The 72,089-nt window shown below is 43.9% G+C and overlaps 1 protein-coding gene across 1 annotated transcript; it reads left to right on the top strand.

Annotated features, from left to right (window-relative positions):
* Window positions 1–35,487: 35,487 nt before the first annotated feature.
* zgc:171482 (zinc finger protein) lies at window positions 35,488–70,132 on the top strand. Its single transcript, XM_061087814.1, has 6 exons — window positions 35,488–35,598; window positions 41,608–41,700; window positions 48,239–48,416; window positions 52,590–52,847; window positions 60,705–60,801; window positions 70,111–70,132. Exons 1-6 carry the CDS (start codon window positions 35,488–35,490, stop codon window positions 70,130–70,132), a joined length of 759 nt encoding a protein of 252 aa, XP_060943797.1.
* Window positions 70,133–72,089: the final 1,957 nt, after the last annotated feature.

Raw genomic sequence — 72,089 nt, 5'->3', positions numbered from 1 at the left:
GCCGCGAGAACCAAAGGTCTGTCGTTAGTTAGCATGTGCGTATGAATGTACATCAGCGGGGACGAGTGTACGTGCATATTCCAAACCCGACAAAGTGCAACACGCCGGGCCCGGTTATTCATTCACCACGACAGCCGGAGACACGTGACATCGAGCCCGCTGCTACTGTGTGAAAATGGCCCGAGAAGCTGGCAGGCCGAGGCGGAGTAGTCACAGAGAACCACTTAGCGGCTGCGCTACGCTAATCAGAGGTCAGAGGTCAGCGGCAAACTATGTGTGCATAACCCCTGCACTTCCTGGAAACTCCAGCTCTCCGGAGGAGGATGAAGAGACGACCGGCGCACATTTTCCACAGCACGGGAACGGGAGAGGGGGGGCGGACTGGACGCATCCTTCTTCTTCTCTTCGTTTTGTTTCCCCTCGAGTCTCTCCCCCAGCCCCCGGCTCTCACCACTTTCAATGAGCTGCGTCATTAGCAGCGAGATTTTAAAGATGGGTCAGACGGAGCACGACGAGGGGAAACTGAGGCGGGGGGGGGGGGGGGGGGTGCTCGGGTGGGCATGCATGTGTCTGGTGTCAGCAGGAAGACACATTGGAGTGAAGTATTTCCTTGACTGTCAAGAGGAAAAGCCCTCTCACAGGAGGGCTCAGACATCATAAATCCTCTGTGATTCTTTCCATGCCCCTCTCTCTCGCTCTCTCTTCACCTCTCTCCCTCGCTCTCTCTCTTTCCGAGCCCAAATTCTACAAGTCGTGTCGAACACAATCTGATTCATGATTTCCCCTGAGGGGCTCGGTGAATTAGACCCTCGCAGAGATTAGCAGGCCTCACTTTTCATCAGCGTTCATAGTAACACACAACTGTGTACCTGCAGTCCCCTCCCAGCTTGTCATGCACACACTGGCACAGCGGCTACACTGGTCTGTAGGGTTGCAAAATTCCGGGAATATTCAAAGTTGGAAACCTTCCATGGGAATTAACGGGAATATACGGGAATTAACAGGAATTATCGGGAATAAACTGAAAATGTTGTGGGTAATTTATACTAACTGTGTTTACCGTGTCATATACAGACATAAATATAAACATTTTGTTTTGTCATAGGCTGATTTGAGTCCTGAGGAAACTTTGGGAACTTGACTCTGTGCTTCTGCATCGTTGTGGCATTCTAAACATAGGTCTTTGCACAGTATTTGCAAATGTACACAGCCATTCCTTCTACATTGGATGGGGTGAAATGTCTCCACACATGAGATAGTGCATGTGGCATTGTTCTGTAGAATAAGGTGAGAAAAAAGTTTGTAAAAAAACACTAATGCAATGCCAGAGATATAAATAGTAGATTCGTCTGTACTCATATTTTACAATTGATGGATAAATTAATGGAAATAGGCTAGATGAACAGATGAACAATCCTAAATCAGCATGCTAATATATTTTCCCAAGTAATATCATCGAAACTTACCTGACTAGTCCTGCACACTACAGCAGGCCTCAACAGCCCTGCTGTAGAGTGAAGGATGCTGGGAATTATCTGTGCATGTGATGGAAGAATGCACAGTGGAGGGTTGAAATTCAACGTGCAGCGTGTGCTGCATTCCATACATCTTTAAAATAGAGTTTTGAATGATGTTTTTATTGCTCGGCATCTAATTTGCGTAGTTTTGTTTGAAGCTTAACTTCCCATGGAAAGTTTCTGGAAAGTTTCTGGAAATTTACCGGAAACTTTCCGCCCCTTTGCAACCCTACTGGTCAGTCCACTGGTTTACTTCATTAAGCTCAAACAGCGACATGTTGAATTCCTGTTTTACAGGGCCTTCATTATGAAACAACATAGACGCCCGTACACTTGGTTGGGTTCGTTCACACGCTCTCCCTCTCTATATATATTCTCCGATCAAAAGCAGCGCAGGCCCGATCATTAACATTCTTACACTGAAGGGCGGTTTTATCACTCCAAGCACACGAAGCAGACGCTCCCTTTGAAGCCGAGCTACAGTCCGCATCATCACGTCAACATGCTGCTCCCAATCTAGCGAGGACTCCATCGCTGCGTGAAGGAGTCGCTGTCACAAGCAGCGCAGGACGAGCAGAAATAATCGAATCTGGTTGTTCGACAGTGAGAAAGCCACTGTACGTTTCTTAAGTGTCTGATAGACGGATTTACACCCTCGCTCCTGGAGCTGTTCACTCACTGCACACGTTCCTCAGATTCCTTGATGAAAGGGGGGGGCGGAGCCCAAAGCATGACGGTGCGCAAACACACACATATTGTACTGCTCACACATGAGATTATATATGTCACTTTGCTTTATATGAAGTGATACCACAGGTGCCAGATATTGTTTGTTTATACTGCACATGACTGCCCTCTTCTGGGGGACTCTAACGTGTGTGGTTCAATTTTCAAGCATTCTTAAATCCAGATCACAACTTTTCGCAGAGAATAGAGATCCATCGGTATTTTCAGATCTTGCCTATGCAGTCAATATCTAGTCCTATCTAGGCTTGGTGTGATGATGTGCCACAAGGATTTTAGATTCATGAGAGGTAGAGGAGAGTTCAACAAGCAGTCCAGTGGCTCCAACAGGCCCTCAGGTCTCTGAGCTCCAACTTCTCACTGTTGCATGAATCGCCAGTGCACTCCGTTCTCTGCAGATCCGTGCACGAGCTCCACTCCCAACAGGAAATGTTTTGAATTTTAAAATGCTGGGTCTCATCTCCGGCTCAGAGCTGATTTGATGATTATCCATAAAAAACAACCGATTTTTATTACAATAACACGACACGGCTGTCGGCTACAGCTCTTTGGAATTTGACGTCTTACACGGACCATGGATACATTAAATGATGATGTAGGATTAGCAGCCTGGTAACAAGTTCATGTCACATACATCACACACATTTCAGGCGCTATGATATAGAGCTGGTCTTCTGCTTGTGAACCTAATACCCTTTGGTTCTTCCTCACCCCTCCTCACTCGACTTCCTCCCCTCTCAGGTGCTTGCATCGTCAGAGAGGGTCCCATGTGTTCGCTCATCTGTCCCCCGACACACATTCCCTAAACAAGCACTCTCCAAAACACTGCTGGTTGCCATGGCACTGGTACTGGCCTGGGTAAATAGGAGAGAGGGAATAATGTCCTTAGAGGAAGGGAGTGTTGAATGTAGTTTGGGCAGACGTGTGTGTGTGTGTGTGTCTTTGCCACTGCTCTGCCCCCATGGGAGAGCAGCCTGGCAGAATCATTATGGTCTGTGCAAACACACACTGACATCTCAACTCCAGTCGGCCCTGCCACACACGAACAGGCACTCACACACATCTGCTGATGTACATAAACACACACACAAGTGTACACGCACATTTGGAGCTTGTGTCCACTGCCGAGCGTTCAGTCCGGCTGCGTCAGTGCTCTGCAGATGCTCACTACCGGCCGTTGTGTAGCTGAGCCACATGTGCTCGCTGCTCTAATTGCATGTTTCCTCGTGTTTGCTTACAGAATGACTACTTGTACTGTAGATCTGAAGTACACCACATGTGCTGTCTAGGACTCCTAATCTTGTTTAGTCTGTCACGCATGCAAACACACAGGTAGAACATGTTTAGTCTGCGTGGTTTAAATGCTGCATCACTTAGAATAAAGAGGAGCTTGAAGCGCACAGTTGCCCCCAAAACAGGTTATGAGTAACAGTATCAGTAATGACCAATTACAGCTAACCCATGACACACATTAAAGCACGCATACCCATGAAATTAACAGAGTGCGTGTCTGGGGCATGTTCACAAGCACATACAAGGATGTTCAACCCGACATGATTAACTCGACAGGCCAGGCAGTATGTTGGTTTTACAAATGTAGTGATAAATAGTTCCATGCTAAAACTTTTAATGTAATTGCCAACACAATGCAAAAGTGGAGGACAGGAAAAATCGTTCAGGCCACTAATTTGGTTTAAGCAATTTGGTTTTAAATCTAAAAAAATGCAATAGATACATTTTCAAAGAATCCGTCCTGATGGAGCCTGCGGTAGAGGCCCCTTTAGGGAATTACTGTATGTTCAAGATCCATCGAAAGCAGTCGAACTCTAAAAGGGTTGTTCTTTTTTGACAGAAAGAGTTGCTCCTTGCTGAACCTAAAGGTTCCTCTATGACCTCACAGTGAAGACATGCTTCTGGTTCTAACTCAAACCTTTATTTTTAATGGTCTACTTGTGGGGTCCCTCGTTAAATATAAAAATAAATATTCACACTTTCCAAAACTGTCTCGGCTCCCAAGATCTACAAAGAAAAACCGGTCCTCTCAAAGTCAGACATTAAATATCACACACACAGACTCTCACACACACACACAAAGAGCACCACTGAAGCAGCTAAATTTCAATTAGACACTGATGAGAGACATGAATAGAGGAATGTAAGACTAAGCGAAAGTTTAGTCCACTGTGATTTCCATCTCTCAGTGTCAGACTAGGAGCACATACAGTACAGGGCCCAGCAGACTGAGGTTTGTCGATGTGTGTGCATATGTGAGCACAGAGTGTGTTTGTGTGTCGCACACATTAACAGAATATGCTACACATGCACTCACTGGCTTTGTTATTGCATATATAAACCTGTGATTAATGGAACTCTGGACTGCAGATGAAAATAAAAATGTCTCCAGTATTTGAGGGATTTATTTCATTTGTGATGCTGCAGCATAAAAGCAATCTGCCAAATACTAAGGTTTCAGCCCAAAAACATCTTTGATTCAATTAAGACTGCTTTTCAATGTAAGTCTCTTAATCTCCTCAATTTTCTTAAGTCCCTGTTCTCCTGCCAGCCATATTTGAACTTGCATAGATATCATATGATGTAAGGACGTCAGCTTCATCAAAGTACAGGACCGATGATAAAGAGCACATTAAAGAGATTTACCACTTTTTGGGAGCTGCCTGTGGTTTTCTTTCCATGTAGGTCACCCAACAGAAATGAAGTTAACTAGTTCCCTGGTTACCACTAAGTAGCTTAAAAACAATCCATAAAACACACCTCAGTGCACTTCACAGCCACACATGACGCTCGGTTGGAGAGTGCACAACGGACCAATTCACATGCATGGCAGAACCACCCATTGCATCATCCAACAGCAACGACTGTGTAAATCATAGATATATTTATGAATGATATATGACCCGGTCCGGCCCTCACTTCTGGCCCGGTGGGTGCCCCTGGGCAGCCGAGTCTAGCTGGCCCTCTGTTATGTACCTAATCATCCGGGGTTTTAAGACCACATCTGGAGCTAACCAGGACCTCCAGGCCTGAGGCGGGCCGGAGCGGAGCCCATCGTGGTCAACACGTGCTGCGGCAGAGCAGATGAAGCACCTGGGCTCCTGATACCAGAGCCTGAAGTCTGCAGGCACGGCACAGAATGATGTCTTCTTCTAACTGTTCTGGTCGGACTGCATTGTCCATCTGTAGCTAATAAATCAAACAAATATCAAATTAATCAAATCTGAATATATTTGAACCCTTCCTGACTAGGAAAACATTTCAGGAAAAGTGTGTATGAGGTAAGATTGTGCATTACCGCAGTGCATTGTGTTGCAAGGTTCTTGTGCTGGAAGTGTTTATGATTATTCTGTATGACAAACCCTCAATGAACAACAGGAGCAAGGCTTTGTTAGTTTCAGCACCTCGTAAAACTCCTCCAAACCCGGTCCCTGCTGACCACATCTCTGACTTGCAAAACATTTTGTTCCCAAAACTTTTTTTATTTCAAAATACCCAGTCATAAAGTATTACATTTTATTTAGAGGACAAGAAAAAAATACATATAGTCCAGGCAAAGTAAGTCATTTTGAAGCAAAAAATAGAAGTAATTGTAAAAGAATTTTTAATTTTCAAATTTTCAAAGAAACTTGTAATACAAAAAAAGTTACCCTTCATTGTGTAAAGTTTCATTTTGATAGGAGTAAAGGAAAAAAATGGCCCCATTGGGGTGTATTGTTGCCTGGCCTTATTGGCCCGGATTGGCTCGGTTTGATGATAATTAAACATATTTCCTCAACTAGGATTTCTTAGGGCTTTTAGTATGTTGTTCTGGTTACCTCATAGAAATGATCTATGCTGAAAAAAATTCTGTTACAATTAGTCGGTCGTAAAACGCTACTTTGCCTGGACTAATAGCACTTAATGTATATACAAAGTAAACCCCCCCCTAGGGAGGCACACACAGCACAATCTGAAAATCCCTTCTTTATGTAATCACCTTTTACTGTGGGTGCTACAGTAGTGACACAGCGAGAGGAAACCTCAGGGCGGACAGCCGGAGAAATTAGGCTTTCTGTGACGTTACATAAAACACTGAGAACAGCCTCATAGGTGCAGATGTGAAACAACAGGACACGAAGCAGCAGCCACAGAGCGCTCATGCGATGGCGTGGTCAGCAGTCTGCGGCGTGATTAATCTCCAGGTACGATTAAGCAAACAGCTCATTATCTGCTGCTCTGATGGACGCACAGCACAGTAGCTAGAAGGGGGGGATTTTCCTTGGGACACTGTAAATCCACACTCACCTGAGAGGCATAATTTAAGCAAAACACTCTGGATCATCTGACATTTTTCCCAGGATGCCCAGCAGCGTAACCCCCCCGAGAGACTTTAATCACCGACAGCGGGCTCGTTGAGCGACGGCCAAACACACAAACACGGATCAGGCAGAACCCGCTTGGCACAGCTGTCAATCACGTCTTGGCAACACAGCAGAACTGGAGGAGAAAAGTGTAGGAAACGGTGGATATTGAATTAGCAGAATAACAGGCTTCACGCTCACACACAAATGGACACATAAACACACATCACACAAAGTACACAAACAGTGAGGTTAGCGCGGCCCTCACAGGTAATTCTGTTTGATGGCTTTAACAAGCCCCCGCTTCCATTTCTCCGAGACTGTTTAAACACTCACGGTGTAATATTCAATTTTCTGTCTGGTCAGGTCAAATTAGCCATTTGGCCAACTTATAGGAACAAGGTAAGAAGTATGCAGAGCGGCTCCCAATGTGCACAGCAGGGTGGAAGCAGCGAGAAGTGATACTGTCACATTTATGACTTTTATGAGGAGTGATGGAAAAAGAAATATTGGGCGTTTATAATTAAAATAAATTCAACATTTTCCAGCATGGACCCCATTTTGATTTGAACGCAGCGGCTCTTTTAGCGCCTGCAATCCATTTGCTTTGCAGGTGCTTGTGTGTCTAACACATTTCTACGGATCCAGTTTCCTCCTTCTCCCTGAGCTCCGGAGGTCAGGGCAAGTTCAAATGTCATCCGAGCGACTGTTATCAGCTTCTGCTTCTCGGCCTAAAGATCTGAGCTGGCCATCAACACAAGGGGAAAGAAACCTATCAGATTGTGTTACTTATGGCATAAGACCTAGATTTTTAACTTTTAAACTGTAAAACTAAATAATTTGACTGTTTTTCGTTGAAAGCAATCAGCAGTTAGGTTGAAAAACCAGAAAAAAAAAAATATTTAAGTTGCTCTGCTTGTTAATGGTCAATATGGATTGAGTGTGATTGACATTTAAACAGTGAAAAAAGACAAAAGGAAAGTAAATAAATTAAAAGTGAAATCAATATCCTGAAGTTTGTTATATCTGATCTGAAAAAGCACCTGTAAGAATCACTGATATTCACTTCCTCACCAAAATCAATGTTCCCTCTCCAACCAACACAAACTGGCTCCACATTGAACTCCTGTAATGTCATTTAGAAGTTCAACTCAGGGTTTTGACTTTTCAGTAAAAAGAGCACATATTTCCCTTTCGTTCCTTTTGGTCAAAACGTGTCCAACTTATTTTTGCTTTTTTTCCTAAACAATTAATTCAATCTACTGCAGATGTGAACGGAAACATCCCGGTGATGCAGCTGTGATGAACTTTTGATGCTTTGAGAGGTCTGGCTGTGATACTCAGTCCAATTTGGCAACAAACCGAGAAAAAGAAAATGAACCATTAATCTCCAGAGGTGGAGGGAAAAATCATTTATGAACGTGCATTGTTTTCAAGCTATTAAACACTGCAGCTGTATTCATCAGTTTGCTATAATTGCAAGTACAGTGAATGGGCGACTGTTTCCTTCTACTGTATTGTTTTGATTTAAGTTATTTACCCACACACCAGGCCCCTGGGAGCCCTGCTGTTGGCCCCAGGTAGACCCTTGACCACTACTGTAATCTCATCATCTCCTGGATGCCTGAGAGGAAATTTTAAGTTCAGGACTAAAAACACACACTCACACACAAATGCACGCACACACACCCACTTCTACAGAGACCCTTTAGCACACAGCCCCTGTAAATGTTTTTTGTTCAGTTCCAACCACAAGACCATGAGTTGTGTCCTGTTAGCTGGAAAGCCGAGTGCCTTTTGTTTAGAAGAAAGAGAATAATAGCTCGTTGGAAAGGGTTACCCTGCTTTACTTTCATGCCGGTGGTTGTTACGGATTTCTGGGGATTTAGAATAAAGCCATTTGAGGATCATGTCATTGTTCAGAGCGGCATGGATACACGGGGAATGGAAATTCACAGAGCTTAGGTGGAGCTTGCAGTTCGACTTGTTTGGAAATGATGACGGAGAGATTAACGTGCAAAGTCAAAGTCAACCGTAGGTATGCCAGTGTACATATTGCACCATGTACATACTGTACATATGTACAAATATGTGTTCTCATGCATGCACGTGCATCTGTATAATCTGATTCCTGTGGGAAAGGGGAAAATGAATGGCCTATGTACCAAAAGACATTCGATTGGATGCATTGGAGAAAAGGAAGAATTTGGGAGTGATTCGTCGTGTAGAAGTCTGGGATAGGATGAGATAGAAACTGGGATTTAAGGGACTGGGAGAACTCCACATCCCAGTCTGGGCTAGAGCGGCTCAAACATGAGTCACACAGACTGTTGGCCAGGCAGTAAAGCACAAGGCTGAGAACATTAGTGACCTGCTGCCAAAGCATGCTCATCATCCACCATGGAGGAAAACACATGGCGCTTTGCACACAGAATGTAAATGCACGTCTGTAGTGTAACATCATGAGATAACCATCAAGGCCCAAGTGTGTGTGTGTGTGTACACCACGCCCACACGGCAGATGAATAGCAAGTCAACACAAGTATTTAATTCCATGGGGACATCTGTAATGAGGACGGAGTCATTTGGATCTAATTATGGGCAACCAAGTGGAAGAGATGGAGTAAATCAACTCAAAGTGATTTCAGTAAAGAAAACGCCATCCAGTCTGCGAACTCAATTTGCCATAAATTTAATTAATGTAGGTTTAAATAGAAGCTCTCAGCTAATTGTCCGTCATAAAACATTGCCCAGGTTTCGACTCTCCGGCCACGTGTATGTAGTGTAACAACAGAGCTCTGGCGCCATCATGTGTTTCATCATGCATACTACATAGAGAGGGGTGTCTGGCCCTTGATTTGACCAAACATTTAGGACGCTGGGGAAAAGCTTAAAAGCATGTTAATTACCACTTATTGTATTTTGATAGTCCATGTATTGCTTTAATGAAACATTAAAACTAACGAATGGAAAGATGTGCAGTGTGCAAGTGTCGATCCACTGTGACGACACCCATCGGTTTGTGAACTGATGTTTAGACACCTTGAGTTTCGTATTTTATCCAGTGGCATGTTATTAATCTTTTTTTTTATCAGAAGTAACCATCTTTGGAGGAGGAGCCAGACTGACAGCTTGAAGACACTGCACGCCCACCGACACCTGCGGCTAGCACCCATTGGACTGTAATAGCTGTCAATCACATGGTATCCATGCCCCAGTGCAAACAATGCTTCATTGTCTGTTTTACTCTGCATCATTTACAAAATGAACATCATGCTGTAGATCAAGAAGACTTGAAACTATACAGATTGAGCTCAAACAGATTTCAATGGAAACTGACTTGTTTTGGCAGCCAGTGGAGTCAACCTCCTGAGACTACAGGCTTCAGGCAATTCTGCATTGGCTTCACTTTCTGGACCCGGTGTCAACGTCCATTTTTATACGCATTCTTAGGCAGCATGTTGGGATTATCCTGATGATAGTTAGGTTAATCAAATAGCATTAGTGTGTGCAAGACTTCTTCTATGCGATATATGAATGTGTGTTTCAGTGCCACTCAAAGCTGAAGCTATTTGCAACCTGGGGCAGTCTGTTGCTGTACTAACCAACATTAAACTCATTCACAATCATGAAAAAATCTGTCTGTTTTTCGTTCCTGTAAAAACTTAGATAATTTCACCTGAATGAAGAAAGAGTCACATGTACCACATGTTACAGAAATGTAGAACCTGAAACAAGGAGTTGCAAGTACTGTGAGGGAAGCACAACCGAATGAAGTCTGGCAGACTGATCGAAACTGCACTGTGCTCTTTTGTCCTCTAGAGGGCCATAGCCCCAAACTGAAGAGCAGAGGGTTAAAAGACGAGGACAGTATCTGCAGCACAGCAGGAGAAATCTAAAATGCGTTGAGGTTTACAGAAGGCATCAAATTGGACTTACACTAAAGACAGAGGTAAATCATTTCAGTGGATGACTTATGCATTCTATTCTAGTAAAAGAACATTATTCAGAAACATGTTATACTTACTGTTACTGTGACATTGTTAATGTTGCCATGGAATTTGCAGTTTGAATTCTAACAAAGTTTTGGTGTTAAATTAAGTAAGTACAGCTTTCCGAATAATTATTTTCTCGCCCTGCAACCACATGACAGAATCTCATGCATATTCCAGGCCTGCAGGTGTTGTTTGTGTAAAAATACAGCTCCAGACATCTGATGACAAGTATCATGTTTGTACAGTGGGGATGACAGAGATCTGTCTGCCACAGCGCTGTGAATCATTTTCACAACCCCCACCCCCAGTTTGAGGCCACGCAAAGTCACCGCAATGGAAAACGAATGATTTATGAGTTTAATAAATCTAATATTGGCAGGTTTTTGCATTAATGAATCGACGAGGCTTTTGTAATTAAATGAAGCTTAGGGAGAGCTGCTCATTTATAAACATTGTTCATAGTTTCTGCTTATGTAAGGCAGGAGGCACATTTATTTCTATGGTTGCAAGAAAAATAAGAGGTTTGAGTTGCTCAAGAAAGAATGTGGAGGATAAGAACCAACGTTAATCACGGGTGTGTCGGAGTTGACGTGTAGAGATCAGCTTCCATTCCGTCCTCCCTCTCCCTTCGTCATCGGGTGTTCAGGGTGGTGGCAAGATCACATTAATTTGATTTACCTCCTTATGTACGCTGTCAGTGTCAGCTGTCCTCTATATATGGCTGTTTGTAAGTGAGCTGAGCTCTAGGAGGAAGAGTTGCTGATGCTTCTGAAATCAAATCCATGTCCGGATTACCCCTCACCTGTTACCAGTAAACACTTTCTTGGCGAGAACACGGACCTGTATCTGTCTACATCCTTGCGGTGTGAAAACAGCAGCATACCTCACACTGGGGGACATACCTCCACGTGTCTGAGGATCTCCGACCTGTGCAGGAGAAACAAAAGACAGTGTTGTAAATACTTTGGACACCACAAATCTTGATCCTGGCATCGCTTCTTTCTACTTTTTTTATGTTTTTTTCCCCAACCATAATGGACACCTCACACTGGCCCTGCTCAGGCTCTCCATCAACAGGCAGCGCCAGCAGGCTGCCCCGTGGACCTGGGAGCAGCTTCAGGCAGACGAGGGCCAGTGTCCAGGCATTCAAAACCCAACAGATGCATCACACTGAAGGCCACATCACAAAAAAAAAACAAATTCAAGGGGAGGGACATTTGAAACGTTCTGCTTCGCTCATAAACACGTACAAATTCAGATCTAAATATAAACACGCCTTCAGCTCGGGAGTTTTATTTGCCAGATGCTCGTATTTCTAAGCTGTGAATTTGAATTACTACAATATTCTTTGTGTTTTTTCAATAATTCACTTTGTCCTTGAGATTTTTTTCTCATCAGCATATCTGAATAGGAAACATGTACATGACTTTCAAACAGTAAAACTATTAATTGAGACCAGAAATTAGTTTAGATCCAGATCGACATCACTGCATAGAACAAATTAATTTATAAAAATCACGAACTAATTCACAGCCGATTGAATGAAATGACATTGCTGTGCCGTACACGATTCGCAATTTAATGTTTCAATAATCAGTCACTGTCAAAGCTCCAAATCAAATTAATACATTTCCTCTTTGAATCTCTACCTGAGACAAACAGACTCAAGACAATATAACATAAATGTCATGCAGTGAAGGTGTTTTAGCACAACAGTTTGCTGTGTAAAACCCTGAAAAAGAGAGAGTATAAACTATTGTTAGACCCATTTTGGTGCAGTTCTGTTCCCAGTTGAGCTTCTCTGCACTGCTCCCTGCTCCGTGTCGTTCCTGCAGCCCCGTCATGCAGCCCTCTAATAGTGGATTAGTCTGGGCTTGTAAATGTTGTAAAGCTCAGGGAATGAACATCGATCTCTCAGTTTAATGAAAAATAACCTTGAACAGACCCCGGCGCCATCTCTCCCTCCGCCTCTATCAAACAAAGTAACACACGCACTTTCTTTTGTTTATACCGACGCACCTGACAGCCACAAGATCTAAAAATGACCCTGTCATGTTGCCGCGTCAGCCGACATCAACATTAAAGATGATGTATTTTACTAGGGAAATGAGCCAGAGGCAAAGGAGTACGCTGTGTTCGGAAGGGGCGACTTCACTCTCTGGGCAAAGGGAAAGAGAAAAGTTGCACGGTGTTACACACACACACACACACACGGGCACTCACAGGCACATCCTGCCCTCTTTCTCCAGACCAGTGCTGGCACTATACATCCTCAGGCCTGCCTTGGCTGGTGGTTTGATAAATTGGCCCTTTCATCTCGTGGATATGCATTGTGTCAGTCGGTTGGTGTGTATTTGGATCTGCGAGTGTGTGCTTGTGTGTGTGTGTGTGTGCGTCTGCCTGGTACATTGTCTGAGCTGTGAAGTGTTTGGCTTCCTCAATGAGGGCTGCTGTCACAGCCTCTGAAAGCATGTAATAGGCGCTCATTCTCCGGGAATGAATACACATCCATACACTAGCGAGAAAAAGACTTCGGATAATCAAACAGAAAAATTCTTAAAAGGGGCATAGCAATGTCATTCCTTCCAGCTAAGCTCTAAATTTGGTGCATATGATTGCTTTGGGGAGTGTTTGCAGTACACAGTGAATTAATGCCATTTCTGATAGATCAAGGGTGGTCACTGTTGGCTGTGCGACGCACTTTGGTGCCGCATATGGGGTTTGTGTGAGTTGGACCGGGATTCAAGGCTGTGTAATGATGTCTTGGTTTGACTGGGATTCAAAAGCAACTGTTTGTTTTACTCAAGCTCCTTAGAAACACTCTTCCTGGAATGTGGGTTCATTTGCAGCGATTTGGCTTCTCCGAGATAATGATTTGCAGAACCTGCCAGTTCTCACACGAGTGTGTCCTGCAGGTCTACAGTGATTTACTGCAATCACCGTCATACTGGAGCTTGACTGACAACCAGACTGGTTCTTGCTTTCAGGTCCTCAGTGTAACATCAGTATGCGTGACATCAAAGTAAGCCACAGGAAACATGATCCACTGTGGAGATGTTTACTCCGGTTGGGTACGATAGTGGGTATTTTTATCTTGTTGTTGGGTCTACAAAGAGCTGGACAACAGTGAAAAATATTCCCTGAGCGCAGTGTGATGTCTGCTAGTTGCTGCTTTTGCCAAACTGACAGTCGAAAGCTCAAGGGCATTCATCCAGCACACAGTCAAACAGTACTGGAAAAACAAACTACTTCTTATATTTGACAATATGGAACCAGAAAATGCATCATATTTTAGCTTGATATAAAAAACACATCAAAGGTTAATTTATTAAAATGAACAATAAAGCTCCAGTCAATCGACCAGTTGTTAAAAAAACGTTAAAGCTTAGCTGTGTTGTTCTTGACGGAAATGTTACAGGAGAACAGCACAAGAGAATTAACACATCTAAATCTCTGTGGTAAATCCCTGGCAGGCTCTTCAGGAAACGTCCTTGTCCCAAGGCAAATGCATGCTGGGAAAATTTGCAATACCTTCATGACACCATTCATAAGAATCCGTGCTGAGAGGCTGATGATCCTAACTAACTAAATCTTACAATCCTTAAACCGTAGAATAAAACTCACCCCGTTTTCACAGGTTGCATTAAATCTGGTTGGAAGTAACGTCACCAAAGAATGGTTTTCTCTTCCTGCTCAGTTTCATTCATAGGATTACGCAACAACTACTCAGACAATTTGGAAATTTTGAGGACGGGTGGGACTTGACCCAAAGAAGAAGCCATTCAATTTAGGTGCTGAATAAGGGGACGGGTTCATGAATTTTTTTTTCACTTTCTTCAAGATTATAAGATTTTGCAACATCTTCCTTGATTTCTCAGAGATAAATTGGGGATTGGTCCTCCGTCAGACTGGCCGCCATTTTTGAATTGAGGTGAAAGAACGAACACAGACACCAACTTTCTTTTCTTCTTTGCAGTTCTTCAAGAAAAAGTAATTGCTCTTCAGCTTAAAGTGTTAAACTATTAAACTTAACCCGTTTAAAAAAGACAGCAGCAGAGAATCCCTAAAACAAGTTAAATCCTTTGTGCAATCTCAACAGGACTTGGTTATTATTGAGCATCACAGACCTGCAAGTCCCCACGTTACTGTAATACAGATATCATGATAAAACCCTGTCAAGGAGATTGGGCACAAACACTCCGTCCAGCTTCCACCGCCTAGCTGGGACACTGCCATTAATATCGCAGGGATGACTGGAGAGTGAAATTGGGCGCGTGTCTCTGTTCATTTTTATGTAAGCTGATCTTCGAGTGGGAGCCGTGTGTGTGTGTGTGTGTGTGTGTGTGTGTGTGTGTGTGTGTGTGTGTGTGTGTGTGTGTGGAAACCTACTCACTCCACCAGTGCTCCCACTCACTGCAAAGCGAGCAGTCAGTGCGCCGCCTGAGCGCAGAGAGCCAGTCCTTCATCCATCCATCCATCCCGCTGAAGGCTGCTGCTCATCCCTCTCTCTCTCCCCTCCTCCCTCCACACCTTCCCTGGGATCGCTTACTTTTCTCTTCTCCCCGTGTTTTCGGAGTGCGTGCGTGCGTGTGTGCGTGCGTGCGTGCAGCCGGTGGATGATCTCCACCGAGCTCCGCTTCTCCTTCACCTCCGGAGCGCAGAGGACGCGCAGCACCACGGAGAGCTTCTCGGGTTTTTAAGGTGGTTGTTTTTTTTTGCATATGAAGGGAAATATAAAAAACAAATCAAAGAAGACATAAAGAGGATAGCTGCACCGGATCCGAGTTCTGAGGGATTTGAAGGGCTCAGGTGCGCTGGAGGATCGGAGGCAGCCAGTCGGCGGATGCTTGTCGGTGTCGTGGAGAGGTGTCACCGCCTCTGTTCAAGGTGAGTGATGGATCCAGGGACGAGCTGAACACTGACAGGTCGCTTTGTTCAACAGATGAAGACATGCTCCGGTTCGACGTGTCCCCGCGTTTAAAGCGCAGCGCGGAAAGTTTCTTGGCATCTTAAATCTCAACATGGTTCCCGTGGAGTTCCTGCGGGGACAGGGAGAGTCAGTGGAAGTCGCAGCAGCCTCTGCAAACTTTGAGGATTTTAAATGAAATCTGTAGATAACTGAGGAAAGGAGTTCGTCTCTTTTTTCTAATGCACATCATCTACTGCTGTTGTGGTGAAAATGACCTTTCCACCTTCAAGGTCTTAAGGTATTAAGTGTTGCATGTCTGTGGCGAGCATGAGGTGGTGGATTGATACAGGGCTTAGTTTAGCACTGCACAGGTTTCAAGTTCAAAATAGAAGCAGTTTTTGTTTTACTACAAAATGTCTGAGAGGTGAGAGGTCTCCAAAAACCAGATGTATTTCAGTTTACAGCAAGAAAATCAGCCTCCTGGAAAAGTGACACGGGAGAGTTGTCAAGGTTTCTGATTAAATCATTTTTTTTATTCAACTATTATTATTCAAAGTGTAGAAAAATAAGCAATATAGACGCAGGGACTTTGCTCTCAATTTTCTGTACAAACTTTTCCATTTTGCTAATCCACCTTGAATAATGGATTTCTGAAAAGAAGGAAAACACACAAGTCAAATATACTTTGGATTACCTCTGATTCTGCATCATGTTTCACTGCCTCCATCCATCTCATTCAGATCCCTCTCATACCAAGTATTACCCATTCTCCAAAAATGTGTGAGAATACCGAGCATGTCCAGTTTACAGAGACAAAAGCAGCTTGTATGATATTGGGAAAGGTGACTCCAGAAAGTTGTCCTGCTCTATCCCTTCCTCGTCATCAATTACTCAGATCATTTATCGGTCTTTCCAGCCCTTGTGTGCTTCTGGGATTAAGTAAAAGACGGGTTCCAGATGCAGAGTCTTTCCTTTACAATCCAAACTTTTCAGTCTTGCAAATCCAAGCTCTGCCCCACCTTCAATAATGGCTTTCTGTCAAATAGGAAAACGATACGCACGTCAGATACACTATGGATTAGCTCTGATACTTGCTGCATTGCGTTTCACTGGCTCACATCCATCTCATGCAGAGCCCTTTCATTGCAAGTATTTGTCACTTGGGGAAGAATGTCCAGTCAGTGTCGTACTGGGCGCCTGTGGCAGGATGATACCAGCTTATGGCCTTTTCACAGCCCTCGCCTGCCTGCCTATCACACTCACACACACCCACACACACATACAAACAGGTTAATGCAGCCACCCTCATTAGGTCCATTTATTGACGACAGCCTAAATTAACCTCAAACCTCCCTCCTCTATCCAGGACCTCTGAAAGGTTGTTTTGCCTCATTAGGATCATGCTCTGGTCCCCAGGACAACTACTGGTGTTTATAGGACAAGCCCACACAGTACATGCTTTCCCCTAATATGCCTCAATCCCACACACTGTAATGAAGTGTCATGAAGTAATTGTTCATGCCGTCACATGTCTCCATCCTTTCAATCCTCAGCCAAAGGACATTTTTATTAACTTCAGCCTTCAGTCGATACTCTGCCTTTTTATCCCCACTGAGCAGCAGCGGGTCTATTTTTCCACACGCAGCCCGAGCCATGTACGGTGAGCCGAGGCTTCATGCTCTGTTTACATACAGCTATTGATCAGAAGTTAGAGCGAGAGATCTTCAGTCCCGGGCTCTGATCGATTCTGACTCCTACTGTACTTCAGGTCACTGCAGCAGACAGAGCGGCAGGGTGTCTCAGGGCGAGGCTTAGACAAGAAAGGCACCTTATCCAGTGTGTTACAGCGGCATCTAGCAATTACATTATCATAAAATGCTGCAAGACAAAATTAGTTTTAATTTTAATTAAACCCTACAATGTGTTCCCTACTGACCCATGCCCCATTCAACAGATTGCTCTTCGTCCACGGCAGTTATCTTGGTTTTAAATGAGAATGCTTCAGCAGCGCTCCTGCTGTCAGACTTCATATCAAACCCGCCCCTCTTTAGAGAAGAGATTGTGATTGGCCCGACCTTTTTCAAGAAGGATATTAATCAGTCTGAATGGGAAGGGGGCCAGACCCATCTGTCACAGCGAATAAATAAAGATTTGCAGATTGGTCAGGCTAGAGTCCCAGTCTAGAGTTCTAAACCAGAGCCTGAACAATGTGTTGACTATCCCACAGACAAAAGCAACTATTTTGATAACGGATTAATCAGAATTAATCAAGAATCAGTGTCTTTGTCCTGTGTCATCGTGCACTGGCTATCTGGGGGTTTTAGGGTTTCAGTCATATACAGCAAGATATCTGAAGACCGAGCTATTTTTCACAATTTTCTGTCATTATGTAGAGTCTAGACAAAGCAACCAGCAGATAGATCGATAATGAAAATAATTGAGTTCAGGACTATTTTAAACACAACACTGACAATAAAAGAAGCAAAATCCATTTTGGGAGGCTAAAACCAACAAGCTTCTTAAACAAGTAATCAATTGTAGGCGAATACATTTTTGTTTCTAAAAACCAATTAGTAGTTATTGAACACAAACTTTTTGTTGTCTGTTTTTCATTATTAGGTTGCCCTTTAATATCACTGCGGTAGAATATAGAAAAATATTACAGAAGAATAGTAGAGCAAGTTCAAAAGTGTTACACGTATACATGTTAAATTCATCAGCTTGTTTTTACTCTAATTTCCATCTGCTTCACTATATGTAACTTCAGAGTGAAGACAATGAGGGAAGCAAAAAAAAAAACACGGCAAGTCAATTAGCATGTTCATAATGTGGAACATATGCGGTGTGGCTCTCTCCAGCTTATAGCGTCTAGAGGATGAGTAGCTTATTTAATTCATTCAGCCTCTCATGAGGTGCTGAACTGCTTCTGAGGGAGAATCTGATTAACCGACTGGCATAATTTACACTGTCCCGTGGGAATATGCAGAGAAGCAATATTGTTCTTGAAAAGTACATGCTCCCCATTCAATACATGCAAATAAAGCATATGCACAGAGCACGAGAGCAATAATTGTGGCGGTGATGCTTTTAAAAGTGGCTGCTGCTCCCTCGCTTTCTTTAATGCAACAGGGATTGATTGAGTAAGTGCGTTTTCGTCGAGTGTGTGTCTTTGTGTTCACAGATGTGCGATCACTCTGGTTTCTTTAGGATTGACAAAGCATCATGTGTAGGTGTGTGTGCACGTGTATTGTTTTTTTTCTCTGGGAGTGCTCCATAGCAACAGGCAGCATATCTTCTTCAAATATCTTTTTCTCACACGGTGTAGCTGTGACCTTTCTGCTGACTGCATGCATGAGTCTTCATCAGCATCAGCAACAGGGTGTCACAGTGTGTGTGTGTGTGTGTGTGTGTGTGTGTGTGTGTGTGTGTGTGTGTGTGTGTGTGTGTGTGTGTGTGTGTGTGTGTGTGTGTGTGTGTCCACGTGTGGGCCCTTTGACCTTTCTTGGAGTACATTCATTAATAGCTGCATAATAACTAATAGCCGCCCGCTGTGCCTGTCTACTCGATCAAGATATTGACTGTGTCTCATCGCAGCATCAGCACTGTGCCAGCCCTTCCACCAAAGAGCTCCGTGCACTTCCTCTTCTCCCGAACAAGGCAGAGATGACAATTGTGCGCCGCTAATAATGATTTGGCACGCTGCGAACAAGTGGCAGTTTAGCATCTTTCAGCCCATTTCATGTATCTCTCAAAGGGAACAAGAGAGACATCTTTAATATATATCTTGACACGGTTGTCGTGTTATGTTAATATCAGTGTTAGCCTAATAACTGGTTGCATATTTCATATCCGGGCACAGCAGACAGAGCTCTTTAGAAATCAATTTCCTTTTGCTCCATCACCGCGTTCGGGAAACGGGCGCGCCGCCAGTTGGGGAGGGAGTGAGGGAGCGAGGGAAGGAGAGCGGGAGTATATACGGGTGGGTGCTGTGGGTGCATTAGTGAATGAGGGAGGGAAAATATGCTTATCAGATGTAGAATTCATTGTTATCAGACGGTGAATTCGGGTCACTGGCTTCTCTGCATGTTTCTCTGTTTGGACAGAGAGAGAGAATTTGTGTAAACACGTTATTTGCTTCCAGAAAAGCTTCATAAACATGTTTAGAAATACACAGAGGAACAGATGCAAGATGAAGAAGCACACCCATAGGAGCAGATATACTGTAGCTTGCTGGTTTCAAAGGCTGTAGGTGCTGCAAGGTCATGCCCTATTTAGTCCATCTCTCTTGTTCGCTCTCTCTCTCTCTCTGTGTGCATGCGAGTGATGCACTATCACAGCGTGCAGTCTCAGCTCATTCATATCAATAGCATTTTCCTTTGTGTGCATGGGTTTGGTCATAATTTACACTGCACAGTAGGGTGTTTATATGCTTGCATGCCATCTTTATAGAAGGGGTAGTGTGTGTGTGTGTGTGTGTGTGTGTGTGTGTGTGTGTGTGTGTGTGTGTGTGTGTGTGTGTGTGTGTGTGTGTGTGTGTGTGTGTGTGTGTGTGTGTGTGTGTGCATGTTGAGACTATATCACTCATTAAAAACAACGCCGTCATAGACTCTGTGCTGTACATGTAGAGGCCGTTGCCCTCTCTTACATTTTTGGAGATATTTCACGAGAAGAAGATAAACAAATGCTGCCTCCTGAGCTTCCATTCCCACGTTAAACTCACACTCATATTTAGAAAGCACTGCATATTCTGTGAATCAAAAGGAAAAGGAGAAGGAGAGTTCATGTGAGTGAAACAGGCAGTCATTAGTTGGGTGGTGCTGGGTGAATACTATAATTTGCAACTTTAGTCACATGCTTTTTTATCCTCGAACCATTTTTAGACGATTTACTTTTAAGCCTAATCTAGAATAGCTCCAAGTTTTACTTGCTTTCCAATTGCATTATTGTCAATATCAAATTTATTTCCTTTGCTAGATCATTTGACTGTTAATTGCTGCGATCAGGGTAATTGATTTTTAGTGCTGTTCTTGTAGTTGCAGTTTCCAGTGTTCTCCAACACACACTCAAGGGTCAAGCAAGCTCTATAACAGTTGAACCCAAAAGCCAAAATCAATCCTTTCAATGTAATAAAGCCCACGCCGTCTCAAGAGACCTGAGCTCCCACTAAACTGAATAACCAAGTAAGAGGACGATCAATCATTATAATGGCGAATCCCATGGAAAAAAAAGCAGGCCCAGCCTGAAAATAAGTCATGTTTAATGCAATGCAGTGTTTCCCCGAGGACTTTTTTTATAGCAGCGGGTGCGGCCCAGCTAATGAATCCCTGATGTCCTGGCTGTGCGCATCATGTCTCGTCTCCCGTTGTGTTCGGCAGGTGGACTGCGTGAAAAATGTTGGACTTTTTTTCAAAATGTTTAAGTTAGTGTATCAAACCCTTGAGCGAATCAAACAAGTCAACTTCAGGCTGTACGTGTCCAAATAACCTCTGATTGGTGCTGGTGTTTATTGTTAACGTGTAAAGTGAGCGCAGGTCAGCGGGGGGGTGAAGAGGGAGGACACACAGCAGGGTAACACAGCACGCTACAAGGTTACCGGGTCTGTAATGTCTGTATTCCATGACCCCGAAGCAGTGGTGGTAATCATTTTTGCAGCAGCAGGTAGTGAAACACTTCTGGGATTGACAGTTAATCCCACAAGGCGTTCAAGTGAATTCCAACACCGGATGTTTGTATCGGTTGTGTCTTTTGTGAAAAGAACATATTTTCCAAATTAGCACAAGAAAATTACTGATTACTCCAATTAGATTAATGACGGAGACGAAGAGAAAGCGTTTCAGACAATTGGGAGATAGGGCGAGTGAAGACTGATTACAAATCATTTGGATTTATTCACTTCACTTGTTCCAGTCCTTGCAAATTTCACACCTGATTACGTTTCCACTTCTTATTCTCGTTTCCAATATCTTTTGAATTTATTGTTTCTTTGTCTCGTTCCAGCTCCGTCTCTTAGGTAGCTCATGTCTTGTGAGTTAAAGTGAATGCTACCTCATGGGAAATCTGTTTGCTCCACTTGGTTTTGCCCTTATCTGCCCACTAGTGTAATACACATTATACTTGATATGTACAATAATATTACTTTTGTGTGAAGTTTTGTTTGGATTTAAGAAAATACTTTGGTGAAGCTATTGAATTATTGTAATATTCCCAGGCACCTTAAACCAGTTCCATCACAGCCTCACAAAAGAGTGTCTATGTGTGTATACCAGAGTGTGCGTGTGCGTGTATGATACTGACAACCAGGGGCTTCCAGTAGTCAAGATCCTTGAAGTGATTGCTTTTATGCTTTTGCACAAGCCCATGTATAAAGTCTCCCTTATTATTGATCACAGCACTTTCTTGCTTTGATTGGATTCTCTGAATGCATTTGACATCACTGCAGTCTCAGGTCAGGTACACTTGGTACTGAATGTAGGTGTTGAATGCAAAAACCAAGACAGCGTTCAGTCAATAATTGGCCTGAAGCTTTCAAAGTGGAAATATGAACCTGAAAACAACCAGAAAAGTTGGACTAAACACGATAAGAAGAGAAGTTATTCCAGATGCTAAAAACTGTGCGATTAGCTGCTAATGGAACAGACAGACCCCCGGCAGTGTTGTTGCCATCCAGCAAAGCCTCACCCATATGCTACAGTAACAAAACAACCCCCATTCAAACTTCAGGCCACCCTTTGTCTCCTCCATTAACTCAGTTTGCCTCAGAGTGTGTTACTGAACATACGCAAATAGACCGGCTCGGCAAGGCGGAGGAGATATGCTCGGTTAAACTAGGAAACCTAACTTAGCCTGGGATAATGGTTTTTATTCACACTCTAATGATTCCATAATGTGGCCTAAAGCAACAGTCCTGCTTATTAATACCATAAAAAACTAATGGCCCAGAGAGAGTTTTTTTTAGAGGTACCACACTGGCCTCATGAATTTAAAGGTCTTATAAAGGCAGAGAGGTTATAAAATCTAAATATGTAAGATGATAAGGGGTGACTAATAGATCCTTGACCCCCCCCATCCTATATGATTTATTCCCTGATGGACACTTAACAGTGCTCTATGTACGATTAGCATTAATAGCTGCCGATTTAAATCTGGGGAGAAAACATCGAGTTATGAGCCATCAGCAATGTTAACTCGCTCTACTGGTACAGCTGCGAGTCCTCTCACACATTCTTTCCCAGCATTTGCTTCTGCTGTAATTTTCTTGAGAGGTCCACAGCCCTTGTGGTAGAAGGAAACAATTGTTTTTATGTTGTTACATTTCATTTATTCAGAAAATGACTTTAAACACCATCTCAAATATAAACAATATCAGCAAGTATCCCTCAGAGGAATGGTGGTTTCAAACTTCAAGCTCCTTTGCAATTTATTCCAGCAGATAGGTGCATAATGCAGGAGCTTATCTGCGCTTCTCTTCCACAAGTAGATAAGTCTAGCCTACAATATTCCTTATGAATAATCGCTGCCCTCAAGGCCATATTTCCACCAGTGGAAGAGGAAGGGTGGAGATAAAATGCTGAGAGGGAGAGAGAGAGAGAGAGAAAGACAGGAAGCAAATTGAGACTGTGTCGTACTGTCAATATCACGATGCTCCACACTTCGGTCGAAGAGGAGAATTTTGTTCAAAATAGAAATTGGAGCACAATAAGGCAAAAGCAAAGAGCGAATCACACAAAGACGTACACAAACATACAGAGAGAGAGACTCTGAGGGAGGTGTGGGTGACCTGACCTTGGTCCATATTTTATTGTTCCTTGAATCCCCAGGAAGAGACAACTTGTCAAACCTTCAATGTGGAACAGACACGAAAGCAGCTTTAACGTCTACCTTGCCTGGTCTAGATTAGATTAGATTAGATTAGATTTCTTTATTTATCCACACAACGGGGAAATTCACTTGTTACAGCAAAAAAGAGAAAAACAGAATTTAAATAACAGTGCCGAAGCGACAATAAAAAAGAAAGATCAAAATATATACACTACTAAACTACACATAATGAGAGTAAAAATATACAGAAAACAAAAACAAAAAACAACCTGCAAAACAGACACTGTGCAAAAGCAGGTACTGGGGAGAAAGTGGAGTGATGTAAGTGTTATTGTAATGAAAACAAAAGTATTATAAGTAATATTGCAACAGTAGTGACCATGATACAGAAAAAATAATTAAAAAGTAAGTGACCATAATATAAATAATACTACAAGATAGTATAAAGGAAAATATAAATATTGCAATGTAACCATTATAAGTGACCATGATATAAATATAGATGTAAAGTGTTGAATATTATTGTGCATAGTAGTGATCTGAGTAAAAAAATAAAAAATAAATAAGAAAAATAAAAATACAAATACAGCTATGGTGAGAGGTTGAGTGGAGATAAATAATAGACAGGGACTACAACATTATCAGGTGGTGCTGGTGTTGTAGAGCCTGACTGCAGCCGGGATGAAGGACCTGCGGAACCTCTCCTTCTTACACCGTGGGTGTAACAGTCTGCTGCTGAAGGAGCTGCTCAGGGACCCCACATTGTCATGTAGGGGGTGAGAGGTGTTGCCCATGATGGACGCCAGCTTGGCTAACATCCTTCTGTCCCCCACTTCCTCAATGGAGTCCAGAGGACAGTCCAGGACAGAGCTCGCTCTTCTTATCAGTCTGTTGAGCCTGCTCCTGTCTCTGTCCGTGCTACCCCCCCTCCAGCAGACCACAGCGTAGAAGATTGCTGAAGCCACCACAGAGTCATAAAAAGTCCTGAGGAGAGCCCTGCACACTCCGAAGGACCTCAGCCTCCTCAGCAGGTGGAGGCGGCTCTGGCCCTTCTTATAGAGGGCATGTGAGTTATCAGACCAGTCCAGTTTGTTGTTGAGGTGAACACCCAGGAATTTGTAGTTCTCCACCACCTCTATGTCCAATCCCTGGATGTTCACTGGTGTTAAGTTGGATGCTTTTTTCCGGAAGTTCACGATCATCTCCTTCGTCTTGCTGGTGTTCAGCTGAAGCTGGTTGAGCTCACTCCAGCTGACGAAGTCTGTGATGACCGCCCTGTACTCCAGGTCATTCCCCTCAGGAACACATCCAACGATGGCTGTGTCATCTGAGAACTTCTGGATGTGGCAGTGGGTGGTGTTGTGGGTGAAGTCGGAGGTGTAGAGGGTGAAGAGGAAAGGGGAGAGCACCGTACCCTGAGGGGCACCTGTGCTGCAGAGCACCACGTCAGACACACAGTGATGGAGCCTCACATACTGTGGTCTCTTGGTGAGGTAATCCGTTGTCCATGCAGCCAGGTGTTGGTCCACTCCCACGTTCTCCATCTTCACTTTGAGCAGTGAAGGCTGGATGGTGTTGAATGCACTTGAGAAGTCAAAAAACATGACCCTCACAGTGTTCCTGCTGTCCTCCAGGTGTAGCAGGGATCTGTGCAGCAGGTAGGTAACTGAGTCATCCACCCCAATCCCAGGCTGGTAAGCAAACTGCAGGGGGTCCAGCTGTGTGCCCACCAGCAGTCGTAGGTGTCTCAGGATAATCCTCTCCATCGTCTTCATCAGGTGAGAAGTCAGGGCAACTGGCCTGAAGTGGTTAGGCTCCTTGGGGCGCGGCGTCTTCGGCACCGGGACCACACAGGAGGTCTTCCACAGGGCTGGGACTTTCTCCAGGCTCAAGCTTAGGTTGAACAAATGCCTGATCACACCACAGAGCTGGTCAGCACAGTCCTTGAGCAGTCTTGGGCTGATACCATCCGGGCCCGGGGCCTTCCTTGCCTTGATCTTCTTGAGTTGGCTTCTCACCTGATCATCTGTTATAGAGAGGGGGGTGGAGGATGACTGTGGTGGGGGTGTGGGGGTGAGGAGTGGTGAGAGTCTCAAGGGGGGATGATGATCTGGATATGGGGTGGGGGTTGGCTGGTGGGGGTCAGGTGTCGAAGGTGGCAGGCTGAGGAGGGGAGGGGGGGGAGGGGGGGCTGGCCAGGAGAGGTGTGAAGAGGGGGCAGGGGGGGGGGAATCAAATCTATTGAAGAACAGATTCAGTTCATCTGCCCAGTCCTTGTCCCCGCTGGGTTGTTGTCTTCCCACACCTTTTCCGTGGCCTGCAATGGTCTGCAGCCCTCTCCAAACGTCCCTGGCGTTGTTCTGCTCCAGCCGCTTCTCCAGTTTCTTCCTGTAGCTGTCCTTCCCCTTCCTGATCATCAGCCGGAGTTCCTTCTGGACTCTGCGCAGCTCCTCTTTGTCCCCCGATCTGAAGACCCTCTTCTTCTCGTTCAGCAGGGCCTTTATCTCGGGGGTCACCCAGGGTTTGTTGTTGGGAAAACACCGTACCAGCTTGGAGGGCACAGTGTTCTCCTCGCAGAAGTTAATATAATCCGTAATGCAGTGGGTCATGCTGTCAATGTCAGTGCCATGGGGGCTGCAGAGTGCCTCCCAGTCTGTAGTCTCGAAGCAGTCTCTGAGCCTGGCACTGGTCTCCTCGGACCACTCCTTAACAGTCCTCTTCACAGGTCGTTGTTTATTCACCACAGGGGTGTAGTCCGTGACGAGGTGAACGAGGTTGTGATCCGAGCGACCAAGCGGGGGGAGGGGGGATGAGGTGTATGCATCCTTGATGTTTGCATACATTAGGTCCAAAGTTTTATTGTCTCTAGTGTGGCAGTTCACGTACTGGGTGAAGGTGGGAAGAGCAGAGGACAGAGGGGCATGGTTGAAGTCACCGGAGATGAGGAGGAGGGCTTGGGGGTGCTGGCTTTGAAGATGCGAGATAACTGTGTGGATCCGATCTGAAGCTACAGCAGCGACCGCCGAGGGGGGGATGTACACAGTCACAACAATAACATGTGAAAACTCCCTCGGGAGATAGTATGGCCGCATGCTGACCGCTAACAGCTCCAAATCTCTGGTGCAGAGCATCTCCTTCACGCTGGTGTGTGCCGGGTGGCACCATCTATCGTTAACCAACACAGCGATCCCACCTCCTTTCTTCTTACCGCACTCCGTTGCATTTCGGTCCGCTCGTACGAGTTGGAAGCCGTCCAGATTTACGTGTGAGTCCGGAGAAAGTTCAGTCAGCCACGTCTCTGTGAAGCACATGAGGCTGCATTCCCTGTATTCCCTCTGCAGTCGGGTCAGCGCCGTCAACTCTTCCATCTTGTTTGGGAGAGATCTTACATTCCCCATGATGACAGACGGTAAACATGGTTTAAACCGTCTTTTCCGCTCCCTGCGCTTCACTCCCGCTCTGCATCCTCTTCTCCTCCTCCGTAACTCCTCGGGGATCTCCGGCCGCTCCACGCAGAGAAGGGGTGTGTGGCGCAGGCCCAACAGCTGATCCCGGGTGTAAACAATGGAGCCGTGGTTGAATGGGGAGCCGTGGTCGAGTGAGTTTCCCACAGCCACACCAAAAAGTGCCGAAAACAGCAAGGAGCAAACTACGAATGTTAAAATGTGAACATCCATAGCTGCGCACTTGCTTAAAGTGTCAATGTAGTAAAAAAAACAACAACAAAAATACACTAAAAACACTATTTACACACTAAAAGAGGTAAAAGAGGTATTTACACACTAAAAGAGGTACGAAAAGTGAGAGCTGCTGTAACAGGCTGCCACTCACGCAGCGCCATCTTTTACTCTTCAGACTGACAATATCACCTCTGACGATAAAATGTTTGAACGACGAGGACGCTCATTTTGACCAATTGAGTTAGTGGCAATCAGTGGCGGCTGGTGACATTTTTTTTGGGGGGGGCGCACTTGGGCGGCGCGGTTTAAATAGCCCACCGCAATGAGAAAAAAAAAACTCCGGGGTGCTCCGGGGACCTCCGGTCCGGGACGTCCCCGGGAACGTGCTCCTCCGGGACCGTCTCCGGGACGTGTGAGGTCCCCGGAGCACCCCGGGGAGGTGCTCCGGTGCGTGCTCCGGTCCCGGTCCCCGGACCGAGACCGGGACGTCCCCGGACACGTCCCGGTCTCCGGAGCACCGGAGGGAGGTGCACCCGGGGAGGTGCACGGTGCTCCGGGAGGTGCTCCGGTCGCGTCCCGGTCGTCCCGGACGTCCCGGTCCCCGGGGAGGTGCTCCGGTGCTCCGGGAGGTGACCGAGACCGGGACGTCCCCGGGGACGGTCCCGGAGGAGCACGTCCCCATGCACGTTAACATGTGGGTAAAAATTTCAGCTGATTATTACTGATCAATAAAACTACACACACGACACAGTAAACAACAATGATTCTATCTGTCCACTGTCTGTCCTCTACCTGTCTCACTCAGTGCTCCGGGACTGGAGCTGCACCTCCGTGCAGATTAAAAGTATCTGCTAACTATGCAGCTCCTGTAGATCAGTGATAAGGTCTCTGATTGGACAGTCCTGTCAGCATGATGTATAAGAAACCCTTTCATTGGCTGTAGGCGCAAGTGAAGTGCGCCCATGGCTCGAACTGTCATCCGCCATTGAGAAGCTGTCCTTGCTCAAATGTTCCTGCCCCTTTTGTTGGCTTCCATAGACTTCCACTTGCCCGGCGCCCACAGGGAGGAGTGGCTTCTCTCTCAGTGATAACGAATAGCAAATATATTACCAAATATAATATATTGAGTGGTTTTTGACAGGGGCTTACGGTCTCCGGCACACATTTAACGCTTTAAAACAGTACATTTCTTATTAAATTATTTGATATATAATGTTTTTTGGCATGTCATTTTTTTTTTTTTTTTTTTTTTTTCCATCTCAAAATTGTAGGGTGGGCGGCGCCCCAGCGCCCTGTATGACGAACCGCCACTGGTGGCAATACTGCGTCTGAAGCTGCTGATGCTGGTGATAGTCACAATGATATTACAGTGGAGATCACATGAACATAATGTATTAAATCTCTCAATTCAAACAAAAGGACTATAACAACTGAATTGACAAGTTATCAAGTATAAGTAGACGGCCCACGTAGGTGATGAGGACAGAACATATGATGTATGTCAGACCGAATTGTTGAGTGTGAAACTAAAACTAACCAGATCATAGGAAAATATCTGACTAGGACATGCCAGGTGTGAAAACGCCATATTTTACACATTTTGTGTCACACTTGTTTTTCACCTCCATATTCTAACTCTGGGCTTAATATTTCATAGTGAGAGTGTGAGTGACTGTTTGTTGCCCTGGTGTATTCAACTTTGGGTATGTTTGCAGTATTTAGCAGGAGCAGTACAAAGTCAGCTCCTGCGGTGCAAACAGAGTGGAGGTGGACTTGGTTTCAAACTGTGGCTCCGGCTCCTTTGAAGACTTTATTCCCTCAGTCTAGTACCTTTGATTACTGTACAGAGGGGAGGGGTGTGTGTGAGTGGAAGACAGTGTTCAGAAAGATTGCATTACCAAGAGTGAAACAGGATAGAAATTGTAATGTGGAACATCAAAGTTGCGCAGCAGAGGGACTTTGCGGTATGAGGTTACATATCTTTAACTCTTACCCTTGTTATCCCCACTGGAGACTCATTAGACAGGTCACTGGCTCACAAGCTAATGTCACTATTTCATCACCTGTACTCATAATGTGACAGTTTAATCAGAGCAGCAACTCATTTGAAATGAGATGGGACCTGTGGAAATCTGAATACAGAAAGAGGAATAGGGAAACAGATCATAGACTGCAAGAAAAGATGGTTGACGTGATAACTCCTCAAAAGTAAAGCCAAAAACTGGAACTCCCCCTGGTGGCTGGCTGCAGTATCAGTCATAATTCCTACCTCCGATAGAAATGGACCAAACAATAAGTAAATTCTTCTCAAAGATGGTTTCTGTTAATTTAAGGTAGATGTGTTTGTTCAGGCCCCAACATTAACAGTTAGCTTGGTTCCCAATTGGTTAATTGGTGTTTTAAAAAACGGAGTATATGGCCACAATTGACATCTGAGACTGACTCGTGATTGGCTCTATGCATCGGTAGGTTCTCTTTATTAGGGCTCTGCTCCGTGATCTGGGATATTTGAGCTTAATTTATTGTATAACAGGAAGCGGTGGAGAAGCGTACAAACTTTATACACAGTCTATGTTACAGAAAGTTACAGTTCCCAACACCAACACTTCCTAATGGAGCAGTAGTAAGACTGAGAAGGGAGGAAGGGAATTCAAGAGAAGCCTTGCTGGCTCAACCACCTACTGCTCCCTCTCTTTGTACTTCAGTCTCAGTTTCTCTCACTCTCTCTCTCTGCGCTTATATTTAAGTCTAGTTCATCTTCAGTAAACATTGCACCAATAAAGGTGTCGTTTCAGGCCAGGAGAGAACTGAATATATTCACAGCAGTGGTTGTCCTGAGCTCCCCGTTGGGATAAAGCATTACACTAAATCTCTGAAAGCACAATAGGACTCTCATTGACTACAGTGCAATCTAGTTGCATGTAATATCACAAACTAATTCATATCCTAATTTCAGCCGACAGGGAATTGACTAAAGGGTTGTATTTATTACAAAGAAACAAAAAGGAATGTCAAATTCAATGCCAGCTTTTTAATGAATGGTGGGCTGGAGGCTGAGATTTGTGGGAGGGCTCAAAGTTCAAACTCTATGTTAAATACTTGATGTGGTCTTAAAAGAGAATACCCTCAAGTTCTCGCTGTCCTCAGATGCCTCAGGCTTTCTTGCTCTCGCTAAGACTTGTCAAGTTTTTTTGAAAACCTCTCATTACTTTAAGAGGGTTTTTTATTTTTTATTTTAGATTTGAGAAACTGGTTGTATAAAATACTCATCTCTGGCCTTACTGTTACTATTGGACATTTGCGGACTTTTGTAAATTATGTAGATTTTTGCTGATTCCACCCTAAATATTCACAATCAAAATGAAAAGCTAAATGCAATTCATTAACTCTTTAACAAAAGAGTTTTCAATTATACTCATTTGTTTCAGGACTGTGTGGGTACACTTTACATTTAAATTAACAGCTTGGGAACATCAGACAACCCAGCAGACAACCCACCAACTGGCATCAAAAATTGAAAATCTTACTTTGTCAAATCTTGATTAGTGCACTGAGGTATGTAAAATTATCTTCTTCCAGATGTCTGTCCACACCAGACTTTGATATATTATTAGGTTATATATTAAATACAATATAAAGGCTGATCAGCATCCGCTGTTCCATACACATAACTCATTCACAGCTATGTGTCACGACACAGTGATTGTAACATGACACACCAACACCACTTCCTGTCGCACCTTCACCTCCCAAGCCTCCTCCTCACTTGCAACACTGTTGGTATACAAGTACAACATATTCATACAAGTATATGTGCACCTCTGCTGCCCCTATGAATTGTATTCTGAGGTAAATGCTGCAGAGAAAGTGAAACTAAATTCCTTGATCTGCCTATTTATATGGATTTGCACTAAAATTGACTGGGTAATTTTGTCCCGCATCTTTGTACCAAGTTCTGTTCTAATCTGTCGAGTAGTTTTTGCATAATACTGCTAACAACCTTCTTGGCGGAGGAAATGCTAGATTTTTGATGGAATGGTCAATTTGAGAACATTAAACGAATGCGATGTAACATTATAATCAGCATTAACATCACAAACGATTGTTGAACTTTGTTTAGTGAAGTGATAAAAAAGACATGATCGTCGTCTTTTCTACGGCCCCTCTATGAGTTGGAATTAATGGTTACGGTCTGTCACAGCAAACTTCCACTCTCTGTTTATCGACACAGCTGTGCACACAGTGTCAGAGCTCCCTGAAAGAGCCTCTCGCACCAAATCCACTATGTTCACATCAATGCTCTGTTCCTTGACGTTAAGTATATTTGACGGAACTGCTCCAAATATGAGAGTACAATTTGTGCTGACGTAGAACCCATCACTCTTGGTGCGAATCCAATTGAGAAAATAGGTTTAAGAGCCTTTATGTTTCTGTCTGCTGCTTTGACATCAGCCTCCGCTCACACATTAATCTGTTGCAATATATATACAAACTCAATTTACCTGTTAAACGCTTCATCACAGACTACACAGTTATCTGTGACCTCAGCGTGCATCTGAGTGAAAAATAAGATGCAAATTATAGCACAACTCTTAAATGCTGACCTATAAAGAAGAAATCCAAAGATGAACTGAAGTTGAACCGTTCACTGACACTAAAAAAACACATGCCTATTTGTGGTGCGTGCTGGCTTTGAAATTGATGCTGAAGCTGCAATAAACTAGATTCTTGTAGGGGGAAAAAGCATAGCGGTAAACATATAGAGTAACAGTACACTGAAGAACTGCTCTGGTCTGATATGCCGGGAATGAAACCACATTTCCATTAAGATCTCCAAACTCATGTAACATGAAGATATCCCGCTCAGTGCATCAATTATAAACCTCCCCCTTCTACCCTACCCTCTCCTTCCTTTCTCTTTTTTTATTCTCCATTATCTGCCTCTCCATCTTCTCGCTTCTTTGGGGCTGCCACTCCATTAATCTCACCAACAGCCTGCCTCTATTAATTAGTCTACATCTCCCATCTTGCATGTAATTATCAGAGGTAATGGAGATATTAGGAAGATATGGATATTCCTGCAGTCACTTTTAATTAGCCGGGGAAGATTAAAGATAAACTCACCGCTGCCGAGCTTCCATCCAGACAGACAGCGCTGGGTCTTTTTATTGTGTCACTTTGCCAAATATATCCATTCCATCGTGTCTCAGGTAATAATGAGTCTGTGCCTCGAGACAAAACAAGTTTGAAGCTTTTCATCTGTGACATTTCATAGTAAAAATTGTACCTCGCAGACACGTACCTTCCTGACTGTGTGTAAAGGGGATGATAAAACCTGCTGCTCTAAATCAGATGCAACTGCAATGCCATTTCATTTTAACGGGGTCGTTACTGTGGGTTCAATTAGATAATGGAGTAAGTGTCTGTACAGCATGTCTGTAGTTAATTGGAAGGTCCCGGGTGCACTAAACAGACATGATGAACAGACAGGGGTAATTACCAGTGTTGTGTTATTGTGTGTGTATGTGCCAGGGTTGAGTGAGTGAAGTGGCTAAAGATAATTATACACTAGCCCAGAGATGAAGAATACCTATTCCTGTCACAGCGTTTCCCTGCTGACACACGGAGTGGATTTTGTCCGATCTCATAACTAACACTGATTCTCGGGATGCCGTGCCTGAAAGAAAGCCCCATTCTTTCAAAGTCACTGGAACTGAAACGTGATGTATCCAAGTATCTTGGGCCATGAAATGCTTTGCCTATGCAAGTACCCTGTCCTGCAGCTTCCTTGGGGCAACAGGCTCATCCAGTTTAATGGTTGATGTTCCTGGACCTCTCCCTATAGACCCGTTACTCACCCTAACCCTGTCAGATCACTGCCTACAGGGCTCACATAATGAAGAGAATATAAAATTGAACACAAGACCCCAGAGCACATCATTAAACCATTTTCTATTATGTTACTCAGTATAAAAGCCAAAGAAAACACCGCTGCCAGGTTGTTAAAAACCCAGAGCCACCGCTTCCAGTGGGATGCTCAGGTCGCTGTGGTTTAACTGGTTGGGCAATCCCAGCACTCTTCACACCACAAGGGAATCTCAACGAGGACGTTTTAGCTGTTTACTTCAAAGACTGCAATCCTAAACAAATTCCCTCTTGGCTTTACTGTTCATTTTCCAGCATTATTATTTCCTACCAGAGTTTTAATATTCTTAGAAGTTTTGGGCTCAAATGATTGGTCTTAAGTAAAGTATTTATTGGCCTGTAAAGTTTAATGCTGAAATTTTAATCTTTAAATTTAGGATGGAAGTATATGCCGTGTGATTGAAGTCCAGTGCACAAAACTTTTGAAAAAGTTACAGCCCGAGAGAGCTTCAACTGAAGCTGCAACTAGGAGAGTTGAGTTAGAGACCTCTTTGTTTTGGTTCTTGTTTTTGTGCCAAAACCACGATTTCAGGACCACGCACCTTCCAATGAGAGGAAACACAACTCCTCCTAAAACCCAAACTTTAACTGTGTAACTCAAAGTTTTCAGCTTCAGGGGCAAAGCAGCAACTGAAATGTATCTACTATCATGAACTTAAAGCTAAAGCCCAAGTTTCATGAACTTTCCTAAACTCTTATTGAGAGTTCGAAAATTGGGCACATTCAACTGCACTTCTGGCAGGATGTTTGAATACTTTTTATTAGTTACTAGTTATATTGCAGATCCAGACTTTGCAGACCTGCACTTATATATTTATATAAATAAAATTCTTCATGAATACAAGTTTCAACAATGGAACCCTCTAATGGACCATTCTCTATAATGTGTACATAAAGCTTCAGTTTTTAATAATGATAAATACACTAAATGCATTTGGGTTTAATATCAAAAGGTGACTATGAGGCAAGGGTTCATAATTAACCCTCCACCCTATTTTTAAATCTGAATTTGTTTAACAACTTGGAACCTTTTCATGGACCACCTCATTTACCCTTTAAATGTAACGTTTGACATTTTGTTGCATGTACTTTCTCGTAATAACTGGATCAAGCCTGAAACCCACTGGCAGCACTAAACTGTGGTATTCTTCCTTTGTGCCGCTATTCCAGGCTATTCCGGTGGTTTTAAGGGGCTTTCTCATTTCAGTCTGATCTTCAGGAGGTACAACGCTGCTTCATTGGTTAAGGTCCAGTAATTACCTTGGTCAGTCTGAAATCGTCTCCCCTCTATTGAAGTCCTTTGTTGTGTTGGTTCATTGTCTTGCTCAATGATGAAGTGTCCTGATTCCTATGGATGCATCTCTCTGTGACTTGTCAGACAGTTTTTGTTGGACTTGTGGATTGATTCTGCTGCTCCCGTCATGAGCAACATATCAATAAAGATTAGCGAGTTTGTTCCGGAAGCAGCCATGCACACCAAAGCTGCAGCAACACCTCCACCAGGCTTCACAGATAAGCTTGTATATGTTTTGGATCATGAGCGGATCACTTCACCTTTCCATCACCGTGGTAGAGGACAATCCTGATGTCACCAGCTCATAAACCCTTTGTAACTCAACTCTGTAATTTCCGACTGGCCTTCAGATTCTTACCTCTAATGAGGGGGTTTGCATCTTCCTCAAACAGTGGATTGTGTTTCCTTCACTCAATGGTAATGCCAGTAGCTGTTGTTTGGGGTTTTTCTTTTCTGCTCTCTGGGATGTTTCTGTCATCAGCTGCTGTTGTCCTCGGTTGACCAGTTTGACATCTGTTGCTAAGTACAGAAAATTGTCTCTGATCAGGACATTTAGAATTGGTGTGTTGGCTACGCCCAATGTTTGTGCAATAGCTCTGATCGATTTCCCCTCTTTTCTATAAAATGGCTTGTTCTTCATCAATAGACAGCTCTCTTCTTGTTTTCACATTTCCTCTTTTTTTCCCCTCACCAAATGCAGTCTTCCCGGCTGAAAGCTGAGCTGGAGTCGACTTTCAGAGCTGTTTAATGTTTAGGCAATCAATCTAAAAGGCAATATCTGGGCAACAAGAAAACGCCCGTCAGTCACAAGTTGGGTGGGTTCAAACAGAAGATGCTATGTCTAGTTCTTAATGCCTGGACCTAAAAACTGATATTTTTATATTTAACCCAGCTGTGCAGCAAAAACTAAGGAATTACCATTTCAATACTGTGAGATGACTGTATTTAAAGGTTTATGGCTAAGACACTCAAGCGAGAGCCTCAGGCGATTGTTTCCAAGACAGCAGCCAGAATGATCAAGGAGAGGATGTGCTGACGAAGGTTCAACGTATTTCGAGCTGAACTATCACGATGAGTCGGCCATATGGAAAGAAAATTATTTCAAAATTGAAATTAGACACATGTACACTCATGCACCTCCAGCCCACGATGAAAGGTTCTCTGAAATGTTTTGCCGTTCTGAATTTTAATCATATTCATGTCTGTGTATTTGTGCGCGTGTGTGTGTGTGTCTGTTTGTGTAGTCTCAGATGAAGATGAAGTCTGCGGCCGTCGTGGATGGAGGCTTGTTCACAGAGAGCTATTGTAACATCTGCAATGCCCAGCTCATCTCCGAGTCCCAGCGCACCGCTCACTATGAGGTGAGTCTTCTTTGCTCAGAGTTGGAGGATTTTTCTCAGCTTCCTCTTTTTAGCATCACTACACACACACACAAGTCGGATAGAGGAACACACACAGGAACGATCGCTCAAAACAAAACAAAAAGAAATGCTGCTGTGAATACGCATTGACAGTCAGATCTCTGCACTGTTCACCTTGCATCAGCCTCATTTGTACCAATTTATGCTTGTGCTCATGCATTACACATTGACTAAATGCAGCATGCTATTGTCAGTCACTTGCACACCAACAAACACACACACGTGCACTTTGCTTTAATGTAGTCTACTTCTCAGCGGGCTCCCAGAGAGTATTTTAATGAGCATCCACTAAATAGTCAGCGCACTTGCATTATTTACCTGGCTGTGTGTGTTGCATTTGTGCGTGTAAATTTGCATGTGCACTTGTGCACGTTCTGCATTGAGGTCGTCCTCGATTACAAGACACAATTGGGATTAACGAGCAGACTAATGAGGACAAGGGCCTCCTCTAGAGAGAATTAAGCAAGGACAACGGCAGCACGTGTGTCCGCACGACTGTGTACCACAGTTAGTAGACGGTTAACCAGTTGTGTCTCTGGACCTACAACTGTAACAATACACAGCCTTGAGTTGTGCAAAAAAATTGACACACTGAGTCACTGCATGGCCTCAATTTTCAACCCTGACGAAGGATCTCTGCAGAGGACAGAAGATAAAAGACACGGCAAGAAAGCCAGATTGAATATTGCTTAACGCAAGGAAGGTACATTTTTACTTTCATCACATGTCATACTCAATGTAATTAAAAGACAAAGAGACAATAGCGACAAGTTTTCGAAGGAAGAATAATTATGGGAGATGAACTACTGAGGAGTTCAGGGTTAAAAAAACAGGGACCTTATTTCGCATCTTTATTCAAGAGCATGGTCTGTGAGGGCAACATTTCTTCATTTCACATTCACATTTTTTTATCTCTCCTTCAAAACCCTGCCCTCGCTCTCAGAAAGCTCTTGTGCATAATAGCTCTGTTCCTGTGTTCGCTCGTGTGCTCTAGTGAAACTTCGGCTCTTAGATTTCTGCTCTCGCTTTTGGATTTTTGTGAAATATCAAAATATCTATCAGAATTCCCAGACTAATAGCATGCATGGTATGACATTGAGCAAAGAAATCATTATTTTGCATTTCTTCCTCTTCTTGTTATTCCATTTTCCTTCTCATTCAACTTCTGATCATTCTTTTTCTCCTTCTTGACCTCCTTGTCTTCCTCCTTCATTTTCTTCCCCTCCTACTCCAACCTTTCCTACTCACTCTTTTCCTCCTTCATCTTATTCTCTTTCTTCTCCTTCTCCCCCTCATTATTGTTCTTTTTCTCCTTTTCATCAGAAGTGATGTGTGTGTTTACAGCGAGGACGTGAGATCCAATCTAAAGCTGTCACTCAAGTCGCATGTGTAGAAACATTTTGATGTCAGGTGTGAACTGAGTCACTTAGACCTGTCCAATTCTGATCAGATCACCTGAGACACAGTTTAATGCCAGGTAGGATCAAGACTGCTGAGATACTGTAGACGCAAATTAGTCCAGTTTGCCTCAGGCTTTTTGTTAACAGCCCCAAAAAAATGAATAATTTGTGCAGATGTTTAGTTTAGCTCCTAGAAACGCCAAAAGTTTTAGCGTTTTAACTTGTAGCGGCTCTTTCTGTTCCCTCACCCGTACAACTCAATGCTCTCTCCCCCTCATAGGCTGTCACACTGTTCAGGGATCAGATTACAAAACTTTTCATTTGGACTCGGAGACAGAACAACACTCTCTGATATTGTGACAAAGTAGTGAGACTGCTTAGTGCGTGAATTTGTTCTTTCTACATGTGTACACAAACACAGGAGGATATGATGTGGATTATGTTTTAAAATAGCTGTTCCCTTCCCTGTCCGTCTCTTCCAATTTGATCTGAGACAGAGGGGACAGAGAGACATGCACAGTCCATTAGGAAAGGGTGAGGACTGAGGGTCAGTGTGGGGTAACCATGGTGACACGCCAAGTCCTGCTTTTAGTCCACATCCCATAGGCATCAAGTACATGACCATTTACACACCTATAAACACAAGCATGCTTTCAGACACAGACACACACACACGCACACGCACACACACACACACACAGACACACACACGCACACACACACAGACAGACACACACGCACACACACACACACACACACACACACACACACACACACGCACGCTCTGACAACATGCATTAGAGTAGTCTGACAATTGAGGAGCTCTCTTGTCTTGGGGGCAGAGGATTCAATCTAAGCACTGGAGCAGCGAGTACAGTGTCTTGCCAGAGTCTCCTGTTCACTTTCTCTCTCTGCAGCTCAACCATGATACACACTCATTTTCATATAAATAATGTAATTACACTTATATTATGAATTCTGGCTCTGGACTAGAAGCTGATTTATTATTTTGTTTCGGGTATCCTGGGGGTCAATGGATTCAATATTACTATTCATAACCTCCTTTGAAAAAAATCAACAGGGGCAGACAGGATCTGAGTCATACTTACAATAGTTCCGTTTTAGTAGATACGAGTGCAGTGCCTACTCTAAGCTGGCCAGGTTGGAATGGGTGGTTTGCTTGGCCTGTGTTAAAGCTGGTTGCAGCCTTCCTTTCTGAAGCTGTAAAAGTGACCTGCAGTAATTCAGTCACGACGAATAAAGACCGGCTGCAGGACTTAGAACCCTGAAGCTGCACCACCTCTGCTGCACAAAGGGCTGTTCACCTGTTTATTCAAAGTTCAGTGAAGCTCGAGTCAGTATGCAGAACCCAGCACTGGAGAGTGGTCATGGATGTGCATCACTTATGTTGATGAGTCCCAGCCGCCGCTGCTACAGAGCGTTGTTAATTCAAAGTGTATTAATATTGAACATATTCTTTGTCTAAATCACATAAAATTCAACATTACACTTCCTTGAGCCCTAACAGTACATTTGCAAAGTGTTAAGAAAATGAGATGATAATTTATATGATTATAGTTGGCACCTTGTTGTAAGGAACCCACGGCTCGACTGTGAGAGTATTTCACTGGCATTTGTGACTAAAAATAAATGTGTGCAATTTGTGAAAGTTATTCAGGAGCCTGTGTGTGAATTCCTTGTTTTTCAATTATTTTTTTATACCATTTTTTTTAAACATTTTGTAAATATTGTACCAATATTTTTCCATTGAGAAAGTAACCACTCGATTTCAAGAGGACCTCTGAGCTTGCATGACCTGCTTATACCTCTTTTACATATAAATAAGTGGGTATATGCAAATACTGTATTTCCAACCAGCTAAAAAACAGCAATTGATTCCTTCTCTATTGCCAAACAGTACATATGCCAAATATTAAGAAAATGAGATGAATGGTCCTCAACATACGTGAGCCACAGAATTGGAATTAGGAGATCGCTTCAGCTCTAACAATAGAAAATACCCTTTTCCTTATGACATTCTGTTTTCATTCTGATCTTTATCCTCTTCTATATTTGAGGGCTGGTTGCAGGCCACCACCTGACTAGTGTATAACAGGTGTGAAAATGATGACTGAACGATAAAGATCCAATACGCACCAGAATTTCCCATAGGGCTCTATCCGACTCTTAATGCTCTTCATAATCTTGACTTGCATCGCTGCACTCTGTCGTACGCGGCAATAAAGATGCTATTTCTATGCGTGTCAACACTTGCTTCCATAAAACACCACCAGCAGTGGAATTTATAGATAATAATAGATGTTACTTTGCGGGGAGGAGTTAAGGTCAGAGCGTGCCGATAAAATGATAAGTATGGAGCAGAATAGCTGTGTCAACCTTGAGCACAAACACAAAGAGCTGTCGAAACACATACACATGATCTTGTTTTCACCCTGCAGTTGTCCCCTGATTTTTATCCTTGTGCATTAAGGTGACAGTTAGCAGCTTCAAGGACGGCTCACTGTCCTTTCATATAAAGACTAGTGTGCATTTCTGCTGGTTGGAGCTTCTAGGCGTTACAGTATGAAGGCCGGTGACAGGAGCAGACATAAACGCACGGGCCTGGAATCAAGATCTGTGATTAGTGAGGTAACTCCAGGCGATATAACGATGGTTCACTTCATACCCGGATAGCATCGCCATGGTAACCCGTGCTTAACATCTAACCTGCTTCGGAGCAGGTCATGTGTTGATAGCCCGGCCTAGTGGCCAATCAGCTCCCTCTGGAAAACGAATCCAGAGGAAGTGCAGTTGATAGTGAGAGGGTCACGAGCGTTCACAGACTGACGGATCCCTTCAGCGTTTTCCTGATGACTTTTTATACGAACGACCCTCATTACCGCAGAGGGACAGTTCCTCAGCAGGAGGTTACCCCTGTGTGGGAGGGCCCCCTGCCTTCTTCTTCATTTCATTTCATGTTTTCTTTTGGCTGCAGGCGGTGTCATTGTGCTTTCGTATAGTTACCGATACCAACCAACAACAGTGACTCATTCAAATTACGAAAGCCATGTGTCTTTTAAATAAGAGATATGATGCTCAGCCTTCTAACAGCTTTGAATTGGGCTTTGTAGAATTGTTTTCTGACACCACAAGGGTTGCTGCCAAGAGAATACGTGTATACAACTTCCATACACACCCAGAAGTATACATCTAAACTACACATTCATTAGATATCATAAGCACATTTTTACATAGATCCTATTATGCCCTAATGAAGGGGTAGTGAAGCCTGTTAACTTAAGAATTCACATTGTTTATTTTGCCGGCAGTCCTTCCCCCGGAAACTATTGTTTTTAGCCTGGACTGTGTGTGTACTTCATCTAATTATATAATTAGACAAATATAATTAATATGATTATAGTTGGCACCTTGTTGTAAGGAGCCCACGGCTCGACAGTGTGACTAAAAATAAATGTGTGCAATCTGTGAAAGTTATTCAGGAGCCTGTGTGTGAAATCTCTGTTTTTCAATTTTCTTTTTACCTTAACATTTTGTAAATATTGTATCAATATTTTTCCATTGAGAAAGTAACCACTTGATTTCAAGAGGACCTCTGAGCTCACATGAGACCTGCTTATACCTCTTTTACATCTCAATTAGTGTGTATATGCAAGTACTGGATTTCCAACCAGCTAACAGACAGCAATTGATTCCTTCTCTATTTCCAATAGGAGAGTTTCTTTCCATCACTGCCATTTGGAACCAGAGCTGATTAGAACCCTTGTTTATTGCAGAGTCCTTTGAGGAAACACCAAATAAATGATAGCAGGTGATAGTGGGAAATGGGCTGTATAAAAGCTATAAGACCAGTGATGTTCTGTTTCTAATCAGACTGAGTAACTGACTATTTTAGCATTTGGAATTAAAAAGAACTCGTTTATTATCGAGGTGTTTACATTATTTATACTGCCGATCCTCAACAGTGCAGCATATGCAAGTGAAAATTACCATTTGTGAAAGTGAATTATCATTTGGCACCGGGGTCGGAAAGATGCACATGATCCCTGAGCTCCGACAAAAAAAACTCATTAGCAAATCAGCGAGGAAAAAACACTGAGCTGCAGCTTCTCATTTTAATCCAGCTCTGAGCGTCACTGTCGCCTGGAACGAACGTCACATCGGCCGTCACTGATCAGACGGAGCTGTCGTCGGTGTGTGTGCTCTCAGCGCGCTGTTGTCAGTACTTGTCGAAGATAAGAGTCAAACCATCTCTCTGTAACAACACTGTACAACCAAGAGTGAACCTTTCCTCAGTTACAACAGCTAAATCGACTCCCTTACTCCCCCGTCACTTCTCTATCCAACGTTGTACTCAGGGCTGCCAGAGAGCTGAGACTGGCCCGGGTCAATAGTCACTGAACAAAATGTGTCCGAGCATCATCGCTGTAACTGATATAAATTCTTTTCTATATTTTTTCCAACTCGGCATGTTTAATTTAATAGATTTCAGGTCACTGACTGTTTCTTTCTTTCTCTCCCTCTCTCCCAGAGTAAGAAACACGCCAACAAGGTGCGTCTCTTCTACATGCTTCACCCTGAGGACGGAGGACCGCCGTCCAAGAGGCTGAGGCCAGATAACCCAGTATGCATCTCACTGAGTGTGTGCCTCTGTGTTTGTGTTGCATAACAAACAAAGTTGATTCCCTTTTCTCACCTCATATGAACAGATTGAACTCAATTATAGTTTGAAAGATTCACACTTTCACAAATCTCCATCTGTTTTTCTGTTTCTGTCTTTTCCTTTGACGAACTCTCACCCGAGCGACTCCAGACTTGTCAGGTGCATTTCACTGCAGTGTTTTTTAGAGGAGCGGTTCTATGGTTCTCCAAACCTTAACCTAATTTATTTTAAACTGCTACTTGTTCTCATGGATGTAGATCATAAAAGTTGACTTGACTCAGTCTTATCTTTTAATCGGCCTGCTCATTCTTAAGCTTGCCCATAGCAGTCAAAAGCTCAAGGGAACATTTGTTTGATCCATTGTGTGCAGTTGTGTGCAATAATTCTCCCGAGAGACATTGTGCCTTGGCTGTGGGGTTTCTGGTGAATGGGGAGGCTGATGCCTCAGGACTGCTTTATATCTGACTGTTGTGGGCTATGGCGAGGGAGGTCAGTGCTGTGCTAGTGTTTGTGTGTCTGTCTGCATAAATGTGTGTCTGTCTGCAGGTGTGTGTGTATGTGTGGTGTAGACAGGCCTTTGTGTATTTCTAGGTTTCTAGAATCCTGTTTTGCAAATGGAGCAAATGCTGAGGATGCAACTGCAGACACAATTTTGACTTGCGTTTGTGGGTCTTTGAGTGTGTGTGTGTGTGCGTGCGTTTTACGATTGTACATGCCCTATTCATCTGGCTTGGCTAAATCCCACTCCACACAGACACACAGAGAATACATACATTACACAAGCTGAGGACACAGCTGGTGTAAGAATAGTTTATCAAACCAACTGACAAACCAAGCTGTGCCAGAAAGAGAGGGAGAGCAGGAGGGGGGGCTGTTCCACAGCCAAGACCTTGGGCCCTGTTGCAATTACCTGAGAGCAGCAGTGACTCTCCGTCCCCCACTGACAGCAGCTTCATAATCAAACTAAGGCAATAAAACGTTTGCAGCCATCTGAGCAAAGTTAAGAATTTGTTTTGCTTCCGTCAATCTGGAGGGACCCATAACAAGCATGAAGCTGTACTGGGTGACTGCTGTATACTGGACATGTTGAGAGATTGATATTGTTTGTTTTCTGTGATAACTTGACTTAGTTGTATTATATTTTAAGGACCTGAACATCCCAGCACCTAGATTCTAACGCTTCAAATGGTGGTGACATCCCCAACAGAAAAAATTAGATCCGTCCTAAATCGTCAGACATTAGGATCTGGGGTTAGAACATGTTCCGTGTTGTTTGACCAGGTCGGAAGTGTTTACAGCTGCTCCTGAAGGCCACAGATGTGTCAGAGAGGGCAGAGATACATGAGGAATCGTGTACATTTTCAGACACTGGCTCCTGGAAGACACTTTTTTGGTGCATAAAACTTGTAAACAACAAAAGTTACAGGAATAGATGTTGAAATTCTACGAACGGTCTCACCTCTGCAGACGCTGGCTGCAGGAGGTGTGGGGGGGATGTCAGACTGCTCGTTTAGGAGAGTTGCAGAAATTGTGGTTTTAGTGGTGTGAGTTTCCCAAGCTGCTCGATCATCCAATTAACATTTGTGATGAAGCAGCTTGTGCTAATTTTAAAGTATTATTAAAAATTAAGCAATAAACTTAAGCAGTAAATCATCGCACTGAGCCACAAAAATTGCAGCTGCCACCTGAAAACTGGACCAACCGGAAATCTAATACATAACTGAATCATTTCTTAGAGTCAGACTCTTTAAATTAGCACATGCTGACTGTTGAACCTTGACTCAAGTTGTACAAAAATAACTGGAAAAAAGGTAAAGCGTGCGCACCACATTCACACACTTTTGAAATAGGCATGTCAGAGCCAAATGGCTTTACCAACACACTCGAACGCTCTAGAAATACACACACCTGCGTCTCCATCTGTCTCCCTAAGTGAATAAGACATGACTCAGCCCTCCTGGCTTTCACCTCATATGGGACACTGAACACACACACACACACACACACACACACACACACACACACACACACACACACACACACACACACACACACACACACACACACACACACACACACACACACACACACACACACACACACACACACACACACACACACACACACACTCATCTCATCTGCCACACTGTGACGCACCATGAGCTCCACAGCTAGCACTTTGCTCATAACCTTTCACACTGAGATGTGACATTGATTATCTGACAGTGCTATGAAACCAATATAAGAAGCTACAGTTCTTAAGAGACCAAAAAATTCACCGTTCAATTTGTGGTAAACTTTTGTACTTTATTTTGTTCACCCAGGGGAGGTTTTGTACATCTTTTCCCTGAACTACATCTCAACGTTTTGCCCTCAGGTTTCTCATAGTGATTGACATGGTGCCGTCCGGTGGGAACAGCAGAGAGAGAGAGAGGTCTTTTTTTTTTTTTTGCCCAGTGAATGAAATGCCAGCGTCTACGCAGAGTAAAATGCCATGCCTTGAGGTTTGTGTGTTTGTGTGTGAAAGTGTTTGTCGCAGAACAAACAGAGAAAGTAGGTCATAAAGGTGCTTCCAGATGAAAGGGGAGGGGTGCCTGATCCATTTTTCTTCCGCTATTCTCCTCCCCGCTCTCTCTCTCTCTCTCCATCTCTCAATGTCTGCATCTCTCTTCTCGAAAAGGGCAAGAGATAACAAGATGCAATTTTTCCAAGACCTCCAAAGCATTATTTGCACTGTCGCTCCTTTCAATTTACAATTTACTTTGAGGGCTCCTTTGAACAAAACAAAAAAATGAGAGCGTCTGTTTCCCCCTGTGCTGCTCCGTGTGTATATTTAGCAATGTTTCCCACAGCGTCTTGACACCGCGCGGAGGGAGAAGTGAGGAGGAGCGGAGAGAAAGCGAAACAGAAGGAGAGGAAGATAAACAGCTAATTAGGAGGCTATTGTTAGGCGCATGAGCGGGATGAAGCCACCCAAACACGAAATATCAAGCGATACAGACATCACTGTCAGGTGGCGGATAAACAGGTATACGTGCAGCATGTGCGCGCTCAAACAAACACACAACAATTAGGTCACATGCAAATCGGGTCTCAACAGATGTGTGAGGTGCGACAGGTAAAGGCGGTTGGGAGGAAGACTGAGGTAGGAATCAACGGCGTCAGGATAGGGAGGAAGAACATCGAGTCGGAAACGCCCTTCGTTGTTAAAAGTGGTTCAGTGGAGTGGCAGCTGTAATGAGCTGAGAATAATTCACACGTCAGTCAGACAAGACTGTTCAAAAACTTTCCATGCACAGTCAGTGAAATCCCTCGTGTAACATCTGTCACCGAGCGGAAGGATCTGCGTTGTCGTCCCCCTTCAAGTACGTCTCTGTGTTGCAGACTCCGCTCAGCGGGTTCTGACAGGTGAGATCACTGCGGGCTGCCACGGAGCATCAGCTCAGCCTCTTTGTCCTCATTAAAATAAAACAACAGTCGGAGTCGTGGGACAATATTTCCCTGATCTTGATTTTCCACATCCTTGTACTACAAGGTTTTGGGTAGGACGAGATCTCAAGAGTGTTGCGGGCGGAAGAGGAGAAGTAGAAAGAAAAAGAGGCGAAGGACAAAGTGGAGGGAAAGAACAATATGGGATGGGTAGTGAAGGAGAAATGAAGAGGAGCAGGAAGCTCACTTTAGAGAGGAGGTTTAATAGAATGAGGAGAGATGGCTAATGAGGGGCAAACAGGGGCGAGAGAGGGATGGAATGAATGAGCATATAAAGATTTTTACCTGAGGAGAGGAGGCATTCTGTATCGTTGGGTAAAGTTTGGATTTTTCAAATACCAGTGGTAAATTAATACTTTGAAACAGTTCCGGTGCCTGAACAGTGTCAGTACTGATAAATTTTTCTCACAAAAAGCAAAGCGATGGTCGACAAAACATTTTTACGTTTACAAATTGGAAATTCAAATTTAAACGAAAAGGTTATTCAACTATACAAATATAAATAAGGGACAGGACAAAATCACATGACAAATAAACTACAAAAATATAATACTAAATAACCATTGCCGGCCAAGAAGGATTTCCTTAACCAACCCTAATGATTAATACGACTGGAGAGAATTTGCCTTTTGGCATTAAATTCAAACATATAAATAAATCCACACACTTTCTCTCTCGTCTTTCTTTGGCTTCAATTCTTCATGCGCTAATAGAGCACAATGAGAACTGGATTTGGGAGTGAGGGAGTCTGGGAGAGTTCAGAGCGAACCTTTACCATGACAGCAGGGACAGACACGGGGGAGGAGAGGAGGCGAGGCGGGAGAGGGGGTGGGGGGGAGGACAGGGGGTGGCGAGGGCCTGCCAATACAGATAAATATTTCATCCCACAACACACAGAGTCACTGAGACTGGTGCCCAGAGGGTGAGGGAGGACGCAGGAGGGGGGGCAGAGAGAGGAAAAAAGGCTGAGAGAGAGAGAGAGGGCAAGAGCGAGAGAGGGCAAGAGAGAGAGCGAGAGAGAAGGAAAGAGCGAGAGAGAGCGAGAGAGGGCAAGACAGAGAGAGAGAGAGAGAGAGAGAGAGAGAGAGAGAGAGAGAGAGAGAGAGAGATGAGACAGCTGAGAGACAAAGCTAAGCCTGGAAGGTAAAGGTGTCCTTAACTCTCACATCCACTGTCCATGATGCTAACCAGGGCTGACATAAGACACACACACACACACACACACACACACACACACAGACAGAAACACACACACACACACACACACACACACACACACACACACACACACACACACACACACACACACACACACACACACACACACACACACACACACACACACACACACACACACACACACACACACACACACACAGACACACATCCATAGATACACATAGCACACACCCACACACTCAGATATGGTGTCGCAGACACTTTTCTATTATTGTCCTCTCTCTCTCTCTACCGAACACGGGGGTTGCTCTCCAACTCGATTTGACACCTGGACCAGGGAGAGCGCTGGTGTGAATAGATATAAAAAAGAAAAACAGCGAGAGATAACGGAGGTGTAAAGAAAGAATTAAAGGCTGGGTGAGCAGACAGTGAAAAGGTGGAGGCTCAGTGTGAGCAGCGAGAAGAAGAAAAGAAAGAAGCTGTGAAAGATTTAAGGTTTCACAGACAAAAACAAATAAGACGCAGTTATGTATCTGATCCATTGCTTAGTTTTTTTCTGTTGACCTTATTTCTATATATTAAAGTGCATGACCTGCCTTATATATGTATAATATTTCATTTCAAAGCATTATGTAAATTATGTAAATAAATATGGTAAATGGACATTATTCAGATATAGCTTTTCCAGTCTTATCGACCACTGGAAACACTACAAGTCACATTCACACCCAGTCAGCACAGCTGCCAGCGGCTGTTTGGACTTCACTATCTTCACATTGACACTTCGGAATGCCGAGTGGAGGAGCCAGGGATCGAACCACCGCTCTTCGGGGTTAAAAGGTCTCCTGAGCCACAGCTGCCCGCAGCAACATCCACTTCTTTAACAAGGCATGCCCACGAAAATGTGGAACCAGGCAGCAGAGGCGTAAACACCAAGCTGATATTTTGGCCTGAGTTTCAGACGTTTAGGGGAACGTCTATTGGTCTTTAGTTTGAGAGGATTTTTATAACACTTGCTGGAAAGCTCTTATTAAGTGTTCAACCTGTCTTTCATCTTCTCTGCTTTGTGTTTATTGGAAAACACTGGTGTCCCTGTAGCTCTAAGCAGATCTCTCTTCTTTGATATTACAGACAAAAACTAAAAATGTATTTGCATGTGTGCATGTAACTCAAGCTTTTTCACACCCGGCTTTACAGGGATGTGCCACAGCTCCATCAATCATTACTGGCATTCTAAATTTCAAAAAAATCACTGGATCAGTGTATTTTTCCTGACAAACAGCAAGTATATTTTAATATATTGATGGGTAGAACCAAATATAAGCAGTGAGAGCGATAGAGGAATACAGCTGTGTGTGTGTCCTCTTGTCTATTTGCTATGTGTGCACGTGTGTGTGTGTTTGTGCATTTGTGTCAATCCGGCAGTTGTTCTTATTGTTTGCGTGCCCCTCTCCTGTGGGGAGCGCCTCCTCATTAGTAATGAACCAGCAGCGGAGAAAGGGCAAAGGCAAGGTCTGGGCCCAGAGAGGGAAGATGAATATTTGATCTGCCCTCTCTTTGCTTTTGTGTGTTTGTGTGCATTAGAAAGACACAAAGCACAGTGGGGTCAGCGCAAAGAGGACAGCTTTCCATTTCTTGTCTCCGCACTTTCCTCTTCTCACCTTCGCCTCGCCACACATCTCTTTTCACATCATTCCCCATCTTCGCCACAAATCTCTTTCCCTTTCACCTCCCTTACCCTCTCCTCCCCCGTGGTCTATTTTTCTCTCAAGACACCTCTCCCCCCCTCCGCTGCTCGGTTTTACCATGTCTCCCTCTTCCCTGCTTCTAGGACTGTGCGGAAACAGAGGTGGACAGGAACAAGTGCTGTACCTTGTGCAACATGTTCTTCACCTCCGCCATCGTGGCCCAGTCACACTACCAGGGTAAAACCCACGCCAAGAGAGTGCGCCTGGTGCTGGGGGAGCAGCCCACCCTCCCCACAGGCATGACCAGCCCAACAAACACAGGTATCTCCCACCTTCTGCCCCTTTTGCTTTCCGGGTTTGGTTTTAGCAACAAGGTTAAAGTTACAATCAAACAAGTCAAAAGTCTCAAACCGCTTTCAGACAAGTCAGCTGCTCTAGACATTTTCTGGAACCTTTCTTGCAAGACCCCGATTAAAATGTCTTGAAAATGCTCATGTGAGAATACAGCATGAAAATTATCGTTTCTTACATATGCGAAAATGAAAAACTGGGAGAATACAAATCTGTCCTGTTAGAAAAGAGGTGCAAGAAGATGTCCACTTGGCAAGGCAACGAGATTGGAGAGCCTTTGGGGATAAGGGCAGACGCCAGTGTTGATGTGCTGTAAACAAAAACATGAGATTTATCATCATGTCGTGCCTCCAGAACACTGTGTCCAGGCTCCAGCTCTCTCGCCTGAATGTTCCGGACATTTCGCTGCTGTTGTTGCGTTCTTCATATATGAAAGGCAAACTTCGGGGAAAATGTCAAAACCCAATTTTCTGAGCATTTTGTAGAGTTTATGTCTGGAATGAATTCCTCTCACAGCAGCTACAGAAGTCAAGGGTGTGAGTTGGTGCCTGTTGAGTTTTGGAAACCAAAGAGAAGATCTATAATCAGACTTGCAAGCTTAACATAGACTATCCTACAATCAGACCCATTGATAATCAATACCTTTATGGGATTCCAATCTTGATGTTGCTCAAAGAGCTTGTTCTCACTAAAGACCGGGGTGATTAACACTCACCTCTGCCTGCACACGCCGGTGTTATACATGCATTCACTTTAAAACGACAAGTATCTCTGCACTGAGAAATATTCCTAGTTCAAAGCATATTTTTTTTTTATCTGAAGTGGATTTGCTGAGCTTCAGTCATGCTTCAGTCAAAACGTCTAGCCTGGGTGTCAGAGGAATAGTGTGTGAGGAAATGCAAACATGCCTGAGGTGCAAGAAGTAACTTTGAAGGTGAAGCCCACAGACTTTCATTTACAAAGGTCTATTGATTAAAGAAAGAAATATCCTTGAAAAATCAATACAACCCCAGACTGAATTTTGTCCATGCTCATGATTGTTTAAGTTTAGCGTTTCTTAAGTGTCTGCTGGTGAGTCGTCTCCAGGGGAGCTTTACATAATGTGATTCAAATTGGATTCAAAGTGAAAATTCACAGAGCTATAAACGCACATTCACTCCAAAATGTTATAAACGAGCCCCTGAGTGACTTTTCCTAAACTTTGGCCTACTTTGGAAAAAGTGTCACGTCTGCGCAGCCGTTGCCGTGGAGTTTATGCGGTTTAGTGACAGTGGGACCTGGAGGAAAAGAAACAAGAGAGCGAGAACAAGGGGAGAGAGAAAAGAGTGACCTGGGAGAGAAGAGAAGGAGATTTCAGGAGCGATTAAAGTCAAAAGTAGCCTTCATGATCACTCCGAGATGAGCGCAGCGCAGAAGACGCACAGCCGAGCTGACAGGCTTGCGCGCGCACAGGCACAGAAAAGCAAACCTGCACACACAATCATCGGGAATATACATAAGCAGGATGACTGATGCATGCATATTCACATGGACGCTGGAGAAACACATTTGTAAACCACACTGTGAGGAGGCAGAAAGCAAGGGCCGTGTGTGGTGGAGAAGCCCTCCAGAGGTGGAGAGCCGAGACTCTACCTCCGTTCCCTCCCCTTTCGCACACATCACACACAGACGCACAACACCACCTCCTTGCACTGCTCCCGTGAAAAACACTTACTTCTGCTCCAATGTGCAGAGATCACAGTCATGAGGAAAAAAAGGGTGGGAGAGGAGAAAATACATCAGAGGATCAGTCACTGCACGTGTTGTCCCACAGAGCTGTCAGAGCTCAGGAACTTCCATCGTGCGCGCGCACACACACACACACACACACACACACACACACACACACACACACACACACACACACACACACACACACACACACACACACACACACACACACACACACACACACACACACACACACACACACACACACACACACACACCAAAGATTTTAGGACGGCTTCGTCTTTGAAATTAACAGCGGCAAAAGGAAATGACAGCGAAAGAGTCACGGGTGTTTTGTAAGTGAGACGATGGAGAGGCGAAGGCAAACACAAGCAGCGGGGAAAGTGAGTGGGTGTGGCTGGTGAGATGAGCCGAGACACAGCCATAGATACAGTAACTATGTGAACCGAACCATCAAGGTATGAGCAACCAATCAGCTCACAGGGCTTAGGTCAATTCCACACACATACACACACTCAAACTAAAACACACATCGCACTCCTGGTCGTTGGGTCAACAATCCACATGCAGGCTCGTCAGTTGTAACCAGAGAGCTGATGTTTATTGTGAAAGAGCCAGGCATGAGTCATTTCAACTTAAAAGCTTTTGTGAGTGGGCTTTCGTTTCGTGGTATGAAATAACTAAAGGTGGGATATTGTGACTGTGTATAGGCGGTATAACTCGAAAGTCATTGACACGTTGTAGATGAAAATCGGCACATTTGGGCTTGCCATCTGGTATTAGAAGGTTTTCGCACACAGTCTGGCTGTGGACCAAACCCCCCCGCTGTGTTCAAACAAACTGTTTGAGCTGAGATGATTTCTTCGGTACGCGTACTCTACCTTACACACACACACACACACACACACACAAGCAGCCTATTCTGGAGCTTCATTCATCAGCACGCAAGCCTTCACACATTTCTCTGGGGTGGATTATACATTCAATCTGCCACCCAAACACCCAAACACCCACTCGCACACACAAACAGAAACGCACCACACGCACACCATCGTGCCGGCATGAGCCACAAACCGTGTCCCGTGGACATGTCAGTGGCTGTTGGCTATTAATGGGCAATCACCATGGTAACCGGCGTCATGTCACAAGTAGCAGGTCACCTGGAGAGGAGAGGAGGAACAACAAAACAGGGCAGGAGATGAGAGGTGGAGCAGAGAGTCGGGGGCGGAATAGAATGAGGAGAGATGGGAATGAGGGGCAAAAATAGGTGAAAGGGAGGGATGGATAGAGAGGAAGAGGAGAGAAGACGAGAGAAGAGGAAAGGAGAGGATCTATGTTCCACAGATGTGACCCGCAACAATCAGTTGTTCTTGCTCGAAGTCCTGATTAGTATGATCTAAAACAGGGGTGTCCAAACTTTTTGTCCCGAGGGCCACATACAGAAAAAAAGACCAAGGACTGGGCCACTCAGTCCGCCACGCCCCCCTGCCCTGGAGTGGACTGTTGATAGTCGCGTAGCTCAGTGCGGGGGGGGCGTGGCGTGGTGGCGTTCTGAGGGACAGCTAGCAAGTCAGCAAAGCAATACACCGCCAGACCACTAGGTGGAGTAACGTTTTTTGTCGAAGACAACCCTAGAGACACCTTCTTTGTGTGTGGCAGTCTTTGTCGACTGTTTATTACTTTTTCTGGTGGACAAATTTGTCCCTGATCTTTCTACACAACTTCGATCTGCAAACCAACTTCAGCCGAGATCTCCTTCCAGGAATTGCAGGTCATCTGCGCGTCCTTGTATTTAGTCAGTGACGGGTTATACAAGTGGTCATACTTTCAGATCTCTTCTGCCAAGTGCTCTTCTACGTATTTGGTCCATATACGTTCTTCTAAATCTTCCTTGGTTTCTGCCGATATTATGGGGCATGAAACCGGAAATATGACTCTGGAAAGGATGTAGTTAGCGGACCAATCACAGTCTTGCGGGCTGCTTGAGGCTTGTGTAGCTTTGTCGTATAGTTACAAAAATTGGTGAATGCACGCAAGCACGAAAACACAGAAGCATGCACCGGCCTCTCCCCTGTCGAAGAAGCCTGGCCCCATAAAGCAAAACAAAGTGCTTTAAGTAAGTGCCATTTGAGCGCTACTAAATTTTGAGTATCAAAAAAAAAAAAAAAAATGTTATTTTTTTTATAAATTATATTTTTAGACATTGATGCTGGCCAATTAAAAATGGATGGCGGGCCGCAGTTGGCCCGCGGGCCGTAGTTTGGACACCCCTGATCTAAAACCTAAAGCTGTCAAACGTGGGATATCATGTTGAAATTGTTAATGTAACTGTTAATATACTGCCTCTATCTCTGCTATCCTCTCGGTCTCCTTCCACAATCCCTCACCCCTTCTCTTCTTACTTCCCTCCAGATTCCTCCCCTTCCACACCACTGCCCCCGGACCCCGCCGCGTGTCCGCCTCCTTCCCCGGCCCTGCCCTGGCCCGCGGCGGTGGTCGACGGAAACGGTGGGAGAGAGGCCGGGAAGTACTGCTGCCTGTGTGGAGCCTGGTTCAACAACCCGCTGATGGCCCAGCAGCACTACGAGGGCAAGAAGCACCGCAGGAACGCCGCCAGGGCACGTCTCCTGGAGCAGCTAGCGGGAAGCCTGGATGCCACGGAGAGCACAGGTCAGCCTCTTGGCCTCCGAGCCCGACACAAGTGCCGAGTGAAGGGCAGCAGGGGTGTTACGACTTTATACAAGGGAAGACGATAAGGGGGGATCACACAAGATCTAAGGCACTGAGGGAGCAGTGAAGTGTTCATATGCCGTTCAATGTGGTGTACCTTTCACAGGTTTAAACCGATGTAAGCCACCACACTTATTAACAGATACAATAAGAACCATCAGATTAGCCTTGAATATTTAGTTTAAGTAGTGTCCTACATCTGTCCGTGAAATAAGCCTTTGAGTGAAATTGTATAATATCAGTTGTGGCTCTGAAGTAGCTCTGCCAAGTTGGAAAAAATTACTCCAGTGCCATCACCCAGATATCTAGGGTTGGACTTGGAAGCCAATATTGGAAAGCCTACATTAGAAACTTGATTTGAAAGATGAGGGCAATGCTCCAACTAATGTGGGGCCAAAATAAAGACTCTATCAAGTTGCGTTTTTGTAATTGGAGGAGCTAGGGCCTTTGGAGCTTGACCAGCAACTTGAGACAGCAGAGACTAGGTCAGGCTATCTGCTGAATCCACTGTGAAGACGTTTTTTACCATCTTCACACTTTACATCTGAACACCAGTAGGAGACTAGAGACTGTCTCATTCCACACATACTCGTTTCACTCCAAGCAAAACCAATGGTCGGGTTATAGGTAAAGGGCAAAGTAGCAGTATATTGTAGCGTCTACACTCGTGAACTTTTGTACTTAATTCAGATGCCCCAGACAGACAAGAACCAAGTCCAACTCGTTTGCATATTTCACTAGTGGCAAAACGTAAGGACATAATGTGATTTAGGAATGCATACTTTAGACTTAACTATCCAACAGGATGTGAACACCTACATTTAGAATAGAGAGTGACAGCAATTCTAGCCTTTCGAGGATGTGCTGTTGGAATGGGTGACGCAGGGTGAAGGAGATATATTGGGATGCTGTGGGAGACATCTTCAGACATTGGGATTGACAATTGCTCATATTACTCTGTTGGCATATTGTTGCACCTTCCGTCTCTCCCTAATTAAAAGGTTTGTCTCAGTCCAAGGGAAATTTTCGAATTTGCCACAGTCCAACCTTTCCTTGTGAGTCATTTGGGATCACACGCTGAGGACTGTGACCCCACAGATATCTTAGATCTCAGCAGTCTTCTCATATTACAGTATAGGGCTCACACTTGTTATTCAGAGCATTACTATGTGTTAAAGTGTCAAAGTTACACGACCTCTGTTGGCATGCAACCCTAATTAAGGGAAAGTACATCCCTAATTGGCATCACATTGCACACTGATAATTCTGGTGAGGGATGAAAGACGAGTCCCACACAGAATTATCAGGAACTGTAATGACTGAACTTCTGAACCGAGCTGTTGTGGCTCAGGGGGTAGAGTGGGTTACCCTCTTACCAGGTTGGTAGTTCAATCCCTGGCCCTTCCAGATGTATTCCAAACTCTCAAGATAAGTCACTGAACCCCCACATTTCCTCTGATGACACGAATGAGTGAATGCAACTTCTATAAGGCAAATAGGCAAAAAAATCTAAATGAATACAGTCAATTAACTAAGAATAAGAAGACATGGTTAACAAGTTCATTTCTGGCAGTAGCATAATCTGATGAAACTATTAATAGTATTTGGTACAGAAATTCTGTTTCCCCTTCCTGTTCCTACAAGAAATTTAGTCTAATATCATCCAACAGTGCTCGCACACTCAGCCCGACATGTGCACAAGTGTGACACAGAACCTCGACTGCACACATGCGCACGTTTTTGACATACTTGTTCCACACACGCAGCACGCAGACGGCGCAGCACACACATGCAAATCCTCGATGAGCCGAAGCCGTTCTCTGCATGCTCAAGGTGCCATGACACAAACCATTATCTCAAGAAGCCAATCATATTAAAAGCATGAGTCATGTTGCCGCCTCCACTGGCTCAGAGGCTTAAAGTGGTGTCATGTTGAATATCGTCCTCCATCCAAACACTGTGACCTAGATCCCACATCCTCAGAATTTGACTCAAAATCTCAGCAGCTCTTTAGAACGCACTGAGAATCGTGACTGTATGGTAGAAATATACAGTATATTCAGAAATCAGGATTTTTCTTGTGGTTTAATCCAGGATCTTTGCACTCAGCGAAGAGTGATGATGCTCTACAGCAAAAAACTCTCTCCCATCTTCTTTCGAGGGCGACCAACTGGTCTGCGACTCCTAAGTGGGCTCGCTGCTGACACGCTCCATCATATGTGCCATCAATCAAGTGTTCGTTCCAGCGCCTTTGGTTGGAAACGCTTTGTTCAGCACCGTACAGCTCCATTGTCTGTACTCGTTTGTCGTACCGGCTAGAGACGTTTCCATAGGTGCAAGACTCACGCATCTGATTGGCTATTAGCGCCCCCTCAGGTGTGAAGTCACAGGTGATCTATGTGTACGGGGGGGGGGGGGGGGGGCGAGGGTGAGGTGTCAGCTGAGAAAAGAGAGAGGGAAGGAGAGATGAGGAGTTCAGCATGTGCAGATTCATCTCCGTCCTTTTGACCGACTTTTTCTTATTGTGTTTTCTATTTGCATTCAGTTTCCACCACACCTTTCTCCCTGCTCCTCGGTCTTCTGTGAGTCTCTGTGTGTGTGTGTGTCTGTGTGTGTGTGTGTGTGCGCCGCGCACCATAAGGGCCGCCGATCTCTCGTCATGTCTCATCTGTCATCCTCATTAGCTCCCCATGAGACGCAGGTAAATTATTTACAGACCAATATTCCCCCGCTCTCCAAACCAGGGCTACACTGTCTGCATCGCTGTGTCGTCCGGTTGCGTCTGGTTCTGTTGATGACGCCGACCTTTACCTGTGCTTTATTTGTCTTTTTCTTTCTATCCTCTGCCCCTCCCTTTAACACTCTCTACCCAAATGTATCACGAAATCCCTCTGACATTTTTATTGTCAATGTTTCTTACTCTTAGATTGTTCTAGTGTAATTACGCAGACAGGGCACAGGGGAGAATGTCGTTATTTTTCAACGGCTAGGAGCCAGACGAAACCCTTGGAGATGGATTACAGGCAAGGGCGAGGTGGTTGTAGTGGGGGGGTGGCTACTGACGCGGGATGGAGCCCGGCTGACTCGGCTGTGTCTTTACATAAATCACTACAGGGGTAGAAAGCCCTCAAGACAGAGCCGGTGCATTGTCTCTTCTCTCTGGAGACTCAGCAGAGACTCAGAGGCAGTGATATAAGTGTCTAGGATCGTAGTGTGTGTGTGGGTTTTATGTGTGGTTGTGTGTATCTCTGTGTGTGTGTAAGGACCCAGGAGAGGGTGAAGTACCAAAGCAGAGAAAATTGTGTGTAATTGATTGCGGTGCCTGAGTTTGGAGACAGAGCTGACCTCCTCTCCCATGAGACAGCAACCACTGTGGCACAGTTGCACACGCAAGCCCACACCCACACACACCAGACATAATGTAGGCAGTGCAGACCCATGAACGTAGCAGCCACATTATGAACTAGGTCTGGTTTTGACACTCAACAGCTTTATACTGCCACCATAAATGTGTGTATAACATCAGTATTATCAGCTTTTTTTAATTAGATATTCTTTGATTTATGTCAGTTCCTCTCATAGAGCATTTCAGTATATTTTGGATTCAACGAACTGTAAATAAAGGTTTGTGTCCCGACTGACCGATATCCTCCCTGGAGAGTTGGTGGAGACCAAACACAGAGCTGAAATACAGTGACTATTAAACGCACATTTATCAAATTATGAGAAAAATAACATGTCCGCTCTTAAAAAAAAAAGTCTAAACACGTTCCCCAAATCCCCTTGATAAAGTAAAGCAGAAAAAAGGTTTTATTGTTTCAAAATGGTTAAAGCATGTTTATGTTTCTCTAACTAAGGTAGATTATTAGTCCTAGAACTCAAATCGGCACGGCTGGTATTGAGCATGTTCAACTACCATCAAGAATTATTCATTATTTGAGGATAAACAGCATAGAAGAAACTGTTGCCCCCAAAATATGGTAATTTCAAGTGGCTCAGCGATATTTTGTTTTCTGTGGAAGACATTTTTTTGGACTAAAACAGATGGTCTTTCCAATTACTGTCGGATTCGTAACAAAACTAATTAGTCCCTCTAAGTTTGTTGGTTGGTGAAACTCCACCTGGACTGACTTGCACCCGATGCTCAGCCCCTCTCTTCTATCCTATTTGTCATATATTCCTGCGAGACGTGAGTCGAGCTTTTGCTGCAGACTGTTGGTTTTGACTGCATCTCAATGGGTTTCTGTTTGGATCCCTTTCCTTTTGAACCTCGCAATGCGCAAAATAAACCAATGGTGCACCGCGGCATTATAAATTTAATAATAAAATTACAAATGAAAACCTTCCACTGAAATTCTCGGTTACAGCCAGTCCCATAGGAAGGAGGAAACAACCTTGAAATTACCCATTTGTAAGTCGATGTTCATCTGCGGTTCTAACAATGCGCTTAAGCCTCATTTCCTCCCTCGGCGATCATGACGCATCCCCAGTATTTAAACAACAATGTTACCGCAACGCTACATTTCACAACCGTGAGGGATGACCTCTACCTGACAAACCCCAATAACAGACAGAGCAGTTAGAGCTCGGTGGAGGAGAGAACAGAAGGAGCCGTGGACGTCATGATAGAAATTGATCATTAATGTTGCTTGAAATATACAAGATTCTGAAACCACAGGAAGATAGGTTTAGACTATAATTTTGTAGCCCATTGCTTTATTTTGACAAGTGAGGCGTGTTCGTACCAGGGGTTCTACCAATTGCCAGGAGTCTCTGTATAACAGCCACGACCAGCTCCTAACCCACTGCCTTAGCTCATCCCCTCTTTTCTCACCCCCTCGTTTCTGTGGCGCTGGCATCTATTTGTGTAATTAACAAGGCTTAGAGCTCCCTCACAAATACTGCTCGTGCTCACCAAATAAAAACCCACAATCACAACTGTGCCCTGCGTGCTGTCGCTCGCCTTGCACACACACTTTTCCCGCTTGCAATTAACACATGCAGGAAAAGTGCCCACACGGTTTCTGCGCTGAGCCCATACAGGGCACCGAGTGGTCCGATGCCAGAGCTGTTTTATTAACAAAACACAAAGTGTGTGCGCATGTGGCCGTGTTTGTGTATTGTGTGTTCAAAGGGTTGGCACACACTCCCACAATCTGGCACGGACACAAGCTGCAGCATATTGTACATCAGCGTTACTCGGCCAGGCAGAGGGGAGGTGACATCAATCAGGCTAAAAGCAGGGAAGCTGCCTTTGTGTGCGCACACATACGCACATGGCACATAAAACACAATCGCATACACAAGAATAGACTTCTTTGTGTAATCTTGGCGGCAGTATAGAATTACCGGAACAGAGAAAAGGCAAGAAAATAAGAAAGAGACTTATCGCTCCTTTCTTTTCCAAATCACCTCCTCTTCAATTAATAGCCTTTTCATTATGAGAGAACAGATGTAATGACATTTTGGTTCGAGAGGACGTACTTTTCTCTCTCTTTCACACACACACACACACACACAGACTTGCTTCCTCACTATCTCGTAATAGATGCAAACTACCAACATTCAGGGGAAAGCGGTGCTTACTGCAGGCGACCGGTTTGCGTCGTGGCTTTCTTGTAAATGACTGCTTGTCCTTAATCACCCCCGAAACCGACAGAGCAGCTCGGTCTGACAACAGGGAGCAGACAAGCCACATTATGCAGCTCCGGCCCCGGTGTGTATGACCTCCCACCACTCCTAACAATATTACAACTTCATCTCCCAACATACCTCAACCAATTACTCCACTGGAAGGTCAAAGGGCGATGGAACACGCAGACGACTCATAGATCTCAGAGACGGTAATGACTGCAGAGGAAAGCAGGAGAGCACACACAGGAGAGCACACCTGATTCCAGACGCAGCGCACGCCGACAATTACACGTTCACAACTTTCTAATAAAAGAAGAGGAAATCAGACGAGCTGTTAAGTTAACTAGTTAACTTAGGTTCGGGGGAAAGGGCACCGCCTCAACCACATGTACCCGGTCGACCAATCACGTTCCGGTTGTCTCACTCCCCGAGCCACCCTTTCCCTTCCCTAGAGAAAGAGAAAAGATGACAAGAAAAAGATGAAGAGAAGAGGAAAATAAGGAAACAAAAGACCTACACACATTTATTCATCCTCTTTACCTCTTCCCCCTCAACATCCCTTCATCTTCCTGCCCTCATCCATACCCCTCCTCCATTCATCCTCCTTCCGTCATCCCTCCCCCCATCCATTCATCCTCCTTCGAACCTCTATACTCCTTCCCTATTCCAACCTTCATATTCTTACCCTCAACCCTTCATCCTCCTTTCCTCATCTCAACCCTCATCCATTCATCCTCCTTTGATCAATCCTCTATTCTCCTTCCCTATTCCTACCTTCATTCATCTTCCTTTCCTCATCCATTCATCCTCTTTCTCCCATCGATTTATCTTCCTTCCCTGACCATCATCCTTTTCCCCCTCATACCTACCCTCATTCCTTCTTCTCCCTCCCTCATCACCTCCCTTATCTCTCCATCCTCCTTCCCTCAACAGCATCCATTTATCTGACTTCCCTCAAACCTACCCACACCCCTTCTTCCCTCATCCCTTCATATTCAGGTTGGCGGATACCCCTTGCATATTTCGTTATAGGTACAGTCCCCTGTGTGCCCTCCCAGACCAGCATTTTACATTCACTACATCAGGATCCCTTTGAACCTTTAAACCCCATATTGTTGGGCTGTGGTCCCTGCAGGTGAAATAACCCTTAGCAGTCGAGTTTGTTCATCACTGATCTGAGTAAAATTCTGCAGTGACACTTCAACACTGAGCAAAACGTCACAAAAATAGCACTTTATTTAATCTGTGACAGAATCCAGAGCCAACATGTCTTGTTGCCGCCGGCCCTACCCTCATCGACAGAGAGCGTTTCCTCTGCCCTTGGAAGAGAAAGACGATGTTAAATCCAGGGCTGTAGTGGTCACACGTGAAAGCGGGTGTTTTTCTAGGGGGGTGGACACACATCATGTTTTCTATGGTCATTAAACCCCAGCATGCATTTGGATCACTCGTACAGAGTGACAACTCATTATCCCCGACGTACATCTGTCTCCTCTCCATCTTTATTTATTCACGTCTTACTTCAGAAATTTCCTTTCACTCATTCCGTCTGCCGACCCCCGCCCCTCGGTCGCACTTCACCCCTCAGTATCTCCATCCTCATCTATCTATTTTTGGGTGCTCATCTCGACCACCTGCAAACCCTCCAATTAGTTCACATCTGTGTCTGAGCCGCAACATTTCAAGCAGCGCACATTAACCAATACAATACGAATGTGCGTGCATGCACAGCCCTATACAGTGCTGCACTGTTCTTTTATTACCCCCCCCCCCCCCCGCGGCCTAATTCTTCTAGCCCTCTTGAAATCTAGCTTTTCAAAAAGGCACCTTCACACACACACGCTAGAAGAAGGAAAAAGGCAGTGATCTAAGGATCTAAAAATGTAACTGGCTTTCTGCTAATGATTCGTCTAATCAAATGCTCTCTAATTAGGAAAATTACTCTGCACTGTGGCGTGTAAAAATAAGACTGTTATTTAGTGTCAGTTCAGTTTCTTATTGTTCCTCACGTTGGCCTCAGTGCTACAGCTGCTGCTGCTACAGCTGCTGCTGCTGATGATCCAGATGATGATGATGACAGCTTGTAAGAGTTTTTGATGAACCATGCTATTATGAGAGTGCCCTCACAGTCTCCACTGTACCTGTGTGTCTGTCTCTCTCCAGGGCTGCGCAGTAGTTACTCCTGCAGCGTCTGCAGTGTCGTCCTCAACTCCATCGAACAGTACCACGCACACCTCCAGGGCTCCAAGCACCAGAACAAGTGAGTAGGACAATGATGGACGAACGGGCGATCAATCCGACCCTAGGATACAGATACAGCTTGTTACTTTCCGAAAAAGACAATCAAGCCTCGCTCGCAGGCCAGGTGTACAGGGGTGTGACAGGAGGTGGAGTCTGAGCGCAGCACTATGATCCCTCTGAGGAAAGTGTGCGAGCTTATCACCATTTCTATCTCCTGGCAGCTAAAGTATATTTGCAGCTTCAATAATTTCTAAGCAGCCTTAACAACTGTATGTTAGAAGGAAGCCATTGCGAGTGCTTTCATTTGTATTTGACAAACAATCCATTAAGGGTGTTGTAAAAGCATAGCGACACAGCTTGAAGTAGATATTGTTCGTAATAAAATTTGAAATTCAGCAGATGAAATTCATAATGCACATATGCATTAAGCCATGTAAAGAGATGTGGAGCAGCCTGGGGCAGCATAAAGGAAACAGGGTTATTTATTATAGAGCACAATGAGGTTTGGACATTTTCACCACAGAGTTTAGAGAATGTAATCACAGCCAATGTTTCCACCAGCAGGAAGAAAGTGTGTGATGGACCCATTACATTTCATGCATTTACAATGGGCTGGCTGTGAGCGTGGTTACAGGCAGTGTAGTCATGTGTGACTGTGTGTGCCTCTATACTGAGCATGTATAAGTCTCTTTCTATTTAAAGTGGCATAAGGGGAATTAAATGTGTTATGGAGTGTTTGTCTGATAAAAGGCTGCTTGAGGATGTAATTTTGTGGCCGAGGCAGTTTCTTGTTCCCTATTTGTCTTTTTTTAAGAGTTGTGTCTCCTCAACTGAAACAGTCGTACTTATCCACCCTGGAGCTAAACTTGTCAGGGCTACACACACACACACCAAACTTCTGCACACAAGTTAACTCTGAGACAGAGAGTGGTGGGTGTATTGTGAAAAACACTCCGGCAATAACAAGGATGAGAAATGCAGAGAGGGGAGGAAGAGGAGGGGACGAAAACAGAAAGGAAATGAAAAGCATCCGAATGGTGATGCAGGCTGAGCTTGTGCTGTATACCCCAAGCTATACTTATAGAAATGCTAATGTCATTGTGATATAATTTATACCATAAACTGACAAATGATTAGTCAATCTAAGCTGACCAATTATTATTGGTTGCAAAAGCTCCCATTTTGTAACCAATAACAAAGATCCCATTGTCATTCCTACTATTTTTTGATCTATAAAAGCTTTAAAGCGTGTTTTTAGTTCCAGAGGTGCAGGAACCTCATAAAATCAATATTTGAACTGTGGATGAAGTCATTTACTCTGAGAGGACTCTGAGATCCTCGGATGAAGAGTGCCTTACAAATAAAATGAATTATTATTATTATTATTATTATTTTGTGACATCTTCATGATCTCACGTATCATATGAATATATATATGACCAATATAAGCTTTAGATTGTCTCTGCAGATTTATTATTTGTACAGACAAAATCTATTGTTTCAAGTATCAAGACTCATTATTCCCAGAAGAAGAGATATGTTGATCTTTCCAAACTTTTAGAAATCATGGTCTGTCTCTTAAAATAAGTCAGATCACTGCACTACGACAAGCACACTGAACAAAGGTAATTAAGGGGATTTGTATTTTAATCTAGTTTTTTTAATTACAGATAAGCACGGCTCTATTTAAAATGGTCTTTTATGGTTCACATCAAAGAACAGATAAATAAAATGTACGTACATGACTGACACTAAAGCTGCAGGTGAGGCACAGAGGCGAGTGTGGTTGGGGCGCACTTTAATTCACCAAAAGGAACATTTAGTGAGTGAGAGTGGTATCGTTCTATTCAGAGAGCTTCTGTAGAGGTGCCGAGGTAACAGCTTATGTCAGTTCAAGAGAAATGGAAGGTGGCTTGATGATGAAAGGTCCTTGATGCTGATGATTTCTTTCCACAAAATCTGGCAGGTGAATAGGTTCCATATGTAACTCCATCATTATGTCCCATTCAATTTCTAGGTGAAACTTAAGGTCACATAATTGATGTTTGCAATCTCCAAGGCAGTTTTCATTGACACTGAGCAATATACTGAACACTTAATATAACTTTCACTTATTCGGAGTCAGCTTGGGTGAGTGCATCAGCGTAATTTTAGAACATATCTGCACACAAGCTGTTAATCATGGGGAAAACAGGAGGCTCACAAATCTCCCCTTCTGTTAGTTTTACTGGCACATTGAGGAAAAGAGGGCAGACACACTGAACAAGTGACGTTTAGGAGAGAGTAAGCAAGACTAATAGACACAGGAGACATTGCTGTATACACCCCAGACACAGAGAGACAGATGGGAAGAGAGATGCGGAGAGACAAGAAGACGTAGAGAGATTGAGAAAAAGGCACAAATGGCCAGAGATAGACTGGGATACAATCGATAAGGACAGAAATGTGCAACAAGCGGGAGAAAGCACAAACAAAACAGCACAAGAGAGAAACCCTCCTCACATTGTCCTGAGGAAGAACCAGAGAGATGAAGAGCAGATGTGTGGAGGATGATGGTGAGGCCAGTGTTGCTGACAGCTACAAGGCTGTGATACTCAGGATGAAGAGGACGGACGGACGGACGGACGGACGGACGGACGGACGGACGGATGGATGGATGGATGGATGGATGGATGGATGGATGGATGGATGGATGGATGGATGGATGGATGGATGGATGAGGGACAGGGTGGTGTTACAGAGAGGTCTGTGAAGAGAAAAGGAGGAAGTTCATCGAGTGTAGCTACAATAACTTCAAAGTTCTCACACACACACAAACAGATTTGAAGTCTTCATAAGGTTGTTGTGTTCCCAGTGCAATAGTTTAGAAAAACAACTTTTGCTTAAATGCATAATGCAAGTTTTATTTTAATTTTTTGTTTTTATTCTGATGTTGACTTTTTCTCAGATGTTAGTACGATTGGTTTTGGAAACATTACTTTAATTAACACACACTTTTAAGAAAATAAAACCGAAAATAACTGCACTTTCATACAGTTTACTGGGAATAAGTGATAAAGCATTTCTGTGACTAATGATGTAAGACTAATACATCTAATAATGTTTCCAATCTAGTTATATACACATGTATTTATATGTTAATATGTAGTATACTAGCAGAATAGTAATTTTATAATTTTCTCGACAAAGTATGGAACTTCCTTTTCTTTATTTCAGTACAGCAGTATTAAGGATTGAGGTTATTTCCCTGAAGCAGCGTCTGCACGATTGCGTACATAGACTTTGTGCATTAGGTGTGAGAAAGTCCACGAGAGAGTCCTCAAAGCACGAGCGGATGTGAAGTGTGTGAGTGAACACTGGTTCTGGAAGTAAAGCTTTGCCAGCTCTGTTGCGCTGTGGTATCGATCCTCTGGGAAACAGAACAAGAACAAAGGTTCCATCTCATCGACCTCATTTCCTCTGCCTTGGCCCAGTCACTCAGGTGAAACATAATACAGGTACATGAGTGTTTGTTAGAGACTATCACTCTCTCTCACATACATGTTCTCCATCTATTCGTACTTCAAAGTGCATTATATATTTCATCCTTCGGGACATTGTATGAGCACATCATAGGCACATGTCACTATTCGGCTGACATGCAAGTGTAATCATAAACACACAAAGTAACAAATATGAGACAATAAAAAACATTAAAGGTAAAAGTAAGAGCATGCATTTACTCATGTATAGTTGTGTGTATGTTAATGTGCATTAAAGTAGAAATGTGTGCGAGTATTTATGGAAGAAGAAGCTATGAATTTTTTGTATCTCTCTAGGTTATTTACAGGGGGGATGGTGCTTAGCAAAAGTGGCATCGTAGCATCTTCCACCCTAACTCAGAGTGTGTGTGTGTGTGTGTGTGTGTGTGTGTGTGTGTGTGTGTGTGTGTGTGTGTGTGTGTGTGTGTGTGTGTGTGTGTGTGTGTGTGTGTGTGTGTGTGTGTATCTTTTGTGTTTTGTATGAGTATACTTTCACACTCGGGATGAGCTTTGGCCCGGTAAGGAGCTTTCTGGAGGAGACGGCTGACAGCGGCTGGGGATTAGCTCTCACCGAAGAAACGTCCATGAAAAGAGTGTGCGTGTGTGTGTTGCGTGGCGTTAGGAATGTGTCAACATAAACCAACAACAGATTTCTCTGTTCTTTAAACAGCTGGATGCATCTGGCGGCCAGCTTCCCTTATCTATTCCGTGCATCTGCTTCGTACACAGTCAGCTGCGGGTCATTTGAAACGGTGCAGCCGACCAGCTGCTGTGATTGGAGCTGTACAGGATGATAACAGCGCAGATATAACTAGATAAACTTGGCAGAAGATTTTCACAGTTGACTGTATGTTAATTATGTCAATTAAGCCAGTGCACTTAGTTGGCCGGCAGACAGGAGCAGGGACGGGCAGCAGACTGAGCTAACAACACAGACGAACATTAAATTCCGATGTTGGTTCTTGGCTCGAGCGCTCTTGAATACTAGTAATTTGTTCACATGGTAAAGATGTAGATGGAAAGTTTTCAGGAAGGCAACACAAACAAAGTCAGCATGACATGTGGGTTTTAGTATGAAAAGCCTGATACCAGAACACCCTACTTAACAAATTGAGTCACAGACTGGTCCCCACAGCAATATATATATATACGTGTATATATAGAAGATATATAATTCAAAATGTAAAATTTGCATTAACTATTCATTCATTGAATTTAAACAGACATGACATTTGGTTACATCACATAGCTCTATTGTTGCCCTGACAGTAAACCCTATTGTGTTGGTATAGGATCGTAGACTGTATATAAGGCATCTCCACCTCCTCCCACTATCCAGAATTAAAGCCAAATTATCTTGCACATCTGAAGTTGTTCTGAAACATTTGCCTGGTGGTTTATGTAAATAATATATTGTTTTTCTTGAAAGCAGTCCGTCAAATCTATTTAATGAAGAGTTTTCACAAGGATATATAAATGTTTTAACAAAATCTTAATCGAAACTGACTGCAACAGCAATTATAGAGCAACTGTGCAGTACATTTTTTTTAGATTAGCTCACCGCGTCAATAACATTTATGATATGCAATCGCTCCGCGTAAATCTGCCACTGGTGCCAATAATATCTGCGTATTGGCATGTTGATTCATCAGTCAGGCTCCATTATATAAATCCTGCACTGCCCACTTCAACACTGTTCTTATTATTATTAATATCCAGTGGTCTGAACCTTAAAAAGTGCTGTTAAGGAGCCCGCACAGCCACAGCTAAAATAACCTTAAGGCTATGATGGCTTTTATGCAACAATTACCAGCAAATTTATTCTGCCTGAAAGCTTTTTGTCCAAGTATACTTGCATTAAAATAAAGGGGCCTAATTAGCTCCTTGGAGTCCAACAGAGAAAACAAAGCAAACTGTAAAGTGCGTGATACTTGATGGGAAGTGTCAGCCCGGTTGTATCTCTGACCGATGACGCTGCGTGGCTTTAACTAGCCGTATAATATTATTCATGTTCCCATCGCTCACAAGGATCGTGTGGTCCTTTTGATCTCTGGGTGCTTCTTTTTTTTTCTTTCTCGTTGTTGAAGTCCGACCTCGGGCCTGCCTTTGTTTGCGCCAGGGTATGACTGTGTGATGTTGACGCTGATGCTAGCGCAGGCCCCAAGGGTATAATGGCGAGGTTGGGGACAATCCATTTAGCCTACTCACCCTGGTAATTATTCAGCATCGGTATCACGGAGGACACACACAAAACAAACTAATGCACATTTAGGCGGGGGGGCGAGGGGGTGGCAACGAGTGTACGAGATTACAGTGCTTCAGTGTAAAGTATCTGAATGCAAATGGTTGAGCCATCGACCTGCTGATAGAGCAGCATGCACGTGTGTGTCATCGTCTAAATATGTGTGTGTGTGTGTGTGTGCATCCTCTCCCTGCTCTAGGCAAGTCGAAAGGTTATTTCAGGACTGTCCCTGGTTAACTTTCACCACACAGGGCTTCTCTGTCACACTTTAACACACTTTAACACACACACACACACACACACACACACACACACACACACACACACACACACACACACACACACACACACACACACACACACACACACACACACACACACACACACACACACACACACACACACACACACACTCACTCACACACACACTCACACTCATGCTGTAGGCTGCACTCTTTTCCCCCATAGGCACTTGTCCTTGTCTACCCTCACACCTTCTGTCCAAAAACTCAAAACAAAAATCACACAAACACGTTGTGTGTCTCTTTCCACACACACACACACACAAGCACACAGCCCCAAGCGTCACTGCCTCTGATGTTAATAAGGTAAGGGGTTGGGGGGGGTGGGGGGAGACTCTTAGCTTGGCTCCCTTAGCAACTGCTTGTGCCAGACTACGTTTACCTTGCTCGACACAGAGCATTCCAAGGTGACCTTCACATCTTCGCCAACACTTCATTCTCTCTCTCTCTGGGACACATAGATCTGTGCTCTCTCTCTTTCTCTCTCTCTGCCCTCACACACATTCTCTTCCTCGGACATCTTGCGTCCCACACGTGTGGCGCTGGGACAGATTATTGGATTAGTGCATTAACAACCCCCTTCACACAGAGACAATGACCCCTTTTTTCACCACTACCTTCTACCTTCCCATTCTCCACTTTCCTTGGCTCTTCCACCTTTCCTGCCCTCATTCTACTATTCATCATCTTTTACCTCCTACATCAAGGACCGGCTGCAATTGTTAACCGAACAATGCATGTACTAATAATAGCAATATGTGTGACTGTGTGCATGTGTTAATTTACCAGTTTAGTGTGAGAAAAAGAATTAGGATTCAACATGCATGTGAAACAGAAGAAAATATTCAGCAGCTCATGTTCACTACATTCACAACTGTCCCATAATGCTTTGTACTGTGTTGTTCCCATAGAAACCGCCCAATCAGGGGACAGCTCAGACAGATGGTTGTTTGACTGTTTCTGCATCAGTCGGAAACATTTACTCAATTAATGAATTAGTCAATAGACAGAAAATTGGTCAACAACAACTTTGATCCAATAATCTCTTGATCTACCAAGTCAGTGTCAATCCAAAGCTTCTCAAACAGGATGATTTGTTGCTTTTCTCTATTTGAATGCTTATGAAGGCCTATCTTTATATGAAAATAACAAACTTTATTTTAATAGCACATTTCAAAGGACTCTACATGGTTGAAACAGGAATACAATATTTCAGGACTAAAGCTCCTTAGAACAGGGAGTAGAAAAACACCAAACTAGACCAACAATAATGTAAAAAAAACAGACATGGCATGATGTAGGTCATAAAATGTCCAAGGATTAACAAAAGGTTTTTTTAAAGGTATCTTTTAAAAAGTGATGTGAAAGGTGTCACTGATTCAGTCTCTGGTGTAAACAAGAAAAATAAATACAGCGAGGAGTCTACCCAACAGCAAGCCAGTGGGATGTCTGTATAAAAGGGATTTCTGTCTCTGACGCCTCTATCCACACCACAGTGTTTCTCTCTGTCCCTCTCCTCTTGCTGCTCTTTCCTCCATCTCCAGTGCTACCTGTCCACTCCCAGAGAGCCACACTCACTACCTCATTGCTCCAAGTGCCAGATCCGTCCTGACAGAGCAGACAGGGTGTAGAGGCCATTGTTTTAACAGCCATTACTGCGATAGGTGCTGACAGCTATAGTGCCTGTGAATTCCGCCTCCTTCCTCGGACTGTGTCTCGGTGTGTGTGTGTGTGTGTGTGTGTGTGGCAACCCTCCAATTAGGACACGGCGGAGAAGTGACATTTATAAAAAGGAGAGAGATGAACACGGTGGAATTTGTTGTGATGTTTTAAAAATACAATTATTTCAGAATCACACCGATGGCCAGTATGAAGACAAACGTGTTCTCACTTTGTTTTTCCTGGTATTCACTTGTTCCCTAACTAAAGTAACATCAGACAGAAAACATTTCAAAATTAAACTAGAAAACAACACCTTAATCTGACAAGAGGAGCAATTATGAAAAAGATGTAAGAGGTATTGTTTTACTAAGTGCAGGTTGTTGGGACTTCTGTTGTGACATTTGGGCAACTAAATAAGCGAGACCGACTGTGGATGGTTATATGATATTTTAATTTCAGTTACACAAAGATCAGCTGCAGGATTACTCAAGAGTTTTGCCCTTTAAACTTAATGTCATTATAAATCTTAGTAAAAAATGCTTACACTAGTAGAGTCTCACTCAGTAGACCACCAACCTCCAAGGCCCAACAGTTCCCTTAAACCCAGTCTCCACATAATAACCAATAGTCAAAGAACCCACAAACACGCACTAACATCAGCCTTTTGTCTGAAATGTGAACGGATACGATTTACATTCAAACCCAGGTCAAATCGCTGCACATTTTCTTCACGACGTACAATGAACCATGAATTATTCCCCATTGGAAATCTGTGAAAAAAAATGTTTAATCTCCCAGACTGACTGAATTCATGCCAACATTTAACAGGTTCTTTCTTGACCCATGTCCAATCCCTCCACCATGTTTCATAGAAATCTGTCTGGTAGTTTTTGAGTAATCCTGCTGACAAACAAACAGGGGCACACGCACAACCTCCTACGCGTGTAATGTGTTGGCTCTAGCTTAACATGAGCTTGAATCCATCTTATCTCTTTGCTTTAATTAAATATGGTGCGTTTGCGTCTGGAGTTGCTTTGTTTCGCGGTGATAAAGCGACAGAATGCAGCCGCAGCAACTGGCGTCACGCTAAAAAAAAAACATAGCTCAAGATAAAGGCTGGATCCATAGTAATTATTGCACCTTAAACATGGGGGTTTACGCGTCAATCTTTCTGGTTCGTTTAAATTTGGGCAGCAGCCAGATGGAAGACATAATAGACGGCTGCAATTATGAGAAGATTGTGAAATGGGATTATTGGATAATGCTTCTCACACAGTAGAGCTGTCGTTCCCAGTAAAACGGAGTTGTTTTCATTGCGGCAGAGGGATAAAAGCAATGTGGGATTACAGTGCCGCATATCTGCACATTTGTTTTGTTACATTAGCATGAAGACTTTGTTTATTTTTTGCTCTCTACACCGCAAGGCTCGTGACGTTGGTTTTCAGGTAAATGAGATTTCTAACCGAGGACAGAGTAGCGACTGAGTGCATCTCCCCTGTGGGCTTAATGTTTCATGTGGTTAAAGAGCCGTGTCTTGTAAGATCTGCCCGTGTCAGAGACAAGCAAGACTAACAAACTCCTTCCTGTGTTCTTGTTTTCAGCCTGAAGCAACACCAGCAGTAAAGCCACCGTGACAGGACACTCGGAAAAGCAGGAGAGAGGAAGACGGAGATTACCGGGATAAACAAATACAGGAAAAGAGGACTCATGTCTGAGAAAGAAGTTACGAGAAAGTAGTGCCGAGTAACTTCATTGTATGTGTGTGTGTGTGTGTTTGTACGCGTGTGTGTGTGGGTATCATGAGCATCCACGCCTGCATCTGCGGTGTGCATTTGCGGGTCATTGTGGGTGTGTTTGTTTCTACCTTTGATCTAAAAATATATATCTCGGAGATTTATTCAGCACCCAAGTGTTTGATGCGAGTTCTCAACAAGACAGCCACGGCCGTCAGAGGAGCTGCGGCTGCCATGAAAGTCCTGTGTGAACCACAATCCTAAAAATTCAACTGATGTCGGTGCGTTGCCCAGAGCGGTGATAACCATTACAATGATCGTCAAAGAGCAGCAGTTACACTAACTCTATAACTAACCGTTCCCAAAGTGCTCCGACAGTGATCCTCGTCTCAACGCGGCCGTTTTACATGCACTTCCTACAGAGCGCCGCTGATGGAGACACACGCATGGCTCACTCTCAGACCACCTGAGACCAACTCAGGCCCAGACGTTTGAATCCAAGGACAAGAAAAAGCCCCAATGACCTCAGACATTACAGATTGCATGGAGTATTTTTGGTTTTAAATCCTGTGTTGTCTGTAAATGTAGCATTAATTTGTTTTTTTCAGATGGTGAGTGTGTCATTTTGAAATCCATCTTTTCATGTTCCAAATAATCACAAACCTGCGTGGCTCGGTGGTGGTGCAGACGACCCTGGAGAAGCAGCACAAAGACTTTTTAACTCCTGCTTTTAAGTGAACTTCTTTGTCAATCATGTACAGATGAAAACATTCCCACGGCACTGAAAACTGATGTCAGATGCAGTTCAGAGGTGATATTAACGCCTCTCTGTTGAGAGTCATGTAGATAATATTTTTTTATTTTTCTGTTGCAAAAGCCTGAGGAGAAAAAAAACAAAATACTCCTTTCCTTGTAGCAGAAAACGAACAATAAATCCGGGGTGTGTTTCAGTGCATGCTAAATCTAAAACTTTGCATTTACTTGCCTTTTAAAAAATCCTACTGCTCGCGCGTTTCCTCAAAAGCGCTGCTTTCTAGAGATAGCTTGGTAATGCATTTCTGAACATGAACAAAGAGGTCATCTCTTACTACGGAGAGGCTTCTATTCAACTCCTTAATTTATTCATAAAAAAAAAATGAAACCTTTTGATGCCTAGGATTTAGACCATTCACCGCTGTTTAAAGCGCCTCCATCTGTAGAGTCAGAGCGTCTGTGAAGTGAGTTTTAACAATGGTTTGTAGCAGCGCAAGATTTTCAGAGAGAAGATACGCTCCAGTTTCCTGAGCTCGTTTCTCTTCATGGACCGAGAAACCCAGCGCTCAATGCTAAGCTATGCTCTGTCAGCTCTTATTGGTTCAAGCTCTTTTTCTTCCTCTATAAAACACATTAAAAACGTTTATTATTTTGTTGCTTTGTTCATTTCACGGTTAGGAGAGTGAACTACGAACGACCTGATTTGAAACTGTTTCTTCCCTCTGCAGACATTTGGAGGAGTAATTGTTTTTTATGCAATCTCACTGTAGTATTAACAACCATAGCAATGTGTTTTTGAAGTGAAATTGTTTTACAAAGCAAAAAAAAAAAAGTGGTTTGTGTAAATAAGCAGCGGCGGCAGGCAAAGTTTGTGTTTTCAGAAGAAGTTTTGTATTTATATAGTGTTTATCTGCTACGGTAGAAAAGGAGAGTGAACTTCTTATGGATATTTATATTGAAAAATACTATTATGTTGGCACTAAAATGAGAATGTCTTTTGGAGGGTGGGTTTTGTTTCGAATGGATGAGCATCAGTGAAAAATGGACCGAGGAGCGAGTGATGACGGACCAAATTCTAGCGTCTGCAGAAAACA

This window comes from Limanda limanda, chromosome 15, assembly GCF_963576545.1.
Source record: "Limanda limanda chromosome 15, fLimLim1.1, whole genome shotgun sequence".
In the NCBI taxonomy this organism is placed as follows: domain Eukaryota; kingdom Metazoa; phylum Chordata; class Actinopteri; order Pleuronectiformes; family Pleuronectidae; genus Limanda; species Limanda limanda.
Note: the sequence above shows the minus strand (reverse complement) of the source record. Positions and strands in the feature narration are given on the sequence as shown.

What these genes read in the sequence shown, in the direction of transcription:
- zgc:171482 (XM_061087814.1), top strand. Translation starts at nt 35,488, where the DNA reads ATGAAGATGAAGTCTGCGGCCGTCGTGGATGGAGGCTTGTTCACAGAG. An exon ending in AGCGCACCGCTCACTATGAG is followed by an intron (nt 35,599 to 41,607) that starts GTGAGTCTTCTT and finishes CCTCTCTCCCAG; the next exon opens with AGTAAGAAACACGCCAACAA. An exon ending in GGATGCCACGGAGAGCACAG is followed by an intron (nt 52,848 to 60,704) that starts GTCAGCCTCTTG and finishes GTCTCTCTCCAG; the next exon opens with GGCTGCGCAGTAGTTACTCC.